Source organism: Diceros bicornis, chromosome X (assembly GCF_020826845.1).
Source record: "Diceros bicornis minor isolate mBicDic1 chromosome X, mDicBic1.mat.cur, whole genome shotgun sequence".
NCBI classification, from domain to species: domain Eukaryota; kingdom Metazoa; phylum Chordata; class Mammalia; order Perissodactyla; family Rhinocerotidae; genus Diceros; species Diceros bicornis.
Window position 1 is genome coordinate 123,696,835 of NC_080781.1, and position 72,089 is coordinate 123,768,923.

At 40.7% G+C, this 72,089-nt stretch overlaps 1 protein-coding gene across 2 annotated transcripts; it reads left to right on the forward strand.

The window, feature by feature from the left end:
- The first annotated feature begins 3,509 nt into the window (after positions 1 to 3,509).
- On the forward strand, positions 3,510 to 57,177 carry SLC9A6 (solute carrier family 9 member A6). 2 transcript variants are annotated; one of them, XM_058536824.1, is made up of 17 exons: positions 3,510 to 3,535; positions 3,670 to 3,894; positions 13,448 to 13,647; positions 15,614 to 15,691; positions 15,946 to 16,022; positions 16,329 to 16,441; positions 18,729 to 18,834; positions 25,037 to 25,183; positions 26,707 to 26,807; positions 27,104 to 27,192; positions 30,297 to 30,410; positions 35,748 to 35,859; positions 36,801 to 36,954; positions 42,548 to 42,578; positions 44,862 to 44,941; positions 50,716 to 50,821; positions 54,481 to 57,177. In XM_058536824.1, the coding sequence occupies exons 2-17, from the start codon at positions 3,726 to 3,728 to the stop codon at positions 54,751 to 54,753; spliced, it is 1,950 nt and encodes a 649-aa protein (XP_058392807.1). In that variant the 5' UTR covers positions 3,510 to 3,535; positions 3,670 to 3,725; the 3' UTR covers positions 54,754 to 57,177. The 2 variants fall into 2 exon arrangements, with proteins under 2 accessions (XP_058392807.1, XP_058392806.1); XM_058536823.1 differs by lacking the exon at positions 3,510 to 3,535 and having other exon boundaries at positions 3,567 to 3,894.
- The last annotated feature ends 14,912 nt before the right edge of the window (positions 57,178 to 72,089 follow it).

The window sequence follows — 72,089 nt, forward strand, 5'->3', positions numbered from 1 at the left end:
AATTTAGTTAGGTGAGGAAGGGATTGAAGGACTACCCAAGCAGAGGTAACACAGGGAAAGGCACACAGATGTATGAAACCACATGAAGTATTCGGGAAACTACAAGGAGTTCAGAATGGCTGAAGCAAAATATATTCTGGGGAGAAGGACAGGATATAGGGTAGAGAAGCAGTTCGGAGTCAGGACGTGTAGAGCATAGTGTGCCAGGTTAAGGAGCCAGAACTGAAGGCGATGAGGCCATTGGAGGGTTTGGAGCAGGGCTGTGATATACATAATCAGGTCTGTGCTTCAGAAAGACCCCTCTGGTAGAAGTGTGGAGGAATGACTGGTGGAGACCAAGGCAGAAGTCTGCGGACCTTTCCTGTCAAGGAGCAGACAGTATATCGTTCAGGTTTTGCAGGCTCTTGTCTCCTTTACAACTAGACTCAACTCTGCCTTGTAGTGCAATAGCCGCCACAGACTATGAGTAAACAAATGGGCATGGCCGTGGCTAATTAACCTTTATTGATGGACACTGAAGTGTGAATTTCACATAATTTTCACGCATCACAAAATATTATTCCTCTTTTGATTTTTTTTCAACCATTAAAAAATGTAAAAAGCATTCTTAGTTTCAGGCTATACAAAAATAGGAAGCTGGATTTGGTCAGCTGTACTCTGCTAATCCCTGGACTAGCGGATGGGAGTGCGGACAACGTATACAACTCTTTTGAGAAGCTCCTCTCTGAAGGGGAGGGGAGAAACAGTGCTGTAGTAGAGAGGGGTGTAGATGAAGGGCTGTTTCTCAGAAGAGACCTGAAAGTGGTTTTAGAGAACAGAAAGAGATAGTGGAGAAGGAGCCATTGATGATGGTGGAGGGAGATGGCTGTTCCCTCCCTGGAAGAGGCAGGGAGGAGGTGATGGAATGCAGAGTACAGACTGAGGCATAAGTTTCATAAGAGAGGAGGAAACACCTCTTCCACTGGTGCTAGAGGGGAAGAAGAAAGGATGGGCACTGATGGGATATTTAAGTAGGTTGCAGGGTAAGGAAGGTGAGGACTGTTTTCTTGAGGATCTTGATTTTCCCAGTGAAAAAGGAGGCAAGGATCAAATTCCAGGTGACTTGTCTGTGTGAGCATGGAGGTCACCCAGGACAATGGCAGAGCTGGAGCAGGGGGGAGAGGAAGCTGTGAACCAAACTCCCAAGTCCTCCGTGAATGTGTGGGAGTGACCAGGAAGTCATTAGATGCCAAGAAAAAGAGAGGGTGTTAGAGCTTCAATGAAGGGTGGAGGAGTAATGAACTTGGAACAACAAAGGGGAGTGAGCTGAGTGCCAACTCCTCCTTCAGGCCACATGACAGAGGGCGAGTTGTGTGTATGTGTGCATGTGTGTGGGGGACAGTGGGGCGATGAGGAAATAACCTCCACTTGAAACAGTTTCAGAGCACGTGATGTCCTGGGCGAGATTCAGGTACTGGTAAAAGGAGACAAAGGGGGCATCAATGTAGCAACTGAGAGGGTTGGGTAGTTTGTTCATAATGGAGGGCATTCTAGAAAGCACATGACAAGGATTGGCAGGGAGGGCAGTAGTGGGAGGAGAAACTGGGGGGGGAGAGTCAGAAGCATAGAGCAGTGTTGGGTTGGGAGAGAAGTACATTCTGAGGGGAGCCAAAGGATCATGGGGATTGGCTCACTTGGTAAAGTTATTGCCATCTCAAGACTCCTCCTGGAACTCGAATATAAAGAGATTGCTGGCGGGGGGAGGCATACTAAGTTGCTGGGGCCTTATAAACAGAGGTAAAGTCTGAGGCTTGAAGACAGGCATGCAATCTGTGACTTTGTTTTTTTCAAGTTCCAGACACTAGGAGAAAGAAAAATGGTTTTGTGATGAGGCAAAACAGCCTTGGATTAAGTGGTTAGGCCTAAAGAAGCAGGTAAACTCATTTGCTAAGTCTTCTGGGGTGACCAAGATAGGTCTGGGGAGGGGGCAGTGGGGACACTGGGAAGGATCCTAACCTGGGTTTCTTGCCTCTACAAAGCCCAGCCCTGTGTGAGCAGGGAAGTGTGGTTAGGCTGGAGTCAGGGGACAGGGGACAGGCGACCATGGGGTTTCTTGGGAAGGCACAAACAGACTCAGGTACTAAGAGGAGAGAATGAGCTCACAGTCGCTGGGACAGTTCCTGACCCAGCAAGGACAGAACTTGGAGTTGAACCCCGTTCTAGTACATTTTTTTAGCTCACCATCCTCACAGAGCTTAAAGAGCTGGTTAGTGGGAGTGAATTCACACTGGGGCATCCTGGAGTTGCCTGGATGTTTTAGCAAGGAGGTTATATGGCCATGAGATGAAAACATTTGAGAATCATGAATTCTAGGCAGGATGATAGGAATTGGATTGATAGTAGTACCATTGGTGGTATGAAAAATTTGAGAAAGAATACATGTTTGTATGGGGGGGGAAATGAGCTCATTTTAAAACATTTTCGGTTTTGAGATTGATAGGTGCCCCAACAGAGTATGTTCAGTATCCATCAGGTAGAGGCCTGAAGGGAGGGTGGCAGTTTAGGGCCTGGGACTTGTAGATCATCCATGTGGAGGTGGAAATGCAAGTCTAGAGAAAACAAAAAGCCCACACAGCCTAAGGAGTGATCTGATAAGGATGAGAAAATAGGAATCCGCTGTGTTCAAAGAGGTGAGAACTGTGAAAATTCTGGTGTGCAAGATTCAGAGGCTGAAAACAGAGAAATACTCTTTGAGGAAGAGAGATGAGAGATGGTGTCAAAGGTGACTTCTGAGCTGGGGAAATTTGCTTTAAGACAGCAGGAAAAGGAGCGAGAGAAGCGGGAGAGACCCACCACACCACAAAGATTTCTGCTTTAGGCAGAGGAGTGTTTGAAGCACGGGTAAATTTGAGCGCAAACCGACTGAATCTTCTTTGCAAGACTGATGAGTTTCTCTGTACAGGTTCCTGGCGTGAGAGATGACTTATAGCAGGTGTTTACACGCAAAGAAAACCGAACATACAGACACACGCATAATCCTTGCTTTGAGTCAATTCTTTTATGAACTACTACACTGTTGTTGTTTTTTTCCCAATGAGGACAGAACAAGGAGAATCCAATTCAAATTACAGAGATAGAGATTTAGGCCCCTCCCAAGGAGACAACTTCTTATCCTGTTAAGAGACACTGGGGGACAATATTGGGATGAGTTATGAAAGATTGAGTCCCCTGGGAGCTCTAAGAATAGGATCAAAGTAGACATAGCGCAATCTGCCTCTGCTTGATTATGCCGAATCGAGGCTTCTTTTGTAAAAGGTGGTAGACTAGATTCGACGGCCTTTCATCTCCTTGTAGCGCCTGAGTGTGCGCGTCCGGGGCTGGGGGGAGCAGGAGTGGCGAGGGAGAGAAGGGCACAGGGATGGGGCAGAGCAAGCTAGGAGCGTCGCGTCCCCTTTAAGAGCGGCGGCAGCGGCGGCGCACACTCCGACGGCTTCCCCGGGGCCCCGCCTCTTTCCCGTGAGCCCTTGGGGAGTGGTCCGACCGCGGGCGGCTGCGGGTGAGGAGCGGGGCGGGGGTCGGGGGGAGTCATGGCTCGGCGCGGCTGGCTGCGGGCGCCCCTCCGCCGCGGTGTCGGCGGCGGCGGCCCCCGGGCTGGCCGGCTCATGCGGCCGCTCTGGTTGCTCCTCGCAGTGGGCGTCTTTGGCTGGGCCGGGGCTTCGGACGGCGCTGGCGGAGCGGCGAGAGCCATGGACGAGGAGATCGTGTCCGAGAAGCAAGCGGAGGAGAGCCACCGGCAGGACAGCGCCAACCTGCTCATCTTCATCCTGCTGCTCACCCTCACCATTCTCACAATCTGGCTCTTCAAGCACCGCCGGGCCCGCTTCCTGCACGAAACTGGCCTGGCTATGATTTATGGCAAGTGCCTCAACCCCATGTCCGCCCCTGGCGCTCCCCTTTTCTCTGCCCGCCGGCTGATTGGCCTCCTCTCCCGGCCCTGCTCGGCCTACGCTTGACTTCCCTTCTGATTCCTTCCATCTTCTGCCTCGCCTCTCCCTCTACTCCCATTTCTCTGCTTCACCCCCCTTTTTTCTGCTACGCCCCCCGTGTCTCTGCCTCGCCCCATTTCCTCCTCAGCCTCGCCCCCGATTTTCTCTGCCTCGCACCCCCTTTCCACTGCCTGTTCACACCTTTTTTTCCTCCGACCCCACCCCCTTTTTCTTCTGCACTCCCCCCGCCTCTGCCTCCCAAGCTCGGCTCCGGGACTGAGGATGGGAAGGGAGTGGGTGCGGTGTCTCGGATTGGGCTGGAGACTGGGGGAGGGGAAGACAGCATAGCGATCCATTTCTCTGGGGTGTCAGTTTGTTTAAGGTCCATTGAATCTGCAGTAGTATCTCTACTGCTCCGAATCTGGCGTTCTTTTGGAGCCAGAGTCCACATTGACCCATCACCCTGTCCGTCGAGGTTGAGAATGAAAACCTTACTCCCCCTTAGCCCAAGTAAAAACCTGAACGCGAAAGAAGCTAAAGAAGGCTTCGGGCATTTTAAATGATGTCCTGGTTTATTGTACTACGCTTGTAATATCTAGTAAGGATACATATGGTTGACCCTTCTAATTCAGGCGTACCGAGGTGAGGACAAGGAAGAGTTAAGGATCTTCCAGCAGTGTGTTGTACTATACGCTAATCAGTTCAGCCAAACAGTAATTACGAACGAACACCACCACGCATATGCAGTATGGGTGACTTGCTGGTGGCAGGTTATTGACGGATCGTTGAGTCAATGGCTTCAGTTCTTGTGTCTTACGTATGCTCTCTTTTTGAGGTTTCTTATTTATTTATTTTTATTTCTTGGTCCTGAGGAGAGAAGGACAAATTAAACCATGGGCCGAGAGGCATTTTGGCCTGCGCTGGGACCTCATGAGAGGAAAGGATGCATAATGCTGACTGTCTTAATCTAAGATGACTGTGAGGGTATAGATGGCTGAAGAGATGAGGGCGGACAAACAGTCCTTTCTGTGCAGTACATGAGTGAAGATTATGTTCATTTGTAACAGGCTTAAACTGATGTGCTGTTGAGCTTTGTTTTCTCAGACTTGCAAGGTAGAAGAAGCCTTGACACAAAAAGATATTTCTCCACGCACTCCCCCCACCCCGCCCTTTCCAGTAAATACAGACTTCTGGAATAAGCATCTCAAGGGTAGCAAGGAAAGGTAGTTGTGTGCATCAGGAAGATGCATGAACTCAGGCTTATTTTTTCATTTGTAAAGTGTTGAAATTCTAAGCCTCTGTGCAAAATCTCTCTACTCCCTAGGATTCTTAGTTTTTAGACATCTTAGGTGGTTTTCATATTTCATATTTTTTGCATTTTATTTGTAGCACCTGTTAAGCTAAATTGACCAGATAAGCTATACATCTCTATTTAATTTCTCTGTATAACAGTGTGTGATTTATTTACTATCCTCAGCAAACATTTGCTAATCAGCCTACTATGCATTATGCACAGAAAATACAAAGAAATATTAGATCCCCCCCTTCAAGGAACTTATCCTTCTTGGATAGACAGGTCATATACAGAAAAGAATGGCATCTTAAATTCAGTTAAATGCCAGGTGAGTATTATGAGTATTATGGTGTTAAAATAAGGAACCAATCACAGAAACCTCTTTCCTGTGTATATAGAGAGAGTATGATGTAGTGGTTAAAGGTGCAAGGCTTTAGACCAGAGGTCTGCAAATTTTTTTCTGTAAAGGGCCAGACAGTAAATATTGTCGACTTTGTGGGTCATATAGATCTCTGTGTCTCTGTTGCATTTTCTTCTTTGTTTTGTTTTTTCTTTTGACAAACCCTTTACAAACATAAAAATGGTTTTTAGCTTTTGGGCCATACAAAAACAGACTGCCGCCGTAGTTTGCCAACCCCTGCCTTAGAGTCAGACCTGGGTTCCAGTCCCGCTGTGCTGATAGCTCTGTGTGATCTTAGGCAAGTCCTTTACCCTCCTACACTGTCACCTAGAAATTGGGAACAATGATAGTAGGATTATTGTGAGGAAGAAATATTTTTAGCTTGGTACCTGACCTCTAAAGTAAAGGCTTAATAAATGATAAGTGTGATACAATTATTATTGCTGTTATAACTGCGTTTCCTCAGGTTAGGCTTGGAACAGTCGCTCAGTCTTGTAACTAGAGAGGCAAACATAGTATTTTCTGAAAAATCAAATAGAGACTTATGCCCTGAAAATATTTGCTCTTTGGTAGCTGATATCATGAACCTCATCTAACTCTTGGGCTGAAGTAGAAAAGTGGGATTACTCATTGCGTTTCCTGACGTTCCTAAGTTAATAAAAGGCGATGGAGTACCTTAGTGTTAGTATTTTGTGAAGGGAAAACAAGGGCATCTCTTGTGGAATATAAAATGGAAGAGTGTTATCTGGGAGTCACATCTGGGGTTGATTTGCCACAACTTGGCATTATGTAGCCTGTTCCATTTTCTCAGTATGGGCGATGGGGGCTGTGGACAAACAGCCTCCTGACTCACTCTCAAGTCCAGTTTGCGAATAGATGGGACTGGGTAAAAGTATTTTCAGTGCCGTGGAAATTGATGTTTTCTAATCTTAATCACTGTCTGTCATTTACCTTTTCTTACAACTCTTGTACCATCATAGCTATTATGTTAATATATTATTTTAAGACCTTTATTTTTCAGCTTGACTTCTAAATGAAAAGGCTTCTTACTCTGGGAATGTCCAGACCTCCAAGATTCAGCCCACTGATGATTTTATTTCTGTGATGTCTGTTAGCTACCTAAATCCTGGAAAAATGCTGTTTAAAATAAGTCTCTCCTTTATCGTATTGAGAAGCAAGGGTAAAAAAGAAAAAAAAAAGAGATTAAATTGCCAATGTGGTCAGTTTCTAGATTGTAATATAGCCTGATTGCTCCAGTTACAAACACAGTGTAAGGCCCCCAAGTGTTCTTTTCATTGGGCTAGCTTGCTTAAGAAGCTTAAAAATGAGTCACCATTAGTAAAAATTGTCAGGGTAGTTAATTAAGGCTGAAAAGTGATCATTCACTGCAGTGTGCTTACAGATGATATAAAAAAAAAAAGGGAAGAAATATTTATTTTGCCTTAAATTTACAGCATCCAGAGTCCGAGGCTTAACTAATGTGATTCATCAATAAATATTTATTAAGTGTCTTTGATGTATGAGATATGATGGGAAACACAGATGTGAGTCATCATCCCTGCCCACAAAGCATTTGCAGTCCAGGGACTTAATAGGTAATGTTTATTGAGCATTATAATGTGTTAGACACTGCTACGTGCTCTACAAGTATCATTTTGTTTAAACCTCATAATAACCCTGTGAGAAGGGTACTATTATCTTCCTCATTTTACGGATGAGGAAATTGGGGCACAGAAAGGTTAAATGACCTGCCTGAAGTCACATAACTTGTAAGTATTGAGCCAGGATTCAAACCCAGTCAGTCTGGCTCAGAAGCCCCATTCTCTTAGCCCCTAACCATATTGCCTCATGTTGAAGAGATAAAACTTAAACTATAAAGATAAAACAAGTTAGTATTATCATCACTACATTATGATGAAACTGAGATTCAGTGAGAGGTTATCTGTCCTAAAGTCACAGACTAGAACTTGATGAAACCAGAATTCATACACCTATCTGACTTCCCAACTTGTGCTTTTTCTCCTACACTGTACTGTACTGTACTAAATTTCATAAGATCAGATCTGTAGGGAGATAATACTTAAAGTTGCAGGGCTTTGGAGGGGGATTGCGAGGGAAGGCTATGCGAGAATGGAGACCCGAACCACTGGAGAAGCAGTTAGTGGTGACATGAGAGCGAAGAGATGACTAGAAAATTATGGAGGCTTTGGAAATAGAAAACCCAGATTCCAATTCTGGTTTCGTCACTTAATGCCAAATAATGTTGGGCAAATCATTTATCCCCATTTTATAGATGAGGAAATAATGACTGAGATATTTATAATAGTATCTGTTTCATAAGGCTATGAGGATCAAATAATGTATTATAGGCAGAAACAATTAGGATGGAGATTGGTTCAAGGTCCTAGGTGAAAGAATTCCCTTGGAAGAGAAGTTTTGCTTTCCTGAGAGGGGAGCTAAAGAGAAATGAGTTTACATTGAGATGGAGAGCCTTGGAATTGAGGCAGCTTACATCAAATGGCCTCCAGCTTCTCAGAAAAGTAGGCAGTGAGATTGAGGACTTGAGAAGGAGGATAAAGGTTGGAAGAGCTGCTGTAGAGAATGGGCTAGGAGACCAAAAGATGAATAAACACATGTAAAACTAAGCAGAGGTCAGCAAAAGCCTTGACTTTTTTGGCTATCTTGAAGTTGAATTAGCTTTGAAGACAGAATCTAACGGCATTCTTCAAGAAGTAGATGCATGTTATATATGTACATACACACACAAATACACATATATACATATATATATAGACACACACTTTTTAATCTGTAGAAATTTTATCAATTTTGGGCACACTTAATACCTCAGTGGTGTTCCTTCCATATTTTTGACTATCAGAGGCTTCTAATATGATAAGCTGGAAGAATGGGCTGAAATCCATGAGAAAACCAGTCAGTTTCCACTAACTGTGAGCCTCATACAATGGTGGGGCCTTGGGTGACACTGAGTTCTTTACCCCTGGGAGGGTTTCTAGCACAAGGGGGTCAAGAATGTGTAGGAGGTGTGAAACCTCTCTGTTTTTGGAAGATATCTCTTTGTGGTTGTATTCTTTGTTACCTATTGGTGGTAATTTTAAATTTTATGATACCAATGTTTTTTGTGCCTCTGTCTATGTAGGAGGCTAGAATTTTCTGCCTTATCCCTTAACAAAGCACTCTTTTTGTGTACTTTCTCTTTACTGAGAATTGCTTTAACTTCATGATTAGGATTTGACCTTTCACAGAACCCAAATTAACTTGATCTGTCAACTTTATTCAAAGAATTTCCAATTTTTCAGATGTCTGATGCTGTAATAAAAGGATCTTGATTTTTTCCAACCTAAGTAGTTATTCTCTTTGGTGCTGTTTTAACTGCCAAGGTGTGTGTTTCAAATTTGTCCAAGTGCTGAGCCCTCCTTAGGGCAACCAGAGACATTTCAGTATCGGGTCAGATGCAGTAGAACCAGTGTGTACTGTTCCTTACACAGTCGGGCTTGACATGGAACGAATTTATGCTGCTATTATTACTATTTGTAGCAGCTTAACTGTGATTTTTGCACATAAATATAAGGGGTCAACTTTTACCGAGCCTCTTAATTAGGAGATCTTATGGAGTAGGAGAGAAAAGAGCTGTTTCTATATCATATAGGCAGGATGACTGTGGATCTATAGCCTTTTCTCTCCCAACTTATGTTTATCAAACACAATTGATACCCAGCTGTCACTTTTTTATTGTGTTTTTTGGAGGTGAGATATTTTCAAAGTGTATCTTTCATTTATTTTATTTTTCTTTAAATTTTTAAAATTTGTACCCCCTTCACCCATTTCTCCTACCTCCCACCCCCTGCCTCTAGCAATCACCGGTCTGTTCTCTGTATCTATGAGCTTGTGGATGTTTTTTGTTTTTTTAGATTCCACGTGTAAGAGAGATCATATGGTATTTGTCTTTCTCTGTCTGACTTATTTCACTTAGCATACTGCCCTCGAGGTCCATCCGTATTGTTGCAAATGGCAAGATTTCATTCTTTTTTTATGGCTGAATAATATTTCATTGTATGTATAATACCACAATTTCCTTATCCATTCATCTATCAATGGACACTTAGGTTGTTTCTGTATCTTCGCTATTATAAATAATGCTGCAGTGAACATGGAGGTGCATATATGTTTTCGAGTTAGTTTTCATTTCCTCCCAGTAAATACCCAGAAGTAGAATTGCTGGATCATATGTTAATTCTATTTTTAGTTTTTTGAGGAACCTCCATACTGTTTTCGATAGTGGCTGCACCAATTTACATTCTCACCAACAGTTCCCTTTTCTCCACATCCTCTCCAGCACTTGTCATCTCCTGTCTTTTTGATAATAGCCTTTCTAACAGATGTGAGGAGATATTTCTTTGTGGTTTTGATTTGCATTTCCCTGCTGATTACTGATGTTAAGCACCTTCTCATGTGCCTGTTGGCCATCTGTATGTCTTTGGAAAAATGTCTATTCAGATCTTCTGCCCATTTTTTAATTTGATTGTTTTGTTTTGTTGCTGTTGAGTTGTATGAGTTCGTTATATATTTTGAATATTAGCCACTTATCAGATATATGATTTGCAAATATTTTCTCTTTCACTTATTTTAAATCTGAACCTTTGTTAAAACTTTTTTAAAAGTTAATGTCATTCTACTGTTTACCAGTTACTCATTGCTGCTCACTTGAAAAAATATATGTGACTATAAGTTGTCTAGAAGGATTCCTCATCTCCACTCCCTCCCCCCTTCCCAACCAACTACTACTCTTAGGCCTCCTATTTCTGCCTCATCGCTTCCCACTCTGGTCTGGCTTCCGCCCCCACTGCTCTACTGGAACTGCCCTTACCAAGGTCACTTATGACCTTCTTGTTGCCAAACCCAGTGGACACTTCTTAATGCCTGTCTTGCTTGACTTTGCTGCAGGATGTGCTAGTTTTCATCACTTCCTCCTCTTTTCTTCCTACTCCTATTGCTTTTCCTTCTTAGACTCCTTCATCAGCTCCTCCTCCTCTACTAGCCCCTTAATGTTGGCTCTAAATATTGGGATAAAATGCCAGGCATATATCCATAGCCCTCTTCCTATTTTATTTGCTCCCCAGATAATCTCATCTGCATCTGACTTCAGCCATCTTATGCCTTCCAAGTGTATATCTCCAGTTGAGATCCCCCACCCCCCTTCCTTGAGTTCCAGATCCCACATACTCAGCTGTGCATGTGTCACAAGTACATCAAACTCAACACGTCCAAAACTGAACTGCACATTTTCCCCAGTAAATCTGTTCCCTGTCTCACTGAATGACCTTGCTACACACCTGGTTCTTCAGGCCAGTTTACCCACCTAGTTGCCAAGTCGGTTTAGGCTCCTCTTAGTCTTTCGTCTCCCTTCTTCCCAGTCTACTCAGTCACCTTATCCTTCTAAAACACAATACCTTCTAAAAATCCTCTCTTTCCCTGTCTCTACTCTCTTAGATTAGGCCCTAAGCTCTTAATGCCTGGATGACTGCACTGGCCTTCTATCCTGCCTTTTCGAACCTCTGTAGTCTAGACCAGTCTTTCTAAAATAGAAATCTTATGTCAAGCCCCTGCTTATAACCCTTCTGTGACTTCCTTTTGCTTTCAGAATAAAGTCTAACTCCCTTCCCCAACATGCAAGGTCTTTTATGATTTAGCTCCTGCTGGCCTTTCACACTCCAACTCTGGTGGCTTTGTAACTCAGCCATACTGAACTACTTGGGATTCCCTGAGTGGGCCGTGTTCTCTCTCTCTTCCTTGACTGGATATGTACTACTATTCCTCCCACCTGGAAAACCTTTTCTTTTACTTTGTTACCTGCTTAGGTGACACCTCTGGAAAGACTTCCCTAATGTCCCACTCCCTCAGGCTTGGTTAGGTACCTCTTTTCTCTTTTTATAACACCTTGCACACATATATATCATATTAGAATTGTTTATTCAGTGTGTTTTCACTAACTGGACTGAGAGCTACTTGAAGGTGGGCCCTTGTTTTCATCTCTGAACCCTGGGAGCCTACTTAGCATAATACTCCATTCACATATATTAAAAGAGTGGCTGGCTGGTTAGAGTGAAGAGAGACAGGCAGGTAAAATGTAACTAATAGGGGTATAGTGTGCATCTTAGAGTTAAGGAAAGTTCCAGAAGTTTTAGTTCAGTTTGCAGTTGAGGTTTATCTATACAATGAGATAATAATTAACCATAAAAAGGAATGGCATTCTCATACATATTGCAACATGGATAAACCTTGAAAACATTATGCTAAGTGAAGGAAGCCAGGCATAAAAGGTCACATATTGAAGGATTCTATTTATATGAAATGTCCAGAATAGGCAAATCTATATATAGAGAAAGTAGATTAGTGGTTGCCAGGGGCTGAGAGAAATGGCGAGTGACTGCTAATAGATATGGGGTTTCTTTTTGGAGCAATGAAAATGTTTTGGAATTAGGTAGTAGTGATCAATATACAACCTTGTGAATATACTAAAAGCCACTGAATTGTACAATTTAAGAGGGTAAACTTTATGATATGTGAATTATATCTCAATAAATCTGTTATTAAACAGTTTGGTCAGTATAAGTTTATAGTACCTAGAACACTGTGTATATTTGAATATCAGTATGATGATTTGGGTAAAATTCTAGCAATATGTTGATATCATAGTGCCAGATTCAAGATTTCTATTCCATGTTTTGATTTGGAAGCATATATAGTCATGTGCCACATAACAACGTTTCAGTCAGTGACAGACCGCATATGCGTTGATGGTCCCCTAAGATTAGTACCGTATAGTCTAGGTGTGTAGTAGGCTATACTATCTGGGTTTGTGTAAGTACACACTATGATCACACAACAATGAAATCGCCTAATGACGCATTTCTCAGAATGTATCCCCATTGTTAAGAGATGCATGACTGTATTTTAAAATTAAAGTCTGATCTTTTAGTAGTAGAAGAACTCAATAAATCTACAAGTATTAGTGACTTGCCAGTTTGTTAAATGGGTATTATTTGGCCAGTCATGTGCTTTAGGAATAACTTGAGAAATGTATGTGTTGAACAGTTTTGTGAATCAATGGATGGAGGTAATAAATACATTTCTAACATGATTACACTGTTCGGTGGGGACACGTTGGAGCATATTCTGTGTACAGATGATTTGGAGGTATTTCCTCATTTTGTTCCCTTTCTAATCACGTATTTATATCTTGATCTAGAAATGCAGTGATATGTGCTGTTACCCTAGGGAATGTTTTTCCCTCCTGTCCCACTGGATTTTGTGAATATTGGACTCTTAGATTGTGAATTTAGTAATATTTTATTTTTTGTGTGTGTGAGGAAGATCGGCCCTGAGCTAACATCTGCCAATCCTCCTCTTTTTGCTGAGGAAGACTGGCCCTGGGCTAACATCCATGCCCGTCTTCCTCTACTTTATATGGGACGCCGCCACAGCATGGCTTGACAAGCGGTGCATCGGTGCATCGGTGCGCGCCCAGGATCTGAACCAGCGAACCCCGGGCTGCTGCAGCAGAGCGTGCGCACTTAACTGCTTGTGCCACTGGGCGGGCCCCAGTAATACTTTAAAATGTAACTGCATTCAGTCTAAAAATAGGTTCTGAACCACAGGGGCTATCATAAGAGATTTTCTCCTATCAATCCAAAGATGTGTGCAGGGTACAAAAGAAGTAGTCTCTGTTCGAAAGAAGAGCTTATATTGTTCTTTTATTATTTCCAGGTCTCTTGGTGGGCCTTGTGCTTCGATATGGCATTCATGTTCCAAGCGATGTAAACAATGTGACCCTGAGCTGTGAAGTGCAGTCAAGCCCAACTACCTTATTGGTAAACGTTAGTGGAAAATTTTATGAGTATACGCTGAAAGGAGAGATTAGTTCACATGAACTCAATAACGTTCAAGATAATGAAATGCTTAGAAAGGTAAGTTCTTAGTTAAAGGGAATCTTTGGATTTTTTAAAAAGTGTATAACTAGCAACAAAGTGACTCAGGAGAAAAATAAATAATGCATTTTCAATGCTATTTAAAATAATCAGTCTTTTTTTTTTGTGAGGAAGATGGGCCCTGAGCATCTGCCAATCCTCCTCTTTTTGCTGAGGAAGATTAGCCCTGGGCTAACATCCGTGCCCATCTTCCTCCACTTCATACGGGACGCCACCACAGCATGGCTTGACATGCGGTACATCGATGCACGCCCGGGATCCGAACCGGCAAACCTCAGGCCGCCACGGTGGAGCGCACGCACTTTAACCACTTGCGCCACTGGGCCAGCCCCTAATCAGTCTTTTAAAATGAAGTAAATCCTCAACTAATGAATGCTAAGGAAATGGACCTGTCTGTACATTTCCTTTTCTGATTGAGACTAAGTACTATAACCCTTTTTGTTTCACTCTGTGGTGTTGACAGTTGTAATAAATGGTGGCCAGTATTGGGTTAAGCAGAATTTATAAGCGTTTCTTTCAATTTGCAGATGGTCGTTAGAGTTTTATATACTTCAGCATATTGAGTTTATTTGATAATACCTAAGCTATTCCATTAATATTTCTTTGAATTCTTTCTTGCCTGATGGTATTCTATACTGAGCACAATTTAATCTTTCTTTGAGTCATAATCTAGCATAATTTCAGGGGCCTCAGTCTGAGTATCAGTGGTTGTACCATGCTGTGCATCAAGCTGTATGTAGGAGCTTTGCAGTCTTTCTGGCTCCCAGACATTCCCAGAGCTGCTTTCTCCTGTCCCCCGCATAGTTTCTATTAGGAAGCTTCCAGGGCCTCTTTGCTCATGTCTCTGTTTTTGCCCACCCTTGGCTGTTTGCCTCCACTTCTGTCTTCTACAATGGCAGGACTTGGCTTTTATAGCTACTTGGTTGTGTTCCTGACCATCTTTAATGCTTTTTAAATTTTCATACGGGGCTGGCCCTGTGGCTTAGTGGTTAGGTGCACACGCTCCGCTACTGGCGGCCCGGGTTCGGATCCCGGGTGCGCACCAATGCACCGCTTCTCCGGCCATGCTGAGGCCGCGTCCCACATACAGCAACTAGAAGGATGTGCAACTATGACATACAACTATCTACTTGGGCTTTAGGAAAAAAAAAAAAAAAAAGGAGGAGGATTGGCAATAGATGTTAGCTCAGAGCCGGTCTTCCTCAGCAAAAAGAGGAGGATTAGCATGGATGTTAGCTCAGGGCTGATCTTCCTCACAAAAAAAAAAAAGAATTTAAAAAAAATAAAAATAAATTTTCATACGAACTTAAAGTTTACTTTGCAGCAGAAGTTCTTTCCACCCTTGGAAAATTCCAGTTCCTTAAAAGTTCTAGTAAACGAAATTTTAGCATGGATATGTGTGTAGCTGCTTTGTGTTCATGTCAAATCCTAGTACAGCCTTCTGAACAGAAGGGGGCATCTGTATTATTATAGGAATAGATATTAAGAGAAATGGGCTGTCAGGACTAGAAATATGACTTGTACAGTAACTTTTTACCATGGTATTATGTTATATACCTTTAGAGATGTTACCTATGCAAGAAATCTGTTTCCTTTTGCCAACAATAATGCTGCACCCCCAAATTTTAAGTTACCAGTTTTGGGTCTCCTTTATTTAAAGCAAAGATATGTTCATGCTCTCTCCTATTTTTAAGATTTTTAATATGATAGTATTTGAACACACTTTGCACAGGTATGACTTAATTGATTGCTCCAACACTATCTCCTTGTTGTTGGTTGAGAGGTGGAACAACAGCTACCCTATATGAAATATTTTTCAATTACCACAGTAATATTCTTGCCTTTTACCAGTTTAACATTTAATCTTTTTTTCATTTTGATAATTGATAATGTAATATGAGGTTTCTTAAGGGAATTCATCTAAAAGAACTCTTTATTTTAACAGGTTACTTTTGATCCGGAAGTATTTTTCAACATATTACTTCCTCCTATCATATTTTATGCAGGATATAGTCTGAAAAGAGTAAGTGCTTTTGTATTTCATGTGCTTTGAACAACCTTCAACTCCATGAGCAGTTCTTTCCAGGTTTCTTTCCCTTTTCCTCTCCTTATCCTTTTTAGATGCAGAAATTTATGCCTGTACAAAAATTCTTTCTCTTATTTCCTTTAATGAATAATGCATTTAATATTAGCATAGCACACTAGAATAGAAAACCTTTTCTTTTTCAAATAATTGGTAAGTATTCTAACACAGTGTAACTTTTTTTTTTTTGTCAGAGACATTTCTTTCGAAACCTTGGGTCTATCCTAGCATATGCTTTTCTTGGAACAGCGATTTCTTGTTTCGTAATTGGGTAAGTACTTGAAGCTTAAAACACTTTTTAACCTTCAAATTATAATTTTAAAATAATGCATATTTGATTTATGCGGTATTGTATTCCTGAATGTGTCTAAGGACTTTTGCAGTAAAATGTATTCCCATAGATAATAAGTTGCTTGAATTTTCCTTAAGGCCAAGATATTACCATATTTAAATGACATGAATTAAATTCGGTATTAGTCATGAAGTACTAAGTAGACCCATCTTCTTCTTATTACTTTATTCTAACTTCTTTAACAGTTGACATTTTTTCTAAAGTAGAAATATGTTTATTGAACAGGTCAATAATGTACGGCTGTGTAACACTGATGAAAGTAACTGGACAACTTGCGGGAGATTTTTACTTTACAGATTGCCTGCTCTTTGGTGCCATTGTATCGGCAACTGATCCAGGTATGTTTTACATGGGTGAGGAGCTTAAGTACTTAAGGAAGTGTTTTGCTGTCAAAGCACATGTGGGTAATTCTTCCTTTGAGATGTAGAATTCATGATTAGGTACTTCCCATAGTACTATACTTTCCAATTGTGGGGGAAAAAACAAAATTGATGGTTCCTTTTGGTTTAAGCACACATTTATTTTTTTTCTTTTGTGTTATTACATTTGCCTATTACTCGTCCACAATTTGATACTGTTTAGACAAGGGCTATAAGGTATTTTCTTCAGAAATTCAAGTTGATGTCTATCCCTAGTAATTGGGTATAGGAGAAGATGAACTAGATTAGTTAAACTGGGTAATAATTATATACTTCCTTTCAAGCTTCTAGAAAACCAGTTGCCTAAAAAGCTTCTGTTTACATTCAGCTGTCTGCATTTAAGAGTAAGAAAAAAAGTTTTTAAATGATTGTTAGAAGGCAGTTGTGCTACTACAAGTGTGATTTGCGGTCATTGGGGGGGCTTTAATATACATTAAAGAATAGTTTTTATAAAATTGGCTTTATGGTTATAAAATTGTTTTGATATTAGCACAGCTGGAGAATGAATTTAATTGTGTGAGTTAGGTTGTAGTTTTCCTGATACAGTGTTTGTGAGCCTCACAGCTACACTCAGGCAAGGAATTTAGAGACTGTGTAGGCCAAAGACATAGGGATAGGAACAAAGACTGCAGTTTTTGAACTAAGGATGCAGGTTTTCTTTTACTAGACTTCAAGACCTTGGTAGAAGTTTGTTCTGTTTTACCTTTGACCTTGTAAGTTAATCATCTTCTATAATTGTCATCCGGTACAATTAAAGGTAGGATCTTAAGGTTATCTCTGAATTCCTCTGTAAACTCTGGTAACACAGGACATTATAGGAAGTAGGAAAATCTGTTCTGTACTCTATAAAAGATGATTTTTAAAAGCTCAGAGGGCATTTTAAGAGGCGTTTGTGTGGTTTAGCATTTTTTAAACTGAAAATCAAATTGCTTCCTTAACGACTATCAAGGCTGCCCCCTATTGTTTGTAGCTGCTCCCATTATCAATATGAAGATAGGATGGTTTTTGCAAGGAGCCTGTGGTCTGTTTTCCATGTCTCTCACTAGAAGCAAGCTCCTCGACTTTTCAAAGCCTGTGAAAAATCTAAGTAAATCTGACTGGCTACCTTACTTCAACCTTCTTGTTTTGTTTTGGTAGGCGCGTTGCCTGAATGGCTCAAGCAAAACTGTTTTGCTTATATAAAGTTGGGTAGTTACATTTCTTCTGAATAGTATAGGCATTTGCTCCGATAATCATTCTCTTATTTTGCAATTGTTCACTTGATAGAAGGGTGAGCCATAGGTTCTCTTTTCAAAATTCTGCAGGGTTGCTCCTGCTCTCCTTTTCTCTTTCTCTCGGTAAGCTTTGCTATCAGTATATTTCAGAGGAAATGCTTTGCAGTAGAAACTATATCTTATAAAATACACGTTTCCTGTTTTTTTGATTGGTGGTTGAAGAGGCTCTCCCATCTCTGGTTGTAATAATCTTTCATGTCTGCTTGGGTTTATTTAGCAAGTGAGCTGTATGTGACTCAGCAATTAAAGTTATAATGCAACTTTAATCTCATCTGATTTTCTAAGAATTCTCATATAACTGTTTCCTAAAAAAGAAGTTTTTTTTTCTTCTTCTCAAGCTGTAATAGCCTGATAGTTGGCTTCTTATTAGGTTAAATATAGCAGCTGTAATTCTGGTCATAAATTTTATCCCAACCAAAAACCAAACTTGTGTTTTCATTTCCTACTGTCTTTGCTAAACTGGAGTGCTTGAAATTTGCTAGTCAAATAAAAGTGAAGGCTCCTTCTTCCTTGTAAAGCTCCAAGGGAAAAATGAAGTTTGCAGCAGGAAATGCTTTTTGTAATGTTGTTCTTCATCAAAGATTAATGATCACCTGGTCTGTAAGAAATTCTGAATATCTTCTTTATGGAAAAGGAATGTACAAGACAAGATTATTAGCATTTTCATGAAGAATGTAGGCCAACTCAGGCCTCCAAGGTTATTTTCAGCAGTTTGTAAGAGAGAGAAAGGAGATATTGCAGGTACACAATTAGGGAAAAGAAAAATATTGACATAAAATTACTGAATCTTTAATATGATAAGAGACCGTTTATTGGGATTGAATTCTAAGAGGAAGAAATGAATTTTTAAATAACTATGATAATCATCTCTGAAGGGGAATATGTTATATTCGTAATATCTAAATATTCCTCTGACTCTTTCTGCTTGCTAGTGACTGTTCTTGCCATATTCCACGAGCTTCAAGTTGATGTTGAACTCTATGCACTTCTTTTTGGTGAAAGTGTCCTCAACGATGCTGTTGCCATAGTGCTGTCTTCGTAAGTGTTTGTTTTCTTATTATATTCTGTGTATTGAATGTTAGGGTATTAGGAGCCAAAAGTCACTTATTGAATGAAGTGCATCATGAATGGAAATATTTGAAAGAATGAGACATTTTTTTCCCATTGAAGAAATACATACTTATAGATAACATGGAAAATGCAAGGAAGAAAAAGGAAGAAAAAAAAGAATATGTACTCCCAACACCTAAAAACAATTACTGTAAACATTCTAAAACATTTCCTTTTACTCTTTATTTCTATGCATGGTATTTTTACATAGTTGTGATTGTAGTGTACATATAATTTTGTATTCTGTTTTAACATTATAATATGAACATTTTATTTTTTAAATTAAAATTTTTGGATAGATAATATATTCACATGGTTCAAAATCAAGCTATATAGAAGGGTATACGTTGAAAATTCATGTTCTTACTCCTATCCTCATCCACCTGTCCCCTCAGCCCCTTGTAGGTAACCATTTTTATTAGTTTCTTGTGATAATGAAAATAATGAAATCCTCGTATTTCTTTATTCAAATGCAAGCACACATATGAATAAATATTCTTATTTGCCTCTCATTTCTCATTTTAAAAGTAGCATGCTATATATGTTCTATACCTAGCTTTCTCTCACATAACTGTATTCTGGAGATCTTTCTATATCAAAACAGAGTTTTCTCATTCTTTGTTTGTAGCTGCATAGTATTCTATGTACTTTACTATGAACTGTACTATAGCGTATTTAATCAGTCTCCTATTGCTGGAAGCATAAAGAGTTTTCAGTCCTTTGCTATGTCAAATAATGCTGCAGTGATTAACCTTGAACTTACCTGTTTTGTACATGCATAGGTATATTGGTAGGCTAAATTTCCAGAAGTGAGATTAGTGGGTTAAAGGGCAAATACATTTGTAATTTCGTTAGACATTGCTAAATTGCCTGACAAAGGGGTTATGCCATTTTGCACTGTAACCACTAAATTTTGGGAGTGCTTATTTCCTCATAGCTTCACCAACAGAATATTTGTCATACTTTTGTATTTTTGCCAATTTGATGATGGAGAAGTATCTCGTTGTAGCTTAATTTGTATTTCTCTTATTTAACGTAATCATTTCAGAAACATTTTTTAATTTTTAGAAGTGTTAAATACACTTTTTTAAGACGATCATCAAATGAGACGTATTTTAATCTAATTATAGAAATTGTTATGCATGTTATTAGAAGGTGCTCACAGGTTCTGAGTGAGAATGAGTCTGAACCTCTGAGGAACTCAATCCTGCCAACCCACGCCTACTAAGTAAACATCTAACCCTATAGACAGTTTCCTTTACTCCATACCAGAACTTTCTGTGAGAGAGAAGTAAAAGCCTTTTACATTTTCTCTTTATTTTTATTTCTCTCCTAAATTTCCACTTTATTAACTATAAAAGAGTAATCCATCACTGACTCTGGTTTGCATAGTTTGATTGCCCCCATGGCATTACTGCAAAGTGGAAAATTATCCTTTCTGAGATGTAACACTAATCCCTTAAATGTTGTGTATGAAGATATGCAAAAGGTCAAATCCTTTTTTGTGAATGGAATGTATTTAAATTCCACTCCTCTCCTATATTTATTGCCAGAATTTTTGCAGCTGTCCACAACTAATATAAATTTAAGAAATAAAACCTTAAGTCTATGATATTGATACTGAATTGGTACACCTTCAATGACAATAGGTGTGCAAAATAAAAGTTTTATATTATTTGAAAGAAGGTAGAAATGGATAGTGTGGTTGTAACTTATGTGTTATAAAAAAATGACACTACAAAGACTGTGGAAGCTTTCGGTACATAGGAACATAGATCACTGGTGCTACCAGATGAAGAGAATAAGGTACAGGCATTTACTTTTAGCATCAATTTTCCATCCTAGATCATTATCCTGCTGCTTGATCATCTTACTAAGAAGTGTTCCTTCCTCATTGCCCTAATGGATCAAGAGTCAGAAAAATCTCTGTTCTGGTCCTGTCTTAAACTGGTGTGCCTTGTGCCTTAGTTTTTCTGTTAATAATGTGACTTATTTCCTGCAACTTTAAGAACAGCTGAATAGTGTTAAAGGAAAAGAAAACTCATTGAAAAGTTTTGAGTGTGGGGGTGTACATATCAGTGTTGATGAAGAATAAGTGTGTCATAAAGAGAATTCCCTTTCCATAAGACTTGTCACAAAGAGCCATGCTTGTCCTGCTATTGCGGCCCTTCTCAAACAGGGCTCTGTGAGAGAATTAAGCCTTATAGAGAATGATTTGAGTGATTCTTTCCTCAATTCTCATAAGGATGGTGCAGAGCTAGTACCATCCTAGATTCAGAGGAGATAAGTTAACTCATGACATAGTCTGGTGGAACTCTGGTGGAGAGGGACTGTATCTGAGAGGATCATATCAAGGAGCTTGTTAGCTGTGTAGGTGTCTTAATGGAGTTGAACAAATAGGTTCCTGCCGAAAAGCTGGAGGAAAACTAGTTGTGTTACTGGCTGTGGGAGGTTACTAGCTGGAGTGTTTGTCGGTGTGTTTGTCATCATCTTTCATTTGCCTTTTAAAGTACTTTAGATAGAAATGGTCTACTTTGTGTTGAGTTCTGTTAGTTTGACGATTTTCTAATATGTGTATTCTATAAAAGCAGTCTTGCATAAAGTGGGGGTCCCCTTTCTGAAGGAGTTCTGTTTGACAATTAACAGGTTAAGGCAACCCTTCTTGAAATTTATGTTTTTCTTTGTATTTTGACCTGTTAGATTAGCAGTACTTGTTTTTGTTAATATTAATACTTTTAATCTGGTGAGAGTAGAGTGAAGCTGGTTCCCTCATACATCGCTGTATGAGGTAGATCTATATGTACTGATGTAGTGTAGTCTATTTATCTAGTTGGAGATAAATTCTAAGTTTCTTAGTATTCGGCTGAATGGATATACCATAATTAGCCTGGAGACCTAAATTCATACTAGTTTAAAATATGTTTCTTAGGATGATTTACATTTTATAAAAGAGGAAGTACAGTGAGTAAACAAATGTGACAAACTGTTTAACTTTACTAGTTACCAGAGATATACATGTTAAAATAAGCGGCCATTTTTACCTATTCGGTTAACAAGAAAATATTGTTAATGAAAATAGTTACTGCTGGTAATGGTCCATGCAGTGATTCTTAACCAGGGGCAGTTTTGCCCCCCATCCCCAGGGATATTTGGCAATGTCTAGGGACATTTTGGTTGTCATGAATGGGAGGAGGTTGCTACTGGCATCTAATGGGTAGAGGCCAGGGGTGCTGCTAAATATCCTTCAATACACGGGACAGCACTCACCACCCAACAAATAATTATCTGGCCCTAAATAGCAATGATGCTGGGTATGCAAAATCAGAGTTTCTCAATCCCTGGTGCGGTAAAACTAGATCACGCGTATATTGTTAACATTGAAATTGATATCACCTGCTCTTTTGTATTTTATCTTTTGTCATCATTTATGATAATAAAATTAATACATGTTTGTAACAAAAATTCAAAGTATTTGACTTACAAAGTAGAAAATTCCTGAAATTTCAGCTCTCAGAAATAACCACTATTAAGGTTTTCATCCAGACTTTTTCCATTAGGATATTAACATATATATAAATATATTAATAATTTTTAAACAAAAGAAATGCCTAGTACTATACATACTTTTCTGTAACTTGCTTTCTCACTTGGACATTGTACTATATTAATACTTCTATTATACCATTGTATGGATGCACTGCAAATTTACCTCTCCAACCTCCTGTTGATTAATATTTGCCGTTTTCTAATATTGTATTATTGTGACTAGCACTACAGTGAACATATTTATGTGTAAATCTCTGTGAATCCTTGAGAGTATTTCTGTAGAATATTATTTAGAAGTAGACTTTCTAGACCAATGGATATGATCACTAAAAACATGAGAGAGAGAGTCATATTTCCCTCCAAAAAGGTAATACAGATGTATTTGAAAGCAGTTGCACAACATGTAAAAAAAAACCATAGGTATAGTAATACCCTATTTCTAGGAATGTATCATAAGGAAATAGTCCAAAATTTGTAAAAAGCACAAATATGTTCTTTCACACTGTTATTTATAGTAGCAAAAATATTAGAAGCAACTTGTAAATGTCTAACAGTGGGAAAATGTTAAATTATGTTATATCCATTTGGACCATTTTTGACGTCTTTAAAAGCCATGGTTAGAGAGACTATGATAATACTTATGTCACTGTTAGTTGAAGAAGCAGAATTTAAAACCATATATTCATTATGATTACAACTAAACATGAAATAGCATGCATGTAACAAGAAGTGGGGAAAGAAATACAGAAGGAAAATAAGATGAAGCTGTCAGGGTAGTGGAATGATGGGGTGATTTTTCACCCAAATTGTACACTGTATTATTCTCTGGATTAAAAAAAAATTCATAAAAATGTTGCTGCCGCAAGATAAAATGTTGATTGATGTGGAAAAGATGAGTTAAGATTCCAATTCAGAGGCCAGCGTTTTACTAAAACAGAAGAAAACAAACCTCTCATCTGTTCTCAGTCCACAATGATTTTCATGTGTTCTTATGCATTTTGGGGATTAAAGAATAAAATAATGATTAATATGAATCTTGAATTTACGTGAACTAATCCAGAGAAAGCACCCTCAGGAGGCATGGCGTAGATATTTTGTTCTACCCAGCATTTTGAAAACTATCACCAGGGAGAAAAAAGTTTGTCATGGCAATATCCTTTCTTTCTCCAGCCAGCTGCTATATTTTAATGTTATAATGTGGTCATACCTCATTTATGGTGGTAGGGCCCTTTATGTGTAGGCAAGATAGCATGACATTAAAGGCCATTTCATATTTATTAAAACAATGTCAAATCTACTGGTCCCCAAATGATCTGGTCACTTTGAACATTTAAACACAAATGTTTAAAATTTTCAATTCAGATTGAATCTCAGAAATTCCTAGATGCCATTATCAGAAATTAATGTTAGTGCTATACTTAAATAAAATAGATAAAATTAGGAAGTTTTAGTTTGGTCTTAGATTTTGTTTTTGCTTTTTTTTTTTTTTTTAACTTAACCAAGGAGTTATGAAAAGAATTTGGTGTACATGATATAGCAAGCCCATCTTTTAGCCTTGAACCAGAAAAAACATTGCAGTAACCACAGGGAGAATTCATTATATTCTTAGGAATGTGTTTTTTCTCCTTCTTTTCTTTGACATGACTTGTATGATGTCTTTGAGTCTGGACTTTTCATGAAAACGCTGGTACCTCAATTAACTGAGATGAGAACTGTCTTAGTAATGGTAGGCATTCTTGCCAGAGACCTGCTGGCAACAGTGATTTTCTCAGCCATTTCTATTTTCTGGGGTGACTGTTTTAAAAGAAACAATTTTAGACCAGGTTTGGACTGTGAGTTCAAGATGGAGAGTGTCTCCTGTAATTGTCTGTCTTGGCCTCTTATAGGGTGACTTTCTTTCAGAAGTTTGAGGTGGAGGATCCAACTGGGTATGCTAAAAGTACTGTTGAGTGGATTCTAATTCCTTGTAAAGCCTTTCAAGCCCTTTTTCCTATAAAAGTCCATTTCAGTGAGTGAATAGATATCAGGCATTGGGCCCATTCTGGTTTTCTAAAAGTTGAAAAGGTACTTCAGTCGTCTTTTTTCCCATAGGAAAAACAAAATGTGACTGGGTTGAGTATTGAACAATATTCTTTGTATTCTTATGCCTCTGCTGGGAATAAGTGGAATTTTTCATTAGTTTGTTCACATTAGTATGTTAGGGCTTTCAGGCACTCAGTACTAGTAAGTCTTAAGCAGAGTCACAGAAGAATGGTACTGCCCAATATCTTGAGGCTGGAGGAAAAGGCTCAGTACAACTTTCATATAGAGGACCTGAGAATGTTCTACCTCCTGAAATTGTCATTTAAGTAAAAGCTGAGTTTTCTTGCTAGCTGGATCCACTGCAGGGTGTTTTGGTAACCTTTTGTCCTTAGTTTGGCAATTTGAATCAAAAGTTTTTGGATTTTTCCCCTCCTCTGATTTCACCTTTCAAGCTCTACACACACTAGATAATGTTTTTATTTATTTATATATTTTATTTTTTTAGATAATGTTTTTAAAGTAAAAGTTGCTTCTAGAAGTAAGAACGATCTCTCTTGTGTAGCTCAATAGTAGCATACCAGCCAGCTGGAGACAACAGCCACACCTTTGATGTCACAGCCATGTTCAAGTCTATTGGGATTTTCCTTGGGATCTTCAGTGGATCTTTCGCAATGGGTGCTGCTACTGGAGTGGTGACAGCTTTAATATCCTTTTATTGTATTTATCTTTTCTTGTTAACCTGACAAAGTAGTTGAATGCTGTGTTCTGTGGTCTCTCCTAGTTCCATAATGGGCATTGTGTTATAATCATTAACCTTATAACCAAGTACTTGGTTTGCAAACATTAGGCAATCATCTTTATCAAAAAATAAAAGAATTTCATTGTTTTGTGTAGGGCTTCGTGCCCTCAAACTTTCTCTCCAAGTCTAATTAGACACAATGGCCATTTAGGGGTGAATTTTAAGGTTGTAGACTAAATTGATATAAAGGTAGCTGTAGTCCAAAGATCCTCTGGGTGGTCTGCACTGCTGCTCAGCCCGGCAGTCATTTGCTCTTTGTTAAATAGGACAAATAGGAAGTGTACAACCATGATGCTAATTGAACATCATCTCAGCTCTCACCAATTTTAGCCTTCTGCTTTAGAGTCCTAGGCACTGCCAGCTAGTTTTCTATTAGAAATATTGGGCAATTCATTCTGGTATTCATTCAAAAAACATTTTTTGATTGCCTGCTGCATGCCAAATGCTGTGCTCTGGGTATCAAAAATAAGCAAGACAGGCATGGCCTCTGCCTTCCTGGAGCTTCTGGTATAGAAGCGTTGACACGTCACCTCGTGGGACCTCAGTGTAGGAAGGTGGAGGGCAGGGACAGCAGGGAAGATGAGTGGGGCTAGATGATCTCTAAAGAGCTTCCAGCTCTAAAACTTCTAAGATACTTTCATATAAAACAAATACTTTTTTCAAGAATCCCGAAGTTTGCTATACTTCAGCTTTGTGCTGGAAGAGACTTGTCTTATGGCTTTTTACAGGTGAACTGTGTGGCATAAAGGGGCAGTAAAAAGAGTTCTGAAGAAGGAGCCAGAACAGATAGTATCTCTTCCTCAGTACTTCCTTGAGGGTCGGAAGGGTATCTTGTTCGTCTTTTTGTTGTAGTACACGTTTGTTGATTCCAGCCTAAGATCTGTCACAGCTTGACACGGGCCCTTCCACTGTCAAATAACAAATATTTTTTAGACTAGTGTAAGTGACATGCCTCAGTTTCTTCATCATGGAATGCTGTACATCACAGCGGTGTTAGAGGATCAAATAAACGTGAAATCTCATGGAAATGACGTATTTTTAATAAATGTAAATTGCTATAATTATGGAAGCTGTCTTGCTTTGGGTTGCAAATTAATGGTCAGAGTTGCTATATTGTGCATCTGATCTTTTGCTCTTGTTTCTACCTGTCCTTTCCTGTGTGATTTCTGGCAGAGCATGTGATACCCATAAAACAGTTGGGTTGACTAAGCTGTAAGACTTCCTCAGGGAAAGGAAGGCTGCTGACTCCTCAGTATGATGCTCATTTTAACAGTTTCTTCACTTTGGTGCCTCCTTATTTTGTGACTTTTTTGTTAGAGAGACTGAAGAACCCTTCTTTTGCTTTCATGGCTGCCTTGTTTCGACTATTATTTTTTCCAGTCACACTTCTGTATTACGAGATCTAGTTACCAGCCTTGACAGTCTTACGTGACAAAGTTCACCAAATTACGGGAGTTCCAGTTGTTGGAGACAGGTTTGTTCTTCTTGATGTCCTGGAGTACCTTCCTCTTGGCTGAAGCATGGGGTTTCACAGGTAGGTTACTTTCTCCTTTTGATTGTAAACCCTTACAGGGAGGGACTTTGCCAGTCAATTTTTCCACAAGTGGACCAACTCCTCTAGTATTTGAACACGCTTGTTAGGGTTGGGATTTATGCTGTCACTTTAGAATGTAAAAAAGATTTTCAGTGGAATTGGTTGCTCTCAACAAAGTCAGTCACAACTGAAAATTTCAACCCTGGGCATATAATCTACTTCTGTAAAATAAGAGCCTCAGTATAAAAGTTGGGAACTCCCCTTGTGTGTGAACTTGGAACTCGTTGTCTTTATAGGTGTGGTTGCAGTGTTGTTTTGTGGCATCACACAGGCCCATTATACATACAATAATTTGTCCACGGAGTCTCAGCATAGAACTAAACAGGTAAGAGAAACTATAGTTTGTAAATAAACTTTTCCTTCTTACAGTGAAACAGAAGTCTTTTTTTTTTTTACTGGAAAATAATGTTTGATCTGTTCAAAACAGTGTCTACTCATTTCAGCTCCTCTTCCTTTGACTCCAGAAATAGATGGGATTGGTAGATTGAAGGGTGACAGCTTTTAGGGTAGCGATAGGTCAGCAGAATAGCCAGGGGCTATTATTATTGTGGCTCCAGTGATCAGTCACCTTCTTTTTCTAATCTAGTGACTTTTAAGGGGAATGTTTTAGAAGCTCACTCAGATCTGACTAGAGCTACTTCTGTGTGATATAGATAAGATTAACTGCTGATCTGACTAGGTCTACTGCTGGGTCGTACAGAGAAGATTAACTTCCTTCCATCTTCCTTGAGGCTCTTCCAGGCTGCTGTGTTTCCAGGAATGTCAACCACATCAGTTGTTGGGCTTCTTATGGTGCTGAATGATCAGTTCTGCAGGGTACCTGAAGGGAATTATAAAGCAAATAGGCATAGCGTTTTCTAGTCTTAGGAGGTATATAGAACAAATACATGAACAATATGTAATGTCTGGAATATAAACAAATGCATACTTCATTATGATTGTGTTGAGAAATAGAAGCTTTCAGTTTTGCCAAATGATTAGAACATAGTGAGATTAGCCTGGAAAGGACTCATGATAAAGCACGAGCAAAGGTACTTTTTCTTTTCCTCTTTCTTCCGGTGCCACAAATTTAGTGTATGGCCTATGCTTTTTCCCTACCCCTCAAAAGAGATTAGGCATTTTTTCCCCCAAGCACATACGTTGGAGTTACAAATCACTTTTACAGATTAATTCAGTGCAATAAGTGTAGAGAAGAAAATCAGCTAAAGGATTTGGCATTTTTCTAGACAATAGTGTGGGGAATAAAATAAACAAGGTAGGAGTTTCCAGTCTTGTTGGTGATATGAAGCTTGTATACATGAAAAAAACAGACTAATAGAACTTCTAGATTGTGTGTTTCAGATTATATGTCATACAAGAGGTCAGAGAAGCGGGGAAGCAGTTGAGGCGTGAGGAGCTGGAAAGCAATCTAGAGGAAGTGGTGAGCCTAGAGAGATGGGGAGGATTCAGAAAACCCTAGGGGAACCAATACCAGTAAAATCGAGAAGAGAAGGTAGCAAACATCTGGTAATAGATGGCAGGGACGCGTAGAGCAAGGGTTGGCAAACAAAGGCCAGGGCTTCCTGTAAGGTATGTCCGCTAAGGATGGTTTTTACATTGCTAAATGATTGGAAACAAATCAAAAGAAGAATATTTTGTGACACATGAAAGTTACATGAAATTCAGATTTCAGGGCCGACCCCATGGCTTAGCAGTTAAGTGCGCACACTCTGCTACTGGCGGCCCGGGTTCGGATCCCGGGCGTGCACCGACGCACCAGTTGTCCGGCCATGCTGAGGCCGCGTCCCACATACAGCAACTAGAAGGATGTGCAACTATGACATACAACTATCTACTGGGGCTTTGGGGAAAAAAAAGGAGGAGGATTAGCAATAGATGTTAGCTCAGAGCCGGTCTTCCTCAGCAAAAAGAAGAGGATTAGCATGGATGTTAGCTCAGGGCTGATCTTCCTCACAAAAAAAAAAAGAAAGAAATTTGGATTTCAGTGTCCATCAATAAAGTTTTATTGACACACAGCCACACCCATTTTTTAATGTATAACCTGTGGCTGCTTTTGTGCTACACCCACCGAGTTGCGTGGTTATGACAGGGACCACATGGACCACAAAGCCTCAAGTATTTGCTCTCTGGCCCTTCACAGTAAAAGTTTGCTGACCCCCGGGGTTGTGGATTAAAGCAGGGACTCTGGAGTCAGTGTCGTTCCAAATCCTGGTTGCACTACTTGCTGGCTGTGTGACTGGGGGCAAGTTACATAACTTCTCTTTGCTTCAGTTTTGTCATCTTTAAAATGAGGATAATAATAGTACATCCATCACACAGTTGTTGTGAGATTAAAACGAGATAATGCGTGTAAAGTCTTTAGCATAGTTTTGGGCACGTAGTAAAAACTGGATAAAGTTTAGCTATTATCATTAAACAAAAAGTCATCATAATAGTATATTAAATCATTTAATGTTAATTAAATATATACTTATTTATTTAAATTTTTATTCACATTTCTCAGTAATAAGGCAACCCCAGTTTAGAAAGATTAACTAACTTGCCCAAAGCCACACAGCTAGCAGGTGGAGAAGGCAGGATTCAAAGCCGAGCCATTCTGACTCCTGAGCTCATGTTGTGACTTCACCGCTACCCTGTTTTGTGGGGCAGAGGACTCGTGTTAAAGAGCAGTGGTAGATAACTGTGATGGACAGAGGGATGCCGAACTATGGAAGGCCTTGAATTCATTCATTCAGCAAGTCTTGGATCCCTGCTCTGTTAGTAGCACTTGAGGAGGCAGTGATGCAGTGACATGAACAGGTGGGGGGTGGGCAGGCAGCAGGGGTGGGTACAGAGCACGCGACTATAATGCATAAGGCCTTACTCCCTAAACGAGAGCTGAGACCCACGTAAACAGTGAAATCGCATGGCAAGGCAGTGATATGAGAGTTCTCGTGAAGCATTCTGTGCCAGGATAAAAGTATTTGAACTGGATCTTACAGCCTGCAAAGAGGGAAATGTCTTGAAACTGCCGTATTTAGAGAGATGCATTGGGTGGTGGTGTGGAAGATGGGGGTGGCAGGGATACAGTTAGGGTCCTTTTGCAGCATTATGGGTGGGAAGTGATGAAAGCTAGACTAAGACAGTGGCAGGGACAACCAGGAACATTCCAAAAGAAAAATGGAGAGGATTTGGAGGAGGAGGAGGAGAATGACTGAATATAGGGATTGGAGAAGGGAGGCTGATTGCGGGAAGAGGTGAAGCAACATTCCTGGCTTTTTCTGTGGGACTAGAAATGTCATCTCTACATTTACTCCCCTCTGAATCACATATTTTTGGGGATTTACATGAACTTTACATGTTTAAAGTGTTTCATTATCTTAGTAATAGTCATGTTTTCAAATTGTGTGACTTTATTTACTGGACTAACCTTTTAAAATTTCGTTTCAGTTGTTTGAGCTTCTCAATTTCTTGGCAGAGAATTTCATCTTCTCCTACATGGGGCTGACGCTGTTCACCTTCCAGAACCATGTCTTTAATCCAACATTTGTAGTAGGAGCATTTGTATCCTTTATTATGTGTTTTATTTTGAAAAGTTATTATTGAGATTTTCATGTTTTTTGGAGGTGTGGTTGATAAGAATACATTTAAGTATATAAAGATTTCCTCTGAGTAAAACAAATAAGAATTTCAACTCTTTTTTCTATTCTTTTCTATTTTCCTTTTTTGTTTATTGCACAAATAATCCTGATAGAGTGAAATGACAGAAAAAGTCTTCTACCACTCTGCCAACCCAAAAGATAAAATTGTTTGTCCTCTATTACTAAAGGGAAGAAAGAGAGAGTAGATACTGGAGAAGAGTTTGCAGTCTGTGCCACAGGGCAGTGGTTGAAAGATGATGAAAGGCTGAAGGAGGCTGCTTTTCTCTCTCTCTCTGTCTCAGTGTCTTGTTGAGTTGAAAATCCAGTTAAAAGGGAGAAGTTGATTACATGAAAGAGCGGCCATCAATAGTGCCAGCCTCATGAGAAGGCAGGAGGAGATGGAATCCAAAGCATGTGGGGAGGGATTGGCCTTCAGTGGGAGGAGGCACAGCTCCACCATTGTTCCAAGAGAGGACAGGGTGTGTAGAGATGAAGGGACATTTGCAAGATGGTGTTCCTGTCTGATAACTTCTATTTTTATCTGTCAAGTAGGAGATGAGACGTCTGCTGAGACTGAGATACAAACAGGTGGCCTATCAGTTATCTATTGTGTAACAAATTACCCTATTTAACAGCTTAAAACAACAAGCATGTATTATCTCACACAGTTTCTGAGGGTCAGGAATCCAGGAACAACTTAGCTGGATGCTCAAGAATCTCTCCTGAGGTTGCAGTCATGCTCTGGGCTGGGACTATACTCTCTCAAGACTTGACTGGGTCTGGAGGATCCACCCTACACTACTCACATGGCTGTTAGCTGGAGGCTTTAGTTTTTCTCCATGTGGACCTCTGCATGGGGCAGCTCACAACATAGCTTTCCCCAGAGGGAGTGAGCTGAGAGAGCACCAAGATGGAAGCCGACGTGCCTTTTATAACCTAATCTTGGAAGTGACATACCATTATTCCTTCGCCATATTCGTTCTTTTTTTTTTTTTTTTTTGTGAGGAGATCAGCCCTGAGCTAACATCTGATACCAATCCTCCTCTTTTTTTGCTGAGGAAGACTGGCCCTGGGCTAACATCCGCACCCATCTTCCTCCTCTTTATATGGGATGCCGCCACAGCATGGCTTGACAAGCAGTGCGTCAGTGCGTGCCTGGGATCCAAACCGGTGAACCCCGGGCCGCCGCAGCGGAGCATGCACACCTAACCGCTTGCACCACCGGCCGGCCCCCTTCTGCCATATTCTATTGGTCACACAGATGGACCCTGGTACAGTGTGAGCAGGGACTACACAAAGATGTGAATACTAGGGGTCAGGGATCATTGAGAACCATCTTGGAGGCTGGCTTCTACAGGTGATAGGAGTTTTGAGGAGAAGGTTTGGAAACAGTTATTGTAGAGAGTGGAAGAGTGAGTTGACCAAAAATACGCAGTAGGATTGCTGAGCAGTATTAGAGACCCATTTGAGTTTGAGGAATAGATATTAACAGTAGAATCAGTCTGCCCCATTGTATGACATTGTTCAGGAGTACTTAGCTGTAAATGTGGAGAAAAAGCGAGTTGGGTCTCTCTGGATTTGGGGTTATGTCAAGTGGATGCAGTAAAAACACAGAGAGGGGCAAGTGAATGGAGGGTATTGGGAAGAGTATTACTAAGGTGTGGCTAAGAAGGGAAGTGAAGAAGGGGAAGGACTCTTTGAGGGAAAAGTAGAGGGGTCTTTGGATTGGAGGCCCCATGAGGGAGAAGAACGGTCTGAGTGGGCTAGATGAACACGAAACGTGGAAGGAGAGATGGTGATCAGACAGCGAGATGCTTGAATTAGTGATTTTCAAAAGAAATATTTAGAAAACCACCTTAAAATGAAGATTCTGCCAAAGAGATTAGCAGAAATATTTTTTTAATTAAAACTCTAAGTAGGATCTCTGTGAGAAAGTGAGGTATTACTGAAATGCCATTCTGCAGAGTCTTAGTCTACTGGGAATGAGCTTCAGGCAAAAAAGATAAAGCCCTATTAATAAGAGAAAAACCTTAGCTGGAAATCTCCCATGAGATCAGTAACTTCATATCCTGCTAGTCTTTGAGACGTTTTTGAGCAGTCAGGTGGCTTGATCCACTATTCTTATCCAGAAACAAGGCAAAATATTCTCTATAGGTTTCTGAGTCTGGTAGGAATTGAAGTTCCTCAATACAAAATCCTACCATGAAAATTGACTCTTACCAGGAGAGAGTTGTTCTCTTGCTGGCTATATTAGGTAGGATGTAGGTTTGGTTTCTTGTGACAATGACCCAAATTAACCAAAGTTTAAACAAGATAGAAGTTTCTTTCTCATGCAGAAGTCTGAACTGGTGTGGCAACTCTGCTCCACAGTCATCAGGGACCCAAGCAACCTTCTTACAACCATCCCTGGAGAGTTTCCCTTGTTCTTAGGGTCCAAGGTGGCTCACTGGCATGTCTGCCAATTCCCTTTAAATACACGATCCAGAATATGCACACATCACTTCTACTTAACATGCGTTGGTTACACCTACCTGCCAGGGAGGCTGGGAATTCTATTCTTTATCTAGGTGGCTATGTACTCAAATGAAAACTGGAGATGAGAGGGAGGAGTGTCCACTACCATAGAGTAAGGGAAGAATAGATGTTGGGGATATAACTAGCAGTCGCTGCCACATCGGCCCACATGTTTTGTTTTTATTATTTTGTTTTCTTTTGTTTTTCTTTCAGGGAATCACTATTTTTAATAACCTTTGTATTCTAAAGTAGTTTTAGATTTGCAGAAAAATTGAGAAGATAATACAGAAAGTTCTCATATACCCCACACCCAGTTTCCTGTTAACATCTTACGTTAGCATGATATGCTTGTCACAATTAATGAACCAATATTGATACATTATTTTTTGTTTGTTTGTTTTTGTTTGTTTTTGTGAGGAAGATCAGCCCTGAGCTAACATCTGCCGATCCTCCTCTTTTTTTTGCTGAGGAAGACTGGCCCTGGGCTAACATCTGTGCACATCTTCCTCCACTTTGTATGGGACTCCGCCACAGCATGGCCTGACAAGCAGTGCGTCGGTGCGCACCCGGGATCTGAACCCTGGGCCGCCGCAGTGGAGTGCACGCACTTAACCGCTGTGCCACTGGGCCAGCCCCATGATACATTATTATTAACTGAAGTTCATACTTTATTCAGATCCCCAGAGTTTTCCCCTAATGTCCTTTTTCTTGTCTAAGATCCAATCCAGGATACCACATTTCATTTTGTTGTCGCGCCTCCTTAGGTTCCGGTTGACTGTGACAATTTCTCAGATGTTCTTTGTTTTTGATGACTCTTGACAGTTTTGAGGGGGTACTGGTCAGATGTTTTGCAGAATGTCCCACAATTGTAATTTGTCTGATGTTTTCCCCATGATTAGACTGGGATTGTGTATGCACTGGGAGGAAGACCACAGAAGTAAATTGCCAGTCTCATCACATCATATCAAGGGTACATACTTATTAGCATGTTAATAATGTTGGTATTAGTCTTAATCACTTGGCCAAAATAGTAATTTGTCAGGTTGCTCCATTGTAAAGTTACTCGTTTTTCCTTTTTTCTATATTGTGCTGCTTGGAAGGGAGTCACTGCAGGGAGCCCACACTTAGGGAGCGGGGAGTTAGGTTCCATCTCCTCGAGGACAGAGTTTCTACAGAATTATTTGGAATTCATTGCACAGGAGAGTTCTCTATTTTGCCCCATTTATTATTTTAACCTGTCACTTATTTATATCAGTATGGACTCATTAATATTTATTTTATACTTTGGGTTATAATACAGTACTACTTTTTAAATTTTGTTGCTCAAACTGTTCCAGCTTTGGCCATTGGAAGCTCTTTCAGTGGGCTCCTGTGTCCCTTTGATGTACCCCTGTCATTGTGTTTCTTGAATTTTTTTGAGCACTTCCTTACTTTCTGGAACTGCAAGATACTTCAGGCTCATCCTGTATATTTTCTTCCCCAGCCCTAGAATCAGCCATTTCTCCAAGGAGCCCTGGTTCCTTTTATTGGGGAATGGTATTAGCAACCAACATCTGGGCTCTAGGTGTACTCAGTACTGCTAGGGTGTCCTTGCTTCCAGGCCCTCTCAGCTGACAGAGCAAGGAAATATATATATGTATATACTAGTTCCTGTATGTGTGTGTGTGTACATATGTACAAAAGTAAATATTCATGTATGTAACCGTCTGTATCTCTGTTAAGCTAAACATGAGTTCATATGGATGTCTCCAACTCTAATCCATTACCATATGGATCATTCTAGCCTCCTCCCCTTGCTGATCTGTGAACTCCCATTCCAACAGTGAAAAACCTGGTTCCCACCATCCGCCATCCATTTACTTAATTGTTCAGTCCCAGCATACACAGCGGTATCAGACTTGTTAACCAGTAGTCCCATGGGAAACCGCTTGATCAACGAGCATGTGGTGCTTATGTGCAGTTCCTTTTGCCTTTAGTCTCACAGACTCCACCAGTCAGCACTGTTTCCTCTGCCTTGTTTTGTTTTTAATCTTATATTTTCCTTTATATTCCTTTCAGAAAATGGGGCGGGGACTATATTGTAACCCCTGAAATAAAAATTGTATTTGTAAAGCAGGAATCTCTATAGATAGCAATCTGGAGAAAAAGACGTTAAAATTGGTTTCTAGTTAAAACCATTCTGAATTCCCATGAAGCCTGCCCTTTGAAGCAGGGTGGAAGTATTGGCTCGGAGGAACACATCGGGGCTAGCAGGAATTTCAGTGGTAGGAGGTGTTTGAGCTGCCCTTTTCTTTGCTCTGAGGAAGCAGTGTTACTCTTCCTCCTACCAACATTGACAATTAAAATGAATTAACCTATTATATTAATAATCTCAAGATTATACCAAAGAAGCTCTGCTCTTAAATGTGTTTCTATTCATCTAATGAATTTCCTATATGTCAGACCTACACTGTCCAATTTGGTAGCAACTAACCCCATATGATTATTTAAATTTAAATTAATTAAAATCAAATAAAATGAAAATTTCAGTTTCTCAGTCACTAGCGACATTTCAGGCACTCACCGTGTTGGACAGTGCAGATATAAAACATTTCTGTCGTTGCAGGAGGTTCCGTTGGACATTGGAATCAAAAGACTATGTGTTAGAAACGGAGCTCTCTAAGATAGCCTTTCACCATCTTGACTGTATAGTCTAAATAATTGTTAATAATAAAAAGAATTATCCTTAACCTATTAATAATTTTAGATTGCTATTTTCTTGGGAAGAGCTGCCAATATTTACCCCTTGTCCCTCTTACTTAATTTGGGTAGAAGAAGTAAGATTGGATCAAATTTTCAACACATGATGATGTTTGCTGGTAAGTTATAGCTTTCTCTCTTGCCCACTCCAAGAAACCACTCGCAACACATATGCCAGCTGGATTTTAAATGGAAATGATATGCTGGTAATATAAGACTCCCTTAAACATTGAAGTTGCAAACTCCAATAGAAAATTCTTTTTATAGTGTCCCATTCCCTGCTATGGGAAATTTTTCATGTTCTGGTTCCAAATTCCCGGTTCAGAAATATTCACACATAGTGGAGAAGATAAAGATTAATGCATTTTCACAAAAAATCTGTATGTGAATGTTTATGGCAATTCTATTCATAATTGCCAAAACCTGGAAACAGCCCAATTGTCTTTCTTCTAATGGGTGAATGAATAGCAAACTGTGGTACATCTGTGCCATGGAATACTACTTAGCACTAAAAAGAACAAAGTATTGATACAGCAACATGGATGAACCTCAGACACATTGTGCTGAGTACAAGAAGCCAGTCTCAAAAGCTTACATACTATGTGATTCCATTTATATGACATTTTCAAAAAGTCAAAAGCATAGTGGTGAAGAACAGATCAGTGGTTGCCAAGGGTTTGGCAGGGTGATGGAGAGGTTGGGTTAAAAAGAGGTCCCACAAAGGAATTTGGAAGGGATGATAAAACAGGTCTGTGTCTTGGTTGTGGTAGTAGTCACACACCTCTATGCATTTGTCAAAAAGCATGGAACTGTACACCAAAAAGAGTAAATTTTACTGTATGTAAATTTAAAAATAAATTTCAAAAAATTGTTAAAAGATGTGTGCATGTCAGTATCACCTACTAATTCTATTTATTTGTGTATACTTATGTATGTTAATATGTATTATGTATTTCTTCACGTGATTCTAAGTTCTCAGGATGTGCCTTATTTCTTTGAATTTATGAAGCTCACATTGGTAATGAGTTATTAAAGAAATACCTCTTTCATTCCCTTGTAGGCCTTCGTGGTGCAATGGCATTTGCCTTGGCCATTCGAGATACTGCCACTTATGCACGGCAAATGATGTTCAGCACCACACTTCTGATTGTGTTTTTTACTGTGTGGGTATTTGGTGGTGGCACCACTGCCATGCTGTCATGCCTGCATATAAGGTAAGTAGTCACTGGGGACCTCATTTTAATATTATAATTCAAGTTACTTTTCTTTTAATCAGGAGAAAATTTTAAGCTTTGATAAATCTATAATGTTTCATTTTTTCCCTTTAAAAAATATGTAATGTACAGAAAAAAAATGGAAAATATGCAAAAGAAAAGTAAAAACCATTGTTAACATTTTGAGGGATGTCTTTCCAGACCTCTTGTTATACATTATATATATTTTTAACAAAAAGGGACAACACTACAGGTACTCTTGTAAATTTACTTTTAAATGTAATATAGTATGGACATTTATGTAGTAAATATCATTATTTTAATGGCTGCATATATCGTAATTTGTTTAACCAAATCCCTACTGTTGGACCTTTGTGTTGTTTCTAGGATTTTGTTATTACCATTAACAGTTGAGGATTTTGCTATTATTATTACCATTAGCAATGTGAACATTTGTAAATGCAGGCACCACTGTGCACGTGTTTGATTATTTCCTTAGGATGCATTTCTAGAAGTGGAATTGCTTGGTCAAAGGATATGCACATATTTAAGGCTTTTGATCCATATCACCAGATCCAATCAAAATTTTTTCTTCTATCTGCAGCATATGAGACAGCCCAGTTTATCGCAATACTAGATCTTATCATTCTGTCTCATCTTTATGATCAGCACCGTTTCTGACCTGACAATCTGAAGTCAAGATTGTGAGGTCTTGGTCTTCAATGCACACTAGTTAATGTATTCAGTTGGAAAGCTTCTTTGTATCTCGAGTTCTGCATTTGTTTCCATGGATACAGCAGCCTCTGTTGCTAAAGCATTTGTAGATTTTACTTCTGAAACTGAGCTTCCAGAATGTGTAGGGTTCATTAGAGAAAACAGTATTTCCCATTTTATAGAATCTGTTCTCCATTTTTCTCATTCTATTATGCCTTTCTTTTAATATTCTAAAGAACAGCCAGCCCTAAACACTCTTTGAATGTTGTTATTATTTCTTTATCTCTCTTTACTACTCAATTCCCTTTCTTACAGTTTCTGTGCTGTTATTGTATATAATTGAAAATACACAAAAGTAATGTTCTTATAACCTTGGTTATGAATTCAGGGAGGACCTGGCATTTGTTGAGTACCTACTATGTGCTGGGCGTTGTGCTAAGTGCGTTTTACATATTTATCTAATCACAGTAGTTCCATTTTACAAGTGAGGAGATAGAGCCTTAGAAAGTTTCTCAGTTGTTCAAGGTCATACAAACAGTTCAGTGGTGGACAGAGAAGCCTCGAGTCTCAATTTCTCCTGGACTGTGCTGCATCAAGAAATGAGGGCGAGAATTTTGGAAAGATTGAACTTCTTCCTCTTCTTAAGAGCTTGTAAATGAAGACTCTTCCTTATTCTACTAAGAACAAAATTAAATGTAAGATAATTTTGGAAAAATAATCCTCTTAAATGGAATCTCAATTTTTAAGAAGGATCAGTTCTCTTCCCTAACTGCCCTCCACACAAACCAAACAAAATAAAATACACAAGCTTATCAGCACCCCCCCAAAAAAAACCCAAACCTATTTACATAAAGTTGAATCCGCCTCACCAGCTTGCAAGCTCTTTGGCCCCGTCTTGCCTGCCCTGTAGCATGGTTTGCCATTTAATTATATATATATATGTTACCTTACAGTCTTAGGTTAATTTTTGTTGTTTTTGTTGTTATTTGGGGGTTTGGGGCCTCTTTGCAAACAGAGGCTGGGATTTTTTTTTTTTCTCCAAAGCCCCAGTAGATAGCTGTATGTCATAGCTGCACATCCTTCTAGTTGCTGTATGTGGGACACGGCCTCAGCATGGCCGGAGAAGCGGTGCGTCGGTGCGCGCCCGGGATCCGAACCCAGGCTGCCAGCAGCGGAGCGTGCGCACTTAACCGCTAAGCCACCGGGCTGCCCCCAGAGGCTGGGATTTAATTTCTCTTCCCTCCCCCCAAATTTGTCTAGTACAATTTTGAGGATGCTGATGAGTCCTTAAAGTTTAAGATTCATGCAGACTTAGACTTGACTTTGCATTCTTGCTCCTTCATTTACTGATTCTGTGATCTTGAGCAAGTTCTTTAACTTTTTTAAGCCTCGGTTTCCTCATTTGTGATGTGTGTTTGATCGTACCTACCTCCTAGTGTTGTTGTAAGGATTCAGTGAGCTAATGTCTGTAAAGCTCTTAGCACAGCGTTTCAAATATGCCTTTTATTCTTTCCTTTGATAAATACTGATTGAGCACCCACTACGTGACAGGCACTGTTTTAAGCTCTAACTTAGTGGTTCTCAACAGGGGGTGATTTTGCCCCTGCCAAGGGACATTTGGCAGTGTCTGGAGACGTTTTTGATTGTCACAATCAAAGAGAGGAGGCTGCTACTGGCATCTAGTTGGCAGAGGCCAAGGATGCTGCTAAACATCCTACAGTGCACAGAGCAGCGCCCCCCCTCCCCCCAATGACAAAGAATGATCTGGGCCCATATGTCAGTAATGTGAAGGTTAAGAGACCCTACTCTAGAGAGGTGCGGTGGTAGTAATAAGATAGAAAAGATCCCTCGTCTCATAAAATCTGTACTTTAATGGGAGAAGACAGACAATAAACTAGTAAACAAATGAAGATGACAATTTTAGATGATAGTAAATGCTCTGATGACAAACAAGGTACTGTGGTGGTGACTGGGGATAGAATGTATTTTATAGGCAGAGGTCAGGAAAGGTCTCTCTGAAGTTACATTTGAGCTCAGTCTACCTAAATGACAAGATATTGCCAGTTAAACAGTGAACAGGAAGAAGAGCAGTCCAGGCAGAGGGGAAAGCATGTGCAAAGGCCCTGAGGCAGGAACAAACTTAGCCTGTTTAATGAACAGAAAAAAGCCTGTGTAGCTGGAAATTAGTGATGGAAGGATAGGTAGGAAATGAGGTGGTGTGCAAGATCCTATGGGGCAGTGGTTGGCAAACGTGTCCTCTAAAGGGCCAGATAGTAAATATTTTATGCTTTGAAGGCCGTATGGTCTCTGTCTCAACTATTCAACTCTAGTGTGAAAGCTCCCAGAGACAATATGTAAATCAGGTGGTGTGCATGTGTTCCAGCAATACTTTATTCACAAAAACAGGAGATGCCCTGGGTGTGACCTGTGGGCTGTAGTTGGTGGACCCCTGCTATCAGATCTTGTAGGACATGGTAAGGAGTTTGGATTTTAAAATCCAGTTGGAAATCTTGTAGGATTTTAAAGCAAGGGAGTGACGTGGTCTATTTTACACTGTAAAAGGATCATTCCAGCTGTGGTGTGGACAATGGATCCTCAGTGAGTTAGAGCCAGCCAGCTATTCCTACGTCCTTTCACGTAGTTTGTGACAGTCACATTTGGCTCCCTGTCATTTACCACACATACTTTGCATTTCTCCGTCTCCGAGCCTTTGCTCATACCATTTCTTATGCCTAAAATTCTCTTTCAGTCCCAGGAAATGACACAGCTCAAATGCTGCCTCCTTTTTGCCCTCTTCTTTTTTATTGGAACCACTCTTCTGTTTGCTTAACCTTGAGTATCTCTACTACAATACTTATTTCAATCAGCCTTGTAATTAAGAATATTGTTGTAAGAGCTACCATTTAGCGAATGTTAATGATGTATCAGACACTCTTTTAAAATCTTTAGATACATTTTCTCATTTAATTCTTGCTAGCAACTGTGTGTGGTGGATATTTTCCTGGTGATACAATTACAGTTCATAGGGCTGCATAACTTGACTGAGTTCACATAGCTAGAATGGAGCTGAGGCCAGATTGGAACCCAACTCTCCCTGATTGCAAAGCCCTTGGGGATTACGTTCTAGTTGTATCTGTCTCCCTCGCTGGTCTGTGAGCCCCTTGAGGGCAGGACCGTGTCTGATTCATGTCTATATCCTCTGCCTAGTGCAGTGCCTGATGGATAATAAGTGCTCTATAAATGTTTATTACATGGAATTGGCTTCCCATAATGTTCCATCTGCGTATTACAAATGTGCTATCTCCAAGACCACTAGATGTCACTTTAGATGCACAAATGTGGTTAGAGTTTAATATGGCTAAGATAGCAAACAGCTTCTGGCCATTTTAATGAAGAAGAAATGAGCCTTTCTTTGAATTATGAATCTGGTCGTGGCCATGTGTTTTCAAGTACTTGACCATGATTCACTTGCCTTCTAGATGAGGTCTTGCATCATTTTTCCTCCCTTCGGTGTTATTCGTATTCAGGGATGCTACTGCTACAGCTTCTCACACTGCTATGTTTCCTGTGCTGTCTGTAGTAGGGACCTTAATCGATAAACATTTGAGCACCTCTTGTGTATCAGGTACTGTGCTAGACTCTGGGGATACAGAGATGACTTGAGATGGCCTTTACCCTCAAGGAGCTCACAGTCTATTTGGGGAGACTGACAGGTAAATAACTGGACTGTGCTAAGTATTATAATAGAGGACTCTAGAAAATGCTATAAAAACACAGAGGAAAAAATGATTCTGCCTAAAGGGGTCATAGAATGGTTCATTTGGAACCCGAAGAAGGAGTAGGAAAAAAATGAGGGACAGTGCATTTCAGATAGAGGGAACAACATGAGCAAAGGCTTGGAGGCTCGGGAGAGGACAGGGATTTGGGGAGAGGAGCAGTGGAGTATGGCTAATGTAGAGAAGGTAGGAGAGAATGAGGGGAAAGGTAGGTTGGAGTGTGGGGGTTGCTAGTTTGTAAAGAGTCTTGAATGCCACACAAAGGACTTTAGACTTGACCCCCTGGGTTGTAAGCCGCCCTCTGAGTCTTTTGTCAAGGGAATAACCCAGTGAGTTCTATGCTTTTGACAGTTAAATCTAGGGGAGATCCTGGCAGCTGGAAAACCTTACAGCCAGTTGCTACAGACCCCATGAGTCAGAGTAAGGCCTGAGCTTGAGCAGTTGGAATGAAAAGGAGAGAAGGTCTGAGAGACAGTTTAGGAAAAGAATTAGCAGAGTTGATGAGTGCTCGTGTTGAGGAGATGGAGAGGAGTCCAAGAGAACTTCTTCATAATGAAGCCATTCCCTGTGGTACGGGAAGCAGGAATTTTAAGCAGATGAAAAAGAATTCTGAAGAACCAAGGCTAATGTCTATCCATTAGCCTATGAAAAAGACTGTAATTGGACCCTCTCTTCAGTCGTCATAACAGAATGTTGCCATGAGAGCTGAAAACATGCACCTCCCTCCTGGAACTGCATTGTGCCAGCCTTGTTTTTGGAACTACCCAGTAATTCTCATTCAGCAACGGGGGCGATGCTCCTTTCCCCGACTCTGCTTACAGTGGACTTATAGTCAGAGAAGAAATGATTTTTTTTTCTGAAACTGGTCAATGGGATTGCAGGAAGAGAATCCGTAGACTCTGCTTGCCTTAGGAGCCAAGCTGTTGCTAAGGAATGTGGCAGGAACCAAAAATCTACATCAACAACCATAGAGAAGCGACAAAACATTAACCATTCTGTAGCTTCTGTGTTGAGAAAAGTAGTTGCCTGACAATGTGTATGTATGTGAATAGACCTTTTTTTTGGCTTCAAGATCTCATTTGCCTTTTGTGTTTCTCCTTTAGGGTTGGTGTTGATTCAGACCAAGAACATTTGGTAAATATGCATTTGTGTTGTCTCTGGCATTTCTGTCGAGTGTGCGGTTGTTTGGAAAGAAAACAATGTTCTGTAGACTTCATGCCACTATTATTTAGATCCTGTCCTATTTGCATCAGCTTTTAACTGACGTCATTCCTGGCTTTTCTCACTGGTCGATAGAGACAAAACCAAATTTTAGACAGCGTGTGGTTATCAAGGGTGACAGCTCTCATATCTGTGGGCCAACCTGGGCTCTCCACAGAGGAGAGCAGTCCCTTAAGTGCTCCTGGGTTTTCAAGTGACTGCTCTGGCACACGGAGCCTTTTTCCACTTGGGTTTGCGCATGAAGCCTTGTCTCTGATGTAAGTCCCACTCCAGCTGCTCTTCCTGTGTAACTTTCAAATTGGATGGCCAGCAGCTGCCCTTGAGAACTGCCTAGAAGCTTTAGAATCTTTAGCCAGTCCTCTGTGCCTGCTCAGGAGAGTACCCTTTCTTACCCCGTGCCTCAACCTTGCGCCATTTCCTTGCTATTTCCATGTGTCACGTTCTCGGTTGTTCCTCTGAACCTGAGCCTGGTAGACTGAGTGCAGTGTAACTCAGTGCCTTTTCTAGACTGAGCACCCTTCTCTGGTATTTTCCATCCGCTTTTTAATGGTTTCTGAGCACCACTGAATATGTGACTCTGTCCTGGACATTAGATGGGAAATCACAGAATTTAGGTTTTTGAAGATGAAAATATCTCTTTCAAAACACAATTCTTTTTCTTGTCTGAAACAAACCCTGGTCTGTTTGTCTTCAGGGTGTGGTTCAAAAAAAAACATTTATCAGATTCATTTCCGAGATGTTAATTTCGTTAGCTGTTGAGTGATGAGTGTATATGTGATATAGTAAGTACTTGCCTCTTTTGCGGTCAGAACCTTAAAGTATAATTCCATTATAAATACTTGTACAAATCAAGCTGGATAAATTCTCATGATTCCGAGCTGCTGGGGTAGTTTCCAAGGGGTCATAGTTCCCCAATGCCTCCATCCCCATGTCCAAACAAGAATAAAGTTCTCATCCAGCTCAGCAGACAAATGCTTGATCACCATCTGCATAAGTCTCCACCTGCCACATTACCTCTGTCACCACAGAGGAGAAATGGAAGTGGAGTGACAGGGACAGAGCCAGGTAGATGACTGCCAGCTGTGATATACAGGAAAAAATACCGTTTTTGCCTTGCCCTCGAAACCCTATGGATGTCTTCGTTTGTTATATTGTTTACTCAGTATTTTGAGTATTCGCTGGGGAGCACAGAGGACCGTTATAATAAGTGTAGAGTGTGTGGAAGTTGGGCGTACAGGTGTTTATGTGGTGAGGGGATCAGGAGATTTATAGATTAATTGCTCTTCAAAAAATGGAGACACACAAACCTGTGCATACTGATGTGAAAGGCCATACAGGCATTTTTTGGCTCTTGTAAGCCCATACAGTATTCTCAAACATTTTTATATTGTATATGTTTTGATACATGTTGAGAGGAACATTCATTTATTACGAGGATCAGGAAAGACAGGAAGGAACCAAAACCCAGAATCTAAACTCTATGCTCCTCGAAAATCATGGAAGCATAGAACATTCTTGCTAGAAAGGGCCTTCGAGAATTTCTAACCCTCACGTGGTGTACATGAAGAAATTAAGGCCCATAGAGGAAAAGGGACTTGCCCAACTAGTTCATGTTTGAGCTGAGATGAACCAGATCGCCTAACTGCCCCACTGCTGACCGCACCATATCACAAATAAGGACCCCGTTTCTGTTTTTGGAAGCTGTTTTCAAAGAGGCCCGCTTGCTATGTGAGTTTTCCCTCCTAGCCAGTCAGGCTTACTGTGGAATTTCCCTACTTGCTTTCATTTTGCCAGTGTTCTAAGAACATAGTAGCAACTTTGAAAATGCCAGTTACTTTTGGGACCCATGACAACTCCCACAGATAGGGATGTCAATGTGATGTTTTCTGATTAAGGGGCCATTCACATTGTGGGTGTAAGTCTTTCAGATTTAGGGGGTGAATTATTCCACATTGATTTTTTAAATAACAGTAGATTCATAAATCAGCAAGCAGCCTGAGTAATAGAGGTTTTCAGAAAAACATTCCAATTTCTTATTCCAAAGCTGCAATATACAAGCTATTAAATTTCTAACGTTACCCATATTGGAGAGTATCTCATATGTAGTAGGCTGTATTTCCAATTCTACAAAGAAATGACTCTAAGTAAATGTGTTTTGATCTTTGTGTATGTATTGACTTTATTATCTGTTTGCAGAGTATTCCTGAAAATGAGAGAAGAACTACCAAAGCAGAGAGTGCCTGGCTCTTCCGGATGTGGTACAACTTTGATCATAAGTATCCTTAATTGAGAAAAAAATGGCAGTATGGACATCGACAATTACAGTTAAATGAAACAGCAGTTTTGACCACTCCCTTCCTGAAGTGGATTATAAAACCTGCCTTTGGTCTTGCCTTTCCCTTCAGTGTAGTGGAGAAGGTTATTAAAGGAAACCCAGGCAAATGAATTCCTCTGAAAACCCATGAAACTGGTAGGGACTAGTGATTGCAGAAGCTGGCTGTGTGAAGGGCCCTCAGAAGCCTTTACGATAGACTGTCTTTGATATGTAGGTTTATTTATAGCAAACTTTAATATTTATTGTCCTTGAGCTAATTTAGTGAATCCTGCAGAAGGTATTTGTTGGTTCTTGTCAGTGTACTTGCTAGGGTAAAAGAGGAAAGACTGCCTTAGGAAAAAGCATGAGAAGGAGATAAGAGAACAGTGCTGTTAGATACTGCAGTAGTCAGGGATAGGCCTCTTTTCTCTGACCTTTCCAAAGACTGGGAGATTCTCCTCTCTGTTCAGATGCCAATTTTCCTTGTTTCTTTCTTGTCATATTGTAACAGTCTTCTTCATGGCTATACTTTGGGTCATGTTATATTCTATAACCTGTTTAAATCATGCCTTTTAAAAAACATTTTATCACTCACTATTTATTAAAATGAATTTATTATTTGAAAATAGAACTAGAAGAAGGGACCATGGAGTTCTTTCAGGCTGAGACTTATCAGTAAAAGAATCAAAACCTGGTTTATATTGCACTGAAGCACATTTGGGACAACCATGTAAAAATTTTTCCTTACTTTCAACTTTCTGATCAAAGCCTTGTATATTTAAGAAAAATACACTTGACACTTATCATTAGAAGCTGCTGTTTACTACATTCTGTTTGCTAGAGTTTTACATTCACTTTTTGCAAGTACTCAAAATTAAATTACGGTATGGAAACAAGCATGCAAGCATATCTGTGGTATTAAGACTCCCATTAGTGAGACAGATCCTAGCTCTTTAAAGTTGTTTCATGATTATGCCATTACTTTTGGCTCCATTATCAGCATTTTGGGTAAAAGCCACTCCCATATCTCTTGGGGCTTTTTCATCCCTCTGATTTAACAAAAATTGTTTAGTGTTTCTTGCATAAAATGTTTTACACATTTTCTCCATAATATACAAAACAATTAAATGATCCTAATGTAGAGAAAGAGTAGAATGATAGCTTATTTTTCTGTGTATTCTTATAGAAGCAAGCACCAAGACTTGTTGACTCAGTCCTACCCTATTAAGTACTACTAGACTAAGACTTGGTCATTTTAATACTTAGTACTCTAGTAGATGAATCATTCATCATTCTAGATTTCAGTTCCTTCGTGTAGCCAGATTGTTCGTTATAATTGAGATATAACTTAAATATAGTAATGTGCACAAATCTTAAGTGTACAGCTTGATGAATTTTGACCTATGTATACACCTGTGTGCCTGCCACCCATATAAAGACACATGGAACATTTCCAGCACCCTAGAAGGCACGCTGTGTTCTCTTGCAGTCAGTAATACCTTCCCCGTCCCCCTCCCAAAAGAGCAACCACTATTCTGATTTCTAGCAACATGGATTAGTTTTACCAGTTTTTGATCTTCATATAAATGGAATCATATATTATGTATTATTTTATGTCTTCTTCCGCTCAGCATTGTGTAATTTGTCCATATTGTTGCCTGTACCAGTAATTCATCCTTTTTCATTGCTGTGTTCCATAGTATGAATACATAGTACAGGGTTTTTTTTTTTTTTCCCTCAACCATTCTACTTTTGATAAACATTTGGGTTGTTTCCAGCTCTTGGCTATTACAAATAAACCTAAATATTTGTGTATACATCTTTTGGTGAACATAGGCACTCATTTCTCTTGGGTACATACCTAGGAGTGGAATTGAGGGCAAGTGTCTGTTGCCAGTTTTCCAGAGTGGTTGTAACTGATTTACACCCCCACTGGCAAGTTAAGGGACTTCCAGTTGTTCCACATCTCCATCAAAACTTGGTCTTTGTCCGCCTTTTAAATTTTAGCCATTTCAATGAGTGTGTAGTGATATCTCATGTGGTTTAATTTGCATTTCTCTGATGCCTGGTGAGGTCAAGCATCCTTTCATATGTTTATTGGCCATTTGGATATCCTCTTTTATGAAGTGTGTCTGTTCAGTTCTTTTGCCCATTATTTAATTGAGTTGTCTTTTGTCTTTTTCATATTGACTTGTAGTTCTTTCTATAGTCCTGAATTGGGTTCTTTGTTGGTGTTATGTATTGTGAATATCTTCTCCCAATCTGTAGCTCACCATTTAGTTTTCTTTTTTTTTCCTCCCTAACGCCCCAGTAAATAGTTGTATATGCTAGTTGTAAGTCATTCTGATTCTTCTATGTGAGCCACCGCCACAGCATGGCAACTGACAGACAGGTGGTGTGGTTCCATGACTGGGAAGCAAACCTGGGCCACCAAAGTGGTGAGAGCGCCGAACTTTAACCATTAGGCCATCAGGGCTGGCTCACCATTTAGTTTTATTAATCTTGTCTTTTGAGGAACAGAAATTCTTCATTTTATTGAGGTTTGTTTTTTTTAATCTTTTCTTTTATGGTTAGTACTTTTTGTGTCTTAAGAAATCTTTTATATCCCAAGGTCATGAAGATATTTTACGAGGTTTTCTTCTAAAAGTGTGAGTGTTTTAGGGCCGGCCCTGTGGCTTAGCGGTTAAGTGCGTGCGCTCCGATGCAGGCGGCCCGGGTTCGGATCCCGGGCGCGCACAGACGCACTGCTTCTCCGGCCATGCTGAGGCCGCGTCCCACATACAGCAACTAGAAGAATGTGCAACTATGACATACAACTATCGCCTGGGGCTTTAGGGGAAAAATAAATAAATAAAAAATAAATAAATAAATAAAATAAATAAAATAAAATAAAAGTGTGAGTGTTTTAGCTATCACATTTAAGTCTTCACTCCATCACAAATTAATTTTTGTGTATGGTGTGAGATATGGGTCAAGACTTACTTTTTTCCGTATGAGTATTCAATTGACAGCACCATTTGTTGAAAATACCATCCTTAGCCCACTGAATTACAATGGAGCCTTTGTTGTAAATCACTTGGCCGTATAAGTGGGAGTCTGTTTCTGGACTCTCTTTTCTGTTTGTCTATTTTTACATCAATACCACACTCCTAATGATTGTTCTTTGTAATAAGTTTCACTGTTCAATAGGGGAAATCCTACAAGTTTGTTATTCTTTAGTATTGCCTTGGCTATTTTAGGTCCATTGCGCTTTCATCTAAATTTTAGAAACAGCTTGTCATTTTGCGCGCGCGCACACACACACACACACACACACAAAACCCACTGGCAATTTTATTGGTTTGTATTAAATCTACAGATGAATTTGAAGAGAACTGACATCTTAATTATATTGAGTCTTCTGATCCATGAACATAGTATATCCCTCCATTTATTTAGATCTTCTTTAATTTCTTCATTAATGTTTTATAGTTTTCAGTGACAAGTCTCGCACATCTTTCATTATATTTATCCCTAAGTATTTGATATTTTTGATGCTATTGCAAATGGTATTTAGTTTATTTTCTACTTGTTTACTCTTAATATATAGATATACAATTGGATATTTAAATATTGACCACGTATCCAGCAATCTGGTTAAGTTCACTTTAACTAGTTCTAATAGTTTGTAGATTTTTTTTTATTTTCTGTACATACAATCAAGTGAATAGTAACATTTTATTTATTCTTTTCCAATACCTTGTATTTATTTTTTTATGTCTCATTACACTGGCTGGACCTCTCCAGTACAATGTTGAATCTAAGTGATGATAGTGAACATTCTTGTCTTATTCCTGACCTTAGGGGGAAATTTTTCAATATTTCACCATTAAGTATGATGTTAGCTGTAGGTTTTTGAGATATCTTTTATCTAGTTAAGAATATTCCCTTCTATTTCTAGTCTACTGGGAGTTTTTATCATGAACAGGTATTGAATATTATCAGACGCTTTGCGTCAATTGAGATGATCATGTGTTTATTTTTTTTCTCCTTTAATTTGTTATTGTGCTGATTTTCATTGAATGTTAAACCAATCTTGCATTGCTGGAACAAATCCCACTTGGTCATGATGTGTTATCCTTTGTGTATGTCATTGGATTTAATTCGTTAAAATGTTGTGTCTGATTTTTGAGTCTGTTTTCATGAGAGATATGGGTTTGTGATTTTTTTTTTTTCTTGCAATGTCCTTGTCAAGTTTCTATAACGAGATTATGCTGGCTTTATAAAATTCATGGGGAAAAATTTTTCTCTTTTTCTATTTTCTGGAGGATTGGTGTTATTTCTTCCTGAAGTACTGGGAAGATTTTACCAGTGAAGCTACCTGGGCCTAGAGTGTTTTGTATAAGGAAGGAGGTTTTTAATTTCTTCAATAGATATAAGACTATTCAGATTTTCTTTTCTTTTTCCTTTTGTCAATGTTTGGTAAGTTTTGGTTTTTAAGGAATTTGTTCTTATAGAGTTAAACACCAAGACTTGTTAGCCTCAATACTTCCCTATTAAGTACCACTAGACTAAGACCTGGTAGTTTCTATACTCAATGCATTATTAGAATTCATCATTCCAGGTTTTCAGTAGTTTTGTGTGGCCAGATGTTTTATAAAGTGCATAAATGAATTTATGTAGAGTACTTTAATCTTATAATTTATAAATATGGGAATTCATGAAGTTCTCTCTGACTTCCTCAGTTTTTTTTGGTGAGGAAGATTGGCCCTGAGCTAACATCTGTTGCCAATCCTCCTCTTTTTGCTGAGGAAGATTGACCCTGGGCTAACATCCGTGCCCATCTTCCTCTGCTTTTATGTGTGGCACGTGTGCTACAGCAAGGCTCGATAAGCAGTGCGTTTATCTGCACCCAGGATCCGCCGAACCTGTGAACCCCAGGCCACAGAAGTGGAGCACGCGAAATTAACCACTATGCCACCAGGCCGGCCCCTCATTTTTAATTGAAAACAACCTTTGGTTTTAATTTTAGAAAGTGGGGAATATGTATATGTGTCTTTCTTCCTTTCTTTACCTTTTCTTGTAATTCCGTCTTTTTCCTTCTGAGTACCATATATATTAGCACATCTGTTTTTGTTTTTTGAAGAATAAATGAATACTGAAATGAGGGTCTATGATAGAGGAACTGATGATACATAATTATTAAAAATGTTTTTAGGCTTGAATTTCCTTTGATACTAAAGTTTCAATTCATTCGAGGCCAGCTGAATCCCACAATAAATGATTGAAACCATCTTTATTACTATATTCTACTACTGGAATATTTAATCTCTTTTCTGACTGTTACCATTCTTTACTTTCTTCCATATCTCCTTCAATGCTAAATTGAGAGTGATTTTGTCTTCCTTTTGGTTTTAGTAAAATCAGAAAGGCAATATGATGTAGTAGAAAGGGCATAGGATTTGGAATCAAACCAATCTGGGTTCAAGTATTGGTCCTCCGTTTACTTAATTGTGTGACTTTAGGTGGATCATTGACTTCTCTGAGCCTCAGTTTCCGTATCTGTGAAATAGAGATAATAATAAAATCCCCCTTTGCTGTCTTACTGACATAACGTGGCGATGAAATGAGACAACATGTGTGAAAGCCCTTTGCTGTCCTCTGAAGTGGTAGGTACACTGTGACGGTGGTCGTATCAAGTGAATTGTTCTTTTAAATTGTGAAGAAAGGAACGCAGCTCTTCCTTAACCAGCACAGCTACCTGAAGCCTCTGCTGACGCACAGCGGGCCTCCTCTTACGACAACACTCCCTGCCTGCTGCGGACCCATTGCGAGATGCCTAACCAGCCCCCAGGCTTACGAAGTAAGTTAGTTTTATCCAGAACCTAAGTTCTTCATTAAGTTAAATTTATCTGCTCTATGGATAGGTTACTGGTTTTGTTTTATTTGGTTTGGTTTTGCTTGCCTTTATGGTATAAAATCCATGAGAGGGATTATAAGCATATTTTGCTCACCCAGAAAATATACTGAAATGTATAAATATAATTCACAGCCTTTGAAACATCATTTGAAAACAGATATAGAATAGTACCTCATCTTACTGTCAGTGATTTTAGTAGATAATTCTATTCCCATGCCAGTTTTCATTTATTTGCAGTATGCAGCCTGAGCTCAGTACAAATGTGTATGTTTTAATCTATAAATTAGGATTGTCACAGTCATGTTAAGAAGATTAATAAGACAACTTTTGATGCCCCTAAGGTGCAACAGATGATCTTTTATTTCACGCCTACCAACTTTTGGATATTGGGGAAAGTTTGTCTACCTGGGTTCCACATAGCTGGGAGGCATGAGTGTACCGAGATGTAATCTAGATTCCATATTTTTTCCTTAGCTATCAACATATGATTGGTGATTCAGCAAGTACTGCAACAAAGAAAGAAATGACAAAAGCTAACCTGCCTTTATTTTAAAATATGACCATTTCATTTTTCAAGTTATTTTTTTTAAAACCTTTGCTTCTAACCCAGCCCTTCAAAACTAATCTGTGGCATCAAATATAGTGCTCATGTCAACAAAACCCACCAATCCTGACTACTCTGATGCAACATCTTGAGAAGAGAAACGCGGCTGTGGTGAAGCATTGTAGGCATGCACCTCCCAGTTCCTGTGACCTCCTCTGTAGTGTGTCAGAGCAGATCCCACAGAGAGCAGATGGAGAAGAGTAGACTTAGTGGGAGTGGCACCTGGATCAGGGAGGAATACTCTACAGCTTTGTGTTACGTTGCGTCAGTGCAGTTTGTGACAGATCGTGCTGGTGGTGGGAGGAACACCCCATGTTGTCTTGTCTCTGCCTCCTACATTGTCCAGGCTCCCCTCAAGCACAGTCTCCATTCCTTCTGGGCCCTGTGTGCCCGCGTGGCTCTGTGCAGAGGGCTCAGCCAGCTTTGCTGGTTAAGTCCAAGAGCCTTGGCTCTTGGATTCCGGAGACCCACTCACCATCACCAAAAGCCAACAGTTCCACGACTGTGTGTCCTGTGGAATATAGCAAAATACAACTTTGTTGTATTAGTTTCCTTGGGCTGCCATAACAAAATACCACTAACTGAATGGCAGCATAACAACAGAATGTGTGTCTCTTAGTTCTGGAGGCTAGAATTCTGAGGTCAAGGTGTTGGCTGGGTTGGTTCCTTCTGAGGACTGTGAGGAGAATCTGTTCCAGGCCTCTCCCCAGCTTATGGTGGTTTGCTGGCAATCTTGGGTATTCCTTGGCTTGTAGAAGCATCACACACATCTCTTTCTTCATCTTCACATGGTGTTCTCCCTGTGTATGTCTGTCTGTCTGTGTCTCCAGATTTCCTGTTTTTATAAGGACAGCCACCAGTCATATTGGATCAGGGCCCACACTAATGACTTCATGTTAACTTGGTTATCTGCAGAGATCCTATTTCCAAATAAGGTCACATTCACAGGTGCTGGGGGTTAGGATTTCAGCCTCTTTTGGGGGGACACAATATAACCTGTAACAACCATAAAACTTAATTTTTAATGTTATTTTTTGTCATCATTAACTACTTTTTTAGTCATAAAAGTAACATGCTTATGGCCAGATATTCAAACCTGTGGAATGTACAAAGTGAAAAATAAAAGCCGCCCTCCTCCCACCTGCATCCCTCAGAGGCAGTCTTTGTTAAGGGTTTATCGCAGATACTCCCAGATATTTTTATCTACACAAACTCATATGTGTATATAAAGCTTTGTTTGGTATTGTTTTACACCAGTGGGATCATAATAAGTGTATGGTCCTGCTACTTGCTTTTTTCACTCAATAATACATCATGGATCCCTTTCTATGAGTACAGGAGATCTGTTACCTTCTCTTTATTGGTGGCTGCATAGTGTGGCTATACCAAGAGTGATTTAATCAGTCTCCTGTGGATAGACCTTTAAGTTGTTTCCTTTGCTTTTTTGTTACTACAATGTTTACAGCGAATATCCTTGTGCATATAAATTTACCCAAGTATATAAAGGTATATAGAATAGATTTTAAAGATTAAATTGCTGGGGCAAAAGGCATATGCATTTTAAAATTTGATAGTTATTGCCCCAAACCTCAAACTTAATAAAAACATTAGAAGATGCTGAGAAGCTGCTGCTGATGTGTGAAGGTGCCCTGGAGCTTTGTGGTGAGTGTTGCTGAATTAAGTGATAGACACCAGTCAGACTTAGTGTTATAACTAGATTGGGTAGAAAGGATTACGGCTGGTTGGTGGAATGGGTTTGTTTGGTTTTTAATTCACATGTCTTTGTCTTTGAATATTTAGGCAAATTTCTAGCAACAGCAAATTAATTTTTGTTTATTTTTGTCTAATAGTCTCTTCAATCTATTTAACTATCTTAGACAAATTTAAAAATTTCAAACATACAGGATAGGAGAGCTGGATGTAAGATGTTTCTATCAGCTCTACTCCCCTCAAGGAGTATTAGTCACAGACTTTTTTTGCTGGATCAATGAGTGTTTAGAATGACTTTTACTCTTTACATTAGAAAAACGACTTCCTGATTTTTAAAAGTAGTATGTACTCATTGCCATAAAATGTCAGATAGTACAGAAACATAAAGAAAAAAATAAAAATCACTAGCAATCCTATCATGCAGAGCTAACTATCATCATTTTGTTGAATACCCTTCCACACTTTTCTATGCACACATACATTTTTTTATTTACCAAAATGGCACTATATATGCTTGACTTTTTCTTTTTTTGTAGAACTGTATTTAATTATACTCTTGGCTACAAAGTTTTCATTAGAACCAAAGCCTAGCGAGCTGGGAGACAAGTATACAATGAGGATTCAATATATTTGGGTGATACTGTATTTCTAGGCACTGTTAATACAAAAATAAAAGTTTCATTTATATAAATCCACTCAATAATCAATTGAACTTGAGTGAATACTCTCTGTGTGTCCCAAACTGCTAGGTAGTTGGGCTACAGCAAAGAAGGGACTTGAGTCTACTGGAGGGGGTGGTATGGAACAGACCAGTACACATGCAGGTATGATACAAGGGGAAGTGCCACTCTAGGAGATGGCTGAGTACAGGATGCTGAGAGAGAACACAGGAGGGACACCTAAGCTAGCCTTGGAAGATCAAGGAAGACTTCTGGGAGAAAATGACTTTTAAGCCGAGACCTCAGTGATAAGTAGGCTGCCCGTGAAGGTGAGTGGAGGGGGCAGGAAGTCAGAGAAAGCAGGAGAGATTTGGGCAACCATCAGCAATTCAGTCTGGCTGGCACACAGTGGGGCTGTTGGGAGGGAGCAGCAGATTGTGGTGTTAGGTGAAGCTGAAGCCCCAAGTCACACAGTGTCTTTTAAGCCAAGGGAAGGACTTTAGACTTTATCCTGAGGGCAGAGGGCTACCCCTGAAGGGTTTGAAACAGGGAATCCTTCAAACTTTTCCTATTGGAAATGTTTCCTGAATTTCATAACAATTCTTAAAACTTATTTTATTTGCATTTAGAACCAGGAACAATTGAAAGATGACGACTCTGATCTTATTCTCAATGACGGCGATATTAGTCTGACGTATGGGGATTCTACTGTGAACACTGAGTCAGCGACATCCGGTGCCCCTAGGAGATTTATGGGAAACAGTTCTGAAGATGCCTTGGATCGGGAGCTTGCGTTTGGGGACCACGAACTGGTCATTCGGGGAACACGCCTGGTTCTTCCTATGGATGATTCTGAACCCCCATTAAATTTGTTAGATAATACGAGACACAGTCCAGCCTAAGCTTACTAATACTCACTTAGTGATTTGTAAAATTTGCACATGTGATTGTGAAGAAATTTGTACTACCTAAAAAGTCCCAGTGCATGTCTCTGAATGTTTAAGCTATATAAATGCTATTTATATGGCATCGAAAGAATATAAATATCCTGTACAAGGCAGATTGTGAACAAACTATTCTTTTATGTTTTATTGGCTGCACTATGTAGACTGGATCTGTTTTAGAAAGTTATTTTCGCAGTGATGTTGTGTGTTCCGTTAGCTTTATGTCTCAGTTAAAGTATAAAAAGTGACAGTTTTACTCTTTCTTATATTTACCTGACACTTAACCAGAGTACCAAGTTCTTGTGATGTGAATTCATTTTGTTTTGTGGGAGGGGAGGGAGAGGAAAGAGGGAGTGTGATTTCTGGGGGAGCCCAGGGAGGAGAGGTTCCTTTGTTGGGAAACTTGTGTTGCTCGTTGCTGTGTTTGTTGGGACCTTTTTCTTTCCTTTTTCTCTGGTGGCCTGTTGTGGCGCAAGAGGCTGATGGCATTCAGATCTTGCCCCATTCAGGTTGACGAGTGAAGTGTGGGGGCCCTTTGCCCCCTTGCTGCAAAAGAACAGATTCGTTGAGTACAGTCCACTGCTGTTCAGAAAGGAAGGCTGCAAATGACTTCCAAGACTTTGTTTCCTTTCTTCCAGACCAGGACCGCAGAAGGAGTCACATCCAGCCAGCTTAGCCAAAGTACAGGTGTATATAGTTCAGGACACTTGATTTCCATTTGGAGGGACTAGGGCGGGTGGAGACGGGCCGAGGGCAGGAGGGGAGTGAAGAGAATGGTGGTTTCGGAGATCTCTCTTCCCAAATATGTAAATATTCTATACTAGATAAGTTTAAATAAGAAACTCAATTGCTGCTTACTTTTTGATTATGTACTTTATCTGTATAGCAAGCTTTGTGGTCAGAAGTTTTTATATCGATTTAAATTGCTGCTCTTTAGCAGCCAAACAGGAGCAAAATGTAAAATTTTTGAACTTTCTGTGTCTAATTGTCATTCGTTAGTCTGTAGTTGATGTTAAAAGTTAATTTATGAATCCATGTGTGTTCCACACTACACCAGAGTCAGCCAGAAGAGAAATACAGTGCTCTGGAGAGCTTCTTGTAAAGGCAGGGACTCCTTTGTGTGCACCGGGTGTAGTCGTCTTCATTGTCATGTTACTTTTTAATATGAACTATCTAAGCTGCCATGTGTTCTTTTTTTTTACAGTTTTCAAGGAAGAGTAGATAACAATTTCCCATTTCATACTCAGAGTACGAAAGTGGATGCTATTTTGTAATGCTGGCAATACCTAAAGGTGCATTGAACGCTCAGAAGGGGGATACTTTCTGATGTTGATTCTGACTTGTTAATGTTTCCGAAGAAAAATAGAAACTTTTGTGGTTTTTCCCCCCTCAGGTCTGAGTAGCATTGCCTTAAATCTTACCCAATTCAAAAATTGATTTGTTTACATGATGTTCAAAGTTTCCAATGAAAAATGTCTTTTCAAACGAAATATGTTCTTATTCCCCCAAAGGTGTCTGCTGTTGTAAACACTCCTTGAGATTTTTAAGGGAATTCTGTCGTACCCGTGAGTGGCAGCTCTAACTGTTGGCGTAGCCATTTGTTCTGTAGTGGTAGTGATTTTCCTGCTATGCAGGAACCCCGTGAAGTGTGCATTTTATATGATGTGTGCCTCTTCATGCAGTCAGTAATTTCTTGTTAATGTATGTTTGAGGGGCTTGGAACTTCAGCGTCATTTACCCACGAAGTTATTCAAGTTGTAAAAGGTTATACAAGAAATTAACAACTACTTTTTTTATTCTGTCAGGTTACTGAGCTCACTTTGTGAAAATGGCTGTAAATACTTAGCATGCCCAATTCAGTAACTCGTCTGTTTCAGCATGCATAAGACTTTTTCTTAGGGAAACTGGTAAAGCTTGAGTCAACTCAATCTGCCTTCGTACTTTATCAAAGGGGAACCAAGCCTGCTGTGCTTACATCAGCATCTGGAAGATTCTCCTCTCCTCTAATCTGTGTGCACATCTCCGAGCAAAGAAGAAAAAAGAAACTGCTCATCCATCTGTTGGTTTTAGCCACCTGAATGAACTCGGATGAAGTACAGTCTGAGTTACCATCATGCACAAGTAGAACCGCTCTCGAACTTGCTTTTCTGTTCTTTGTGGACCCTACACGTTTGAATAACTTGAACGTTGCATCTTTTAAAGTTATTTTTTAAGGTTCCTTGGCATTTGACCCTAGTTGTCTGTGTTTGGCAATGTGCTGTTAAAGTGATAGACTTTTAATCTTTATGTATTTTTTGTTTTCCCTTGGAGTACTTGGACAGATGTTATAGTGGTTTCTTTTAGGAAAATCTGTCATTAAAAAAATTATAGCCTTGCAAATAACCACTCACCGTATTTGAGTCACAGTTTATTCTAGTGAAAAGGAAAGAGTGCTGACTTCATTCATTTTTCTACCTATATACCTACTGGGAAAGGAGGAAGACTGATGTTTAAAAAAGAAACAAAGAGAAACCTAAGAACATAACTTATGGGGTGGCAAATTTTTGGTGCTTATGTGTAAGGCTGGATGTATTTGCTTATGGTCACGATTGGACCGTTTATGAAACACACCTCAAAGCAGTTGAATTCTGTTACATTGATTTGTAGCCTGTTAGCTTAATAATGGATAATGTCATGAAAATGTTCATTCCATTATTCGGGGAGAGTAAATTCTGTATCCAGTTAGGGAGAAAGGCAGTTCCAAGTTTGGTTGAAAGCATGATCCCACAAACAGTCCTTCTTCCAAGTTAAAGATAGGTCTTTCTTTTTGTAAATGAGAAGTTTCATAGGTTAGAGTTTGCTGACAGCAACTTTGTCTAGTCGAGTAGTGGCACCAACCACACTATTATTGTGTTGTGTTGCTGTGCACTCCAGCTTCCTGGTTCATGGTCCCGTAAGAGACACAGGTGGTGGGCCCACACAACAGAAGCTCTTTTCTTGAAAAAACTCATGTTTTCTAATTCACAAATAAAGCCCTACATTAGAGTTGAGCAAGTACATTTGTTAACCTGACTCAATGCAGGAGTGTTAAGGAGATGAAAGTATAGATGTTTTGACTTAATAATAAGGTCGTGTATACGAAGTACCCCACACAGATGATGCAGTATGAGGTATGAGGCTTGAAATAAATTGGAAATGATAACAATAGTAGTTTCCATTTTTTTGAGCCCCTCTTGGATACAGGCAGTGTGTATATGAGGTAATTTTTAATCTGCATTTTAATTTAATCTTAATCATGCTGTGAGGGTACATTCTATTATTCTCATTTCACAGATGAGGAAACTGTTACTAAGTGACAGAGCCAGGACTCAAATCCAGTCTTGACCCCAAAGTCTAGATTGTTAACCACTACTCTGCTGGCTCCAATGGCAGGCTAATCCATCTTGAATATGACTAGAAGGATGGTGGAGGGAGTTGCAGACTTCTAGCCTGCTGCCCACAACCTGCAGTCATCAGACTAGGCTGAAGTCTCAGCTCTGTCCCTCCATTTGTTGCACTGTTGCCTGGCAGACATGGGTTCCCCTGGTTGGGAAGTTTCTCAAATTCTTAGTGAAGTGCCCCCTTGTGTCTCTTTGAGCCCATGGGCAAGGCAACCTGGATAGCACCATGCCTTCACACTCCATCCTTCAATATTTTCAGTAAGGGGCCCATCTTTGTGGCAGAGCTTGTCCCAAGCAATGGCTCTGTGCCCACATAGTTTGGTGTAGTAGAAACAACACAGGCTTTGAAGTTACACAGACCTGGGTTCAAATCCAGGCTCTGCCACTTTCTTATTGTGTAATGTCGGCCAGTTACTTGACTTTGCTGAGCCTTTCCACTTTCTTAGCTATAAAGTTAATTCATTCAAGAAATATTTGAGTGCTTACTTCGCGGCACACCTAGTGGATATAGCCGCAGACAACAACAGTCCCTGTTCTGACAGAGCATATTCTACAGGAGCTGCTGACAGCTATCTCATAGGGTTGTTAGGAATCATTCATGCAAGAAAGCCTGCCTTCTGGTAGGGGAATATCTATCTTAAATAATGAGCAAATAACATGAAATACAATAATCCTAAGGCTAAGTACGGGAAAAGTACGGGAGGCTATGGAGGGGACTGTAATCTGGTGGGAGGGAATAGGGAAAGTTTTCCTGATGAAGTGATATCTAAGCTTAGACCTCAAGAGAAAGTAGAGGGTCAACCAGATGAAGGGGGGTGAGGATGAGGAGCATTCCGGGCAGAGTGAGTGGTGACAGCTCTCCACTTATAACTGATCTTTCACATAACATTCGTTCAATCAAATAGTTATTGAGTGACAAACATACCATGTACTGTGCTGTATACATATAGTGTGGAATGAAATAGATGCGGGCTCCTCTCTGAGCACTTACATATCAGTGGGGAAGACAGTAAGTACCCAACAATCATAACAAGGAGCACCTTGAACCCACACCTGCCCCTGCAACTTCCTCCCCTTCAGCCCTCTCCCACTGCACCTCTAGTGCAAGTCCACGCTCCTCTTCTGGGTCACAGCCTCCAGACGTTTGAAAAGAGGAGCTGGTGTGTCTTCCCTGTCTTTCCACTCCCAAGCTAAACAACCCCATTCCCTTCCTGTCTTCCAGACATGCACCAGAAGTCTATTGTTCTAGACATTTTTATGAATGTGCCTGAGACCACATTGGCTTTTTGTTTCAGTGGCCGCATCCCAGTCATCTTACAGTGGGCTGACTGTCACCAGAAAGTCTGGGCCAGCCCCTTGCGCTGACAGAGCTTACATTCCAGTCGGGGAAGGCCAACCATAAACAAGCCAATACAGAAGTTAAATAATTGGAGAGTGGGATAAGTGACAAGTCGGGAATGTAATGGACGTGAGGAGGCGGTGGGAGGAATGTGGGAGGACTAGTCGGGAGGCCTTGCTCAGGGGGGTAACATTAAAACCAAGGCTTGAAGGAGCCAGCCAGGCAGAGAACAGGGGAAGAGTGGTGGAAAGATGTGGTTTAGGGTAGATGCTCAATGAATGTTTGTTGAAAAGGAGCGAAAAGTCTTCCTGACCTTTGTTGAGTTGGATTTGGAAGGCCAGTGTGGTGGAAGAGGAGAAGGGAAAAGCCAGAGTCCTAGCCCTGCCTGCCACTTAAAAAGCCACTGAAACCTCTCTGAGCCTGTTTCTTCCTTTGTAAAATGATGACAGTTCACTGACTCAGTAAACATTTATTGAGCTACTGTTATGTGCCAGCACTGTGGTAGGTACTAGATTATGATTCCAGCCCCAAGTAAGCTGCCAGGCCTGTTCGGGGGAATCAGATGAAGTGATGTACACTGAAACATTTTGACCAGGATTCAGAAGGCTCCTGAAACTGAAGTTGAATATTCCATAAGGTTTTGCTGATGAGGTGCTATGTAAATAAAATATGGAACGCTCTTTGCAGATCATGCTTCTACTCTGGGCTGCTTTCCTGCAGAATCTCCAGTTCAGCAAGTTGGAGGTGTCCCAAGTGGTTGCCATGGTGAAGACTAAACTCTGAGAACTGGCTTAGCGGGGGCTGTCATGGCTGGAGCCTGAACTCCATGAGACCTGACAGTTTCTGGCCAATTCTGTCTGCCTAGTGAAAGAGCCCCTCTCCTTTATCATGCACCCATATTGCAGCTGCAGCCTAGGAGTCCTGTCCTTGGTGTCCCGCTCGGACACTAGGTTTGCTTGTTTTCCACTTGGTTCTGTCTGATGGGCACTGGGTCCCACTAAAGAGACACAGCTTAGCTGTGCAAGTTATTTCTTTTGCAGTGAGGGAAAAATGCATTGAAGGCTCTGTGAGCGCTTCTGGGAAACAAGGTTTAATTTCTCCAGATTTGTTGGAACTGAAGTGGTTCACTGTGTGTTTAAATACTAATCCTACAAAAATTGCTTGAGACGTATTCAATTCTTGGTTGCTTTGGGAGTCACGAGGCTTTATTGCATGATTTTTTTTTTTTGTTCATTTGAATTTCCTATACAGCTGTGTTCCCATGTGGATTAGGCAAAAAGCATGTGAGCTGTTTTTTCATCTGAAAAATCTGGAAGACTTCTGTCAGATAATGGAAGATGCCTGTTTTTTCAATCTTAGAGCTGGTTTAGTGTGAGAAAGCAAAATAATGGCAATTGGACCCCTTGATTGTGCTACAAAATTGTTTTTTTAACACTTTCTTGAAACCTCAACAATCAAAGCTCCGTTTTCTAAGGGGAATGAAGAAGTTGACATTTAAACATTCCAGCCAACCACTATTTTACTTACTAACTTCCAGTCAACAGACAATGAGCACCTCACATGGGCTGATTGCCTAGGCCAGGCACTGGGGACACAGAGGGGACTTAATCATAGTTTTAATCTAAAAGTGACTGCAGCCAATTAGGTAAAAGCATTGCAATTGTGTGAAAAGCCTTAGAAAGGGGTTGCTGTATGGAATTCAGGTCCTGACCTGTTGCTGCTTATGGTGGGCAGAATAATGGTCCCTAAAGATGCCCATGCCCTAATCTCTGGGACCTGTGAAAATGTTAGGTTACACGGCAAGGGGGAATTAAGGTTGCAGATGGAATTAAGGTTGCTAATCAGTTGACCTTGCGATGGGGAGAGTAGCCTGGATTATCCAGGTGCACCCAATCTAATCACACGGGCCCTCAAAATTGGAGAACCTTTCCTGGCTGCGTTCGGAGAAAGAGATGTGGCAACAGAAGCAAGGTTGGAGACATGCTACGTTGCTTGCTTTGAAGAGAGGAAGGCAGTCTCTAGAAGCTGGAAAAGGTAAGGAAACAGATTCTCCCCTAGAGCTTCCAGAAGGGATGCAGTCCTGCCAACACTTTGATTTTAGCCCAGTGAAATCATGTCAGACTTCTGATCTACAGAACCATAAGATAACAAGTGTGTGTCACTTTAAGCCCCTAAGTTTGCAGTAATTTGTTACGGCAGCAATAGGTAACTAACATGCTGTGTTTGAGGGAGAGGGTGTTGTCTCTGTTACTATTTAGTTTTGAATGGCTGCTCTGTGCAAGGCACTGTGCATGGTGCTGCGGATACAGAACTGAACAAGATCCAGAGTCCACAGTCCAGTGGGGAAGATTAGCAAGTGTACAAACAATATGGCACCATGACGGAGGAAAGTCCAGAGGATAAATGCACAGCTGGGGGAAAGATCAGGAGGATGAGGAAGGCCCTGCCATTTCCGTGACTTTAGCCTAGCTTTAACTAACACTTCCACATTACTCACTGGTGTAAGGAATTTTCCCAGGCCACCGTGCCCAATGAATTACCAGGTAGTGGCAGTGTATGGAAGACATGATCATATCTGGGTTCTAGAAAGATCACTCTCATTGTGGCTGCAGTGGGAAGGATGGATTATCCAGACAGGGGCAAGAGTGGACACAGAGAATGATGGTTAGAAAATTTGGCCAGGTGAGAGAGATTGTGGCCAGGACTAGAGAAATGTCAATGGAGATGGAGAGGAGGGAACAGGTGCAGGAGATATTTAGTCGGTAGACTCAACAGGACTTGGAGTCTAAATGTAGTGAATGAGTGAGAGGGCAGAGTTTATGAGTCTCCACAATCTGGGTTGGGCAAATGGGTGGGTGGAATGGTAGTAACTACAATGTTAGAAAATACCTTTTATGACAAAGAAGTTGAGATGTAGGAGTAAAGGTACAAATCTAAATTTGCCTCTGGATCCCTTAGGTAAGGGAAGATGGAGCCCAATCGGAAAAAGAGGGGTGAGAGAAGGGACCCAAATGAGAAAGTTGGGAGAGGATGAAAGTTTGAAAAACACCAGGACTTGTGATCCATTCTCCCATTATAACCTAAGAACATCTGGAGCTTTCTGCCCTGGGTGGTGTCTGGGGGAAATAATTACTTTAACCAAAGTACAATAGATGGAGGAAAAAATAAATTATTTTCCCTCCTTACAAGAAGCAGACAGCTTCCGAAGTTCTCAGGGAATGATGGGTGGTGTTATTAGGAAACTTTTAAAAGTGCGTCACTCTGGATTTTGGTGTATCCTTCGCTGGTCTGGCCAGAAGAATGAAAATATATGTTGTGGGCTCTCTAAAATGCAGTTCTTAGCATTTTCTGGGAGGGTCAAGGGCCAAGAAACAAGTACTGGATCTGGAAAGGAAGCCACGGCTAGCTGGCCAGACCCTTTCTGGTTCTGTGGAGGTTTACATGCAAGCAAGGAGACTCCTTCACTATGTGCTTCTCCCCAAAGGCTGTTGCACGAGTTCTCGAGCAAATCCAGCCCAGCGTCCCAAGCCATCTGGTATGCTGTTCTCAAATACTTTGTGCCGTTAGCTTGCTGCAACTGTCAGGCCTGAGCTGCAGTCTTTGTGGAAGTTTGAGCCAAATAGCAACTGTTGGGACAGAGTTCATCAAATATGCAGGGATTCAAACTTTTTAAACATTGATTTTTGCCTCAATAGAAGGAAATCAGCAATTGACAGTGTAACTGACAAAAGAAACCATAGAGGCCTATATTAAGATGGAGGAAACATCTGGTTTTTGTTTTCTTAACTTTTATTAATTCATCTGAGGTGTGAGTCACCAGCTCACCCAGCCAATGTTTCCAAAATGAAGTCTTCGTTGCCTCTGGAGTCATTGGGAAAAGTCACTTCAGAACTACCTTGAGAGAAAGATGATCCAGAGAGAGGTGTCGTTTTTTAAAAATGTAATATTGGTCCTGATAGGTATTTCCTAAAATTGCTTTTATATTAACCCCTGATTACATTCTTTCCTCAGCAGGATTTTATTTCTCCACCTAGAAATTGTAGGACTCATGTGCTGACCTAAAAATGTACGTTCAACTCAGAACCTCACAAACTATGCCCTTCTCCTATACAGAAAACTTTATTGGCTCACCCTAGTCTTTCCCAGTAGCAGGTGGAGTTAGATGTGTAGCCCCTGAGAACACTAAGGAAGAAGAAAAGTCTCCTCTCCTTCTCACCAAGGTTTTCTTGCACCAACACCAATCTTGCCCTACAGAGGGAGCTCAGGTGGAGACACTACTGAGAGAGGAAGATTACTTGCTGGGGCTGGACCCTACCACCATTTGGGTTAGTGATTCTGTGTTCTCACCCACTCCTCTTGATGACCAGCATTACATTTTCAAGATGGCTGGTCAGAGTTCACAGTTGGCCTATGGTTACCGTCCAGGACAAAGCTGGCTGGTCTGTGTCATGATGGAGCCAGCAACTTTGCTCTCATTACCCTCTACTGTACCCAGTTGAGCTCTGATCTTTATAACCCATTGGTAGGGATGTCAGCAGTGGTATTCAAACCTCTACCTTTCATAGGAGACCAATTACTTGATTCTACTAATCATTCATTCACTCAGCAAACTTTGAGTGCCTACCCTAGGTACTAGGAATTCAGAGGTGAATAAGGCATGGTTCCTGCCCTCAAGGATCTCATAGTCTAGTGGTAGAGACAGGCTTGTAATTAGATGAATTATTATTCTATGATTCCTGAAGAAGGTGGTGCTGAATTGAGCCTTAAAGGATAAGTTAGATATATAATCCTGAAGCACAGGAGAGAGATCTAGACTTTGGGAGTGGATGAGATCATCAAGAGAAAGTGTATAATAGAAAGAGTCCCAGAAAAAAATACCCAAAAAATCCCAAAACCAAACCAAAAGAAGCAAAACCAGTGACATTTAAAGGGAAGGTAGAACGAAAGAAGACTGAGAAGGAACAACTAGAGAGATTGGTGGAAAACAAGAAGAGAGTGGTGTTACAGGTATCAAGGGAGAAAAAGAATTTTCATAAGGAAGGGATGGTCAATAATGTCAAAATCAGTAAAGAGATCAAGTAATACAAAGACAGAAGAGCAACCATTGGATCCGGGAATATGGAGACATCACTGACCAATGGTGACTGTAAGGGGATGGCAAAAGCAGGCTTAGGGCAGTGTTTGGATATGGGAGGTGAGGGAGAGTGGGATGTTAAGGATGACTACCAGGTTTCTGGACCAAGTGACTGGTGAGTGGTGCTTCCTTTCACCAAGATGTGGAATCCAGGAAAAGCAGATTGGGGGAGAGGGAAAGGGAAGGAGTTCAGGTTTGGACACATTGAGCATGAGGTACTTGTGAGATATCCAAGTGGAGACGTCCAGTAGGCTGCTGGCTATATGAGTCTACAGCTCAAAATTCGTAATTTGTAAATGAAATAGACTAACACGGCCGTTTTTTTTTTTTTTTTTTCCGTAGAGAACTCCATGCCATATTTTCATTATGCCCTTTACCAGGATCAATCATTTAGGTAGTTTCTAATTTTCGGTATTTCTCGGTGATTTCTCAACTGATTTTATTTGAACCAGGAGCATCTGTACAAGTAGTTTCTGTACCACGCATTTGGAGCCACTTCTAAGGAGAAACAGAAGAATTTACAGGTAAATTAAAAGGTAAGTGGAACAGCTCTTCTCTCTGTATTGAGCCAGCTGCCCACCTCCTTCCCATTAACACTGATCTATTACGCAATTTCTCTTGTTGTTGTTTACCCAGGGAAGAGACAAAAGGGTAGCTTCAGATTCTACCTCAGTTATACAGCATCCAATGTCAGTACTTATTGATCTGATTCTAAATTAAATAAAGCAGAAAGCAATCTCAAATATTTAAATGACATGACTGAATTGGAGAAACAGTATCTAGCCTGGTAATTCGGGACGGGAATTAGAGCACCCATCCCTGTGCCAGAGACATAATAGGCCCTCACGTCCTTATGCATGAAGGCGAATCTGTGTCTAGGCATCTCTCTTTCCTTCTGCAGATAATCTTGATTTCTTGCCAGCTTCTGGCTCACGTAGTTTCCTGCTCTAAGATAGTCTTTATGTTGTGTCCTTGCAGTAAATGAAAACCCCAATCTTCATAAAGAAAATGATATCGTTGGCTTGCCTTTTCTTGATTCCCCGTCAGATTGAATTTAGATATGATATGACAAGAGCAACAGGAAAAATGATCAATTTGTGATGTGTCTGCTCCAAGGGGGATTATTTTGACAGTCTGTTCTAACCATACATGCAATGTTTCCAATAAAAAGTTTTATTAGGTGTTGTCACAGATGTAAATGTTTCATAAAGATATCACTCCAGTTGTAAATTATATACTTGAGTCCATAGTAAAGTCACCTCATTAAGTACCAAGAAAAACTATGTCTTTCACATAAATCCTGGTCTCAAATGACTTTTAAAAAAGTAGCAAAGAACAAAAAAACAAACCTCAAGCCCAAGCCGTCTAAGGCTGAACTTGGAGAGACTGACAGGAATAGGAAAATTTCCTTTATCTGTTTCTTTAATCTTCCTTTTGAGATCATATACTCCAAAATTTTCATTATCTTCCTAAGTCCATTGGATTCTCCAGAGATAATAGAACTGGAGAAATAATCCAGACTCTAACTTTTTTAAAAAATCTCTAATTTATTGAGGAACAATTTATATACAGTAAAATCTATCCTTTTTAGTGTACAGTTCTGTGAGTTTTGAAAAACACATACAGTCATGTAGCTATCACTACAGTCAAGAGGCAGAACATTTTCCTCACTCCAGAAAATTGCCCTGTGTCCCCACCCCGGGATCCCGCAACCACTGACCTGTTTTCTGTCCCTATAGTTTTGCCTTTTCCAGTATGTCACATAAACAGAATCATACAGCTTGTAGCCTTTTGCAGCCTCTTCACTTTTAAAATTAACATTCTTTTTCAGATAATAAAGATTAATACATGTCCATTGTGGGAAAATTAAAATATTTAACTAAGAAACAAGAAGAATAAACATGCTTTTGGAAGGGAACCATTGTTAACGTTTTGATGTGTTTCCTTCCAGTCTTTTTACTGTCTATGCATATGCACTCCCACATGCAGAAACAAAATGTATCAAATTGGGATCCTACTGTATACAGGGTTTTGAATTTTGATTTTGTATTTTGTAACTTAATATTGCAGTATTTTCTTAAAGATTAACTCTTTCTGGAGGTTCGGAGGCAGGAGCCTAATCAGCAGGCTCAGGGATGGATGGGAAATAGAAGCAGAATCACGGGGACCCGGGGAAGAAGCTCCAAGGCTGTCATTGCAGGCCCTGTGCCCTCTGCCTTCGGTTTCCTGGGCTGCTGAGTTCCACTTGTTTTCATCAAAGCCTCTTTTTTGTTGTTGTTGCTGGCTTTTGCTCAGACTAAAACAAACACATTCCCAGGATGAGCTCGGTGCCCATTCTCTGGGGCCCAACAGCGCCCTGTGCTCCTCTCCCGCGGGGACTTTCCACAGCACGGTAGGATTGCTCGTTTATTTTGTCCATCTGCCCCACTAGCCAGTGAGCCCCTCCGGCACAGGCACCCTTGTCTTCGTCGTCTCATTTTTCCCATGCCTGTGGCATATCACTCAGCAAAGAGTAGACACTTAGTAAGACTGTAACGAATGAAGAAATGAATAAACCAAGAGGAAACGTTGCCTTCATTGGACCAGTTGCTGCCACTCTTTTTTTTCTTGAAGATCAAGTAATTTTTTTAAATTATTTTATTGAGGTCATATTGGTTTATAACATTGTGTAATTTCAGGTGTACATTATCATATATCAGTTTCTGTATAGACTGCATTGTGCTCACCACCAGTAGTCTAGTTTTTATCCGTCACCATACACATGTGCCCCTTTACCCCTTTTGCCCTCTCCGCACCCGCGTCCCCTCTGGTAACCACAAATCGGTTCTCTTTATCCATGTGTTTGTTTATCTTCCACATATGAGCTACTCATTTTTTTTCTCTCCTGCTTTACCCTTATAAGAAGAAGGAAAAAAATACTTTTGGGGCGTTATTTTTGGTGGCCATGACAGAAGGGGTAGATTTTGCTTTCAAATGCCTTGGCATTTCTGACTCACAGCTACACAGCCTGGCAAGCTAGCCAACGAACTGCTTTTCACATTGCTGTGGCATGTCTCATGCGTTGCCCTGTGGAGCCAGGCCAAAGCTGTATTGTCAAGGAGATGAAAAATGCAGAAAATGGACCTGGCAGGGAAGAAGAAAGAAGAAGCCTGCTCAGAGTTGTTGTTGAGGGGCACTCAGACCCGTGAGTGGTTGGTTCGTGCTTCTCGACAACCAGGTCAGCTCTTGCCCTGCCTGCCCTACCGGGGGTTGGGAGAAAATTGAAAAGATATGTGTTTAAGAGCTAGGATGAGGTGAGAAGAGTGAGGGTGAGGGAAGGCAGAAGTCAAACAGAGTTAAGACTGCTCTCATTTTCCTCTTTGATCCTAAATCATTTGATATCTTTCACATGGAATAATAATAATAATAATAATAGTTGCCACTCATTGAGTACCTAATATGGGCCAAGGCCAGGGTTAAGCCCTTCAGACACATTGCCTGGTTGAATCCTCACAACAGACCTCTGAGCTAAGCACTATTATCATCCTTCTTTTACACATAAGCAAGAAATTGAGGCTCAGAGAGGTTCCGTGAAGGTCCAAGGTCACACAGCTACTGAGCACAGTGCCTGGGCTACGGAGAACACTCTATCAATCGTAGCTGTGATGGATATTATCACTATTATTAATTATAAGAAATGGCTGATGCCATGGGATCAGAGGCCCAAAGCAGGCTCTGAGATGCAGACTCCCGTAGGCCTCCTGGAGTTTACCGAGACCTACTCATGGGCATGAGGCCCCCTGACTTGCCTTTCTGCCTCTTCATGACTTGGGAAGGTGGCTCCCTGGGTGGTGGGAAAAATGATGCCCTGCTTACGTTAGGCTCCTTCTTGGTTCTCACAAATGCCCTTAACATTTTCCATTTTCTGAGCACTTTTGTGCAACAGCTATGATGTGGTTGACAGTATTTGTAGTCAGAGCCAAGTCAAGCCTTTCTCTGGAGGAAAGCTGGAAGCCTTGAAGGGTCTTGTCAGTGCTCACGTGGCTCACAGGCCCCTTCTCGGTGTCGCCCAAGGCCGGGGCTTTCCCAGCAGGCAGCTGCTGAGCACAGTGTGCTCACTGATCCCTGCGCTGTTTCTCTGGGTGGGGAAACCAACACCGTATCAGCCGGGCTTGGCTTTGCTGGGTCTTTCTCCAGGGAGGCCTTTGCTGGAGCCTCTGATCCACGCATGATGCTCTCCGTGGTTTAGAGACTGCTGGGGACAGCTCAAGATGATTTCCCTTGCTGTGTTTTCTGCAGCTTTTTTTCCAGGATCCAGGAGAAACTTTGAAACTTAAAATTATCCGTGTGCCAGGAATCCCCACAGCCTCGTGAGGGGTAGATGAGCACCATATGCTGTTTATATAAAAATAAATGGCTTCCCCCCATGAAGGACATGGGCCTGAATCACTGGCTAACCCCTCTTTTACCTTAGCAGCTGGAGCAATGGCCCTCTGGATGAGGATGCGTATGCAGACAGCAATTTGGCTCAAAAAAGCCCCAAACAGCTTGTTTGTGTGGGAGCCGCGTCTCCTAGGCAAGCAGGTGGTGGGCAGGCCAGCAGCCTCCTGAGGGCCCAGCTGAAGAAGGCAAGAGAAGAAAGCAAACAGGTAGTGCTGTGCAATGACCTTCTGCCTCCCCGAGCAGACTTATAGAGGGATCCCCCTCATCCTAATGACCCCCCCAACATCATGAGCCCTGGGGATGGAGGAGAGAGGGATCTCTTTTCTTGGACTTCAAACACCATAGGGCTTGGCTTAGGCAATAGCTGTCCATTCATTCATTCATTTGTCAAGCAATTATTGAACACCTACCACATGCACATCTTGACATTGCACAAAGTCTGGCCCCAACCGTTTGTCCCCAGTGATGAGCCAACCAGGACACTGGACCAAACTAAAAGTTTGGAAGTGAGGCAGACTGAAACTCAACAGCCTGGGCAGCTAGTGAGTGAAAGTATCAGTTGCTGCATTTCAATGGAGTTGCATTCATTCAGTCAGTCAACAAACAATTCATGAGTGTCTACTGTGTGCCAGAGTCTGTGCTAGGTACTAGGGTTGTCAGAAGGGAGAATCTCAGCTCGAATCAAAGGGAATTTCGGATCACAGTAGCTAACATTTATTGAGTGCTCACTATGTGTGCCAAGAACTTTACTGAGTGCTTCCCATGCCTTATCCCTTTGAATCCTCATTCCAGAGCTGGCAGGGAGGGAAACTGGTGGGGAAACTGAGGCTCAGAGATTTCACTGACTTGCTCAAGGTTACCTAGCCAGAAGGTGGCAGAAGTAATCTTGAAGAATCCAAGTGAGTCCACAGGCCTGAGGCTGTGTTCTTTGGGCATTACCGCCTACTTCAGGGCGCAGTCAACAGCGGCCCACAGTCCAAATCTGGCCCACTGCCTGCTTCCATACTGCCTGCGAGCTAAGGATGGCTTTTATGTTGTTAAATGGTTGAAAAAAATCAAAAGAAGAAAAGGGCCGGCGCCGTGGCTTAGCGGTTAAGTGCTCGCGGGCCGCTGCTGGCGGCCCGGGTTCGGATCCCGGGAGTGCACCGATGCACCACTTCTCCGGCCATGCTGAGGCCGCGTCCCACATACAGCAACTAGAAGGATGTGCAGCTATGACATACAACTATCTACTGGGGCTTTGGGGGAAAATAAATAAATAAATAAAAGTTAAAAAAAAAGAAGAATATTTTGTGGCGTGTGAAAGTTACGTGAGATTCAAATTTCAGTGTCCACCGATAAAGTTTTATTGAGACGTAGCCACACTCATTCATTTACATATAGTCTAAGGCTTTTCCACTACAAGGAGAATTGAGGAGTCTGATAGAGACCTTATGGCCCAAAACGTCATAACTGCTGTTTAGCTCTTTACAGGAAGAGCTTGCAGAGCCCCTGGCCTCGTAGCTCACTGGCAGAGAAGGAGGCGGGTCTCAGCCCGTGGCCGAACTCAGGTGGTTTCCAGAGCCCTGTCCTCCTGTCCCACCCTCCTTCTTAGCAGCTCAGGGAGATCTCCAGGCAGCCTCGAGTGAGCGTTTCCATGATGGCTGCCTTCGAGTTCTTTTCAGCTCTTCTTTCAAGAGTCTTTGAGGCCTGAGATGTTTAGGGTGGTATTAGGTTTTCCCTCAAATGTTTAGATGAAAATGTAGACTGCAGATCTGGGGTTATTTGTGAACAAAGCCTGAAAGCAATCCTGTTGGTCTTTGCGGAGAGGTGCCAAATTATCTCAGGCTCCACTGGGAGCTGCCTGCAGGGCCTTATATGGGCATAATCTCCCAACCCGGGCTTGTCTCCCTCTGCAGTCAGATCCACTTTTAAGGTTATGTGTGAACATTTCTGGTCTTTCCATTTGCTCAAGCTGTGGGGAATTTAGCTTCTGCTACCCTTGAAGGAAACAAGAATACTGTCAACTTCTGCACACGTCTTATTTGTTTAGGAAAGATGATAATTGCCTTCCTTTTGGCATTTGTCTCTTTACATTTGCCTGTTGGTGGAGGCAGGCATTTTTGTAAGCACTGGAGTGGGGGAAATGTGACTTCATTATCCAAGTTGTTTCCTGGGATTAGCGTGTTGGAAGAGATGTTGATCAAGAGAACATTTACAGTATGCCTATAGGCAAAGGGGCCTGTGTGAGGCATTCCAGGTGTGTTAGTTACTCAGACCTCACAGCATTCGTTCATTCAACAGATATTTATTGAATGCCTACTAAATGCCAAGTCCTGTGCTAGGCCAGGGCTACAACAGTGGACGAGACAGACACTCCCTGTCCTCGTGGAGCTAACCCTCTAGTGGGAGAGGCAGATAATAACCAAGTAAAGAAATATTACAAATCATGAGAGATTGTGATGAGTGGTAGAAAGCAAAAGAACAGTGTGCCAAGACAGAGTATTGGGGAGACCTAACTGAGACTGGGGAGTCAGAGAAACCCTCTCAGAACAGGAGACATTGACAATGAGACCTGAAGGATAAGAAGGAATTGGCTGGGAGACTCTCAGTAATTGGACTGGAAGTCTTGGTGTATAAGAGTTTAGTTAAGAAAGTTAGTGAAATAGCTATGCCAGTGACTCAGTTGACTAGAACCTCACACTGAGGAACCCAAGGCTACAGATGGTTGTGTTCTAGAGACCTTAACCTGGAGCCCTAACTTAAGCTAGCCCGGGAAATATAGCTCTGGTTCAAAAGAGAACACTTGAGCAGGTAAGGTGCCCCCACTGTTGGACATCCAATTCCACTAATGTTTATGGAGCTCTTCCCACGATCCCAGCACTGTCTAGGCTCTGGGGATCCAGAGACGAATCAGACAGCAAGGAGCTCATGCTCTAGTGGAGAAATCATCATATAATCAAATAAATGGATTGGCAGTGTGGTAAGTACAACAGGAGAA

What these genes read in the sequence shown, in the direction of transcription:
- SLC9A6 (XM_058536823.1), top strand. Translation starts at nt 3,567, where the DNA reads ATGGCTCGGCGCGGCTGGCTGCGGGCGCCCCTCCGCCGCGGTGTCGGC. An exon ending in TGGCCTGGCTATGATTTATG is followed by an intron (nt 3,895 to 13,447) that starts GCAAGTGCCTCA and finishes TATTATTTCCAG; the next exon opens with GTCTCTTGGTGGGCCTTGTG. An exon ending in TGGTACAACTTTGATCATAA is followed by an intron (nt 44,942 to 50,715) that starts GTATCCTTAATT and finishes TAACCAGCACAG; the next exon opens with CTACCTGAAGCCTCTGCTGA.